Below are 72089 nucleotides of genomic sequence, written 5' to 3' on the forward strand. Positions count from 1 at the left end.
ACGCAGAGATTTTGGTCTACTCGCCTAACATACCCTAGATAAAATGAGCTGAACCAAGAGTAAGCAAGGTGGTGCCCCCAGTTGCATGAAACCCCCCGTGCTAGCTCGCCATTTTTTTTTATTTGAGTTGGCTACAGCCCCTGCGAATACATGGCGGGAATTGGAATGCCGGTAAACGAGACCTCCATATCACTGTTTTAACCTAAATGGAGGTGTAAAAGGGAATATAAAGTTCGTTCGAAGTACGTTCGAAGTATAGCCGTGTACAAAAGTGTTCATCCTGAATATCACAGATAACGTCGGGGTGGGAGCCGCAAGATTTGGTGTTTTACAACTGCCTAGCAGACAAGTTATATTTATTTATTCGGTGGTATTCACACGTCAAGGCGGCGGTGCGTTTCCAATAAGCAGGCGCCGACCGGCGGCCCGGCCGCCGTAAGTTTTGGGCATTTTAGCGCCTTTCCCTCATTGCAGTGCTTGCCATAGTAACTTTGTGACCCCGGCTGCCTTCAGGCATTGTCGCCTGTATAAAATATGTCCAAACGTGCGAAACGCCAACCCATGGAGAAATTGTGGCGGAATCACACCTTGAAGCAGTGCCGCCACTGGACGAAGCCTCCCCAAAATCATGGCAGTGACGAAGGGAAGGAATGGGTAGCGTCTCCGGCGGCCCCATATGCTCAGGCCGTAGTGGTATTTGAAGTTGTGCGGAGCTTCTTTAGCGTAAAGGACAACCCGAGTGCGGACAAACGTCTGCGCTGTGTATAGAAGAAGCTCTTGCTCTCTAAGTGCAGCAACAGGCGCCCACTGACCTTGACAGACATGTAGAAGCAAAAAAAATTTTGAATCCCCACGTTTGTCTCTTCATAGGTTTCTTTTACCACCCCGATTATACGTTTTCGCGGATAGTACGTTTCTCCTTCGCGATGTTTTTGTAGACTTGTCAACTTGCACTTTGAACCTTTGCTAAAACGTTGCGTATGGAACGATGTAGTCAATAAATTAAAACCGGGAATGTTTCCACACGCTTTGATGCAATTTCTTACTGCGATTTATTTATTACGAAAGGTACGTGCAATTTCACAGAACTGCCAAGAGAACGTCTGTGAACGAAGCATGCACGTATTTGACCCAACGACGCCGAGCGTATCGAATTTGATACGTGGCGTTTGAGACGCCGTAAACGACGATAAATTTCGTTAGGCGGAGACCAAACCAGGAGTATCGTTCTTGATACCCTGGCGAAGTATACTCGAAGTGATCACTTAGAAAAGCACCCGCACGGGGCAGCTCGCAAAAAAAACTCAAACCCGCTCGCATGATGGCATCCTACCAGCATCATTTTACTTGAAAAACACTTAGTATTTGACTCTTTCATCGTACATTTCGGCCATTTTCGTCTTAAGGCTATGTGGCGACACCAAAATATTATATTGGTTGTTATTGGAACTTCTTCCTCTTCTGCGCCATGACAGACGACGCTCATCATCATCATCTGCACCAGCACGGACCGAGCGGTGGCACGCGCTCGCGCTCCACGCGACCCTGTTCCATTAAAGCCCTCATTCTCATCAGACGTGCGCTCTCGGCTCTCTCTCGACGGCTTGGCAGCCGGAGGACCTCGAGGTCCATTACATGGTGCCGAAACCCGGGATCTCAAGACAAGGCCAACCTCATCGACGCACGGAGCCGCGCAAGCCAGTGAACCGACGCGACACCTGCGACCTTGGCCCCAGAATCCCCGGCCGCCAGCTGACCGCTATGGAACGGCTACTCCGACGTCGCCAGAGCCTCCGCTCACAGCTGGACGGCATAATAACCGAAGCGGAAGAGGCACTGCGAGGGCAACCTGGACATTCGGCGTCCGAGGTGAGGGTTCTGCTTGAACGAATCGAAGCGCTCCACCAGCAGATAAAGAAACAGGACGACCTCATATTTGACGGGACACCAGACAGCCTACTCGAAAGCGAGACGTCGGACGCGGGCAAATATGGGGACAAGGTCGTGAACACGACAGCAACCCTGCGCTTCAGGTTGCAAGATGCGCTCGCATCCAGACCGACACGACAGCCGAGTTATGAGACTCCGATCCCCAGCAAGGCTAAGTTGCCTCAGCTTGACCTCATAGAGTTTGACGGAAACCGGAAGAATTGGCAGCGCTTTTGGACGCAGTTCGCGTCGGCTGTGCACAACAACGACGCCCTGAGCACAGCAGATAAGTTTAACTATCTGAACACGCTCCTGACCGGAGCTCCCGCATCGGCCATCTCTGGACTCCAGGCCAGCGAGGAGTGTTACAAAGACGCCATCGACATCCTAAAGAAGCGCTTCGGTGACGAAAGGCTCATAGTACAAGATCACCTCAGAAGCCTTCTGGACTTGAGACCAGTTTCGTCGTCTTCGAACGTGCATCAACTTCGACTGCTATACGACGAGGTCCAAGTACACGTACGAAGTTTGAAGGCACTTGGCATTAGTACTGGTAATTACTGCCTAATGCTACGGGAGATCCTCCTCAGAGTACTACCATGCGACATGGTTCTGAAGTTTCACGAGCGCTTCAGCCCATCGACACCTTCAACAACGGCATCCATCTCAACTGAAGTAATAAGGGACCGTCAAAACCAGATGGCACAGCCTGAACAAGAGCTTCAGCAGCTTCTCCAGTTCATCGACCATCAAGTTCAGTGTCGAGAAGCCGTGGAGCACCATACAGGAGTAAGGACCTCAGACGTCGCTGTGACCCCAGAAGAGCCACCTAGAAAGCAGCAACGCTGTGACGTACACACCATGTCGGCTCTACACCTTTCAGCGAACAACACTCAGCGGTGCCTGTTCTGCCAGTCCAGAAAGCATCGTTCAGAGGTCTGCAACTTCGATCAATGGAACCTCACGCGAAAAAAACAGCTGCTCACAAAGGAAGGTCGATGCTTCCGATGTCTGAAAAAAGGCCACTTGTCTAAGGAATGCCGAGGTCGACTACGGTGCGGCAAGTGTGCTCGAAAGCATGCAACCACCATGTGCACTGCAGACGCCCAGAGCAGCCGCAACGTTGCCTTTACACCGGTCAGCCTGGTTTCTCGGCAAACGGGCCCCACGGTCCTCCTCCAAACTTTGACAGCAACAGCCGCGGGCTCCGCATCCTCGGGACACCACCGAATTCTTTTCGATGGCGGAAGCCAACGCAGTTTCATCACTGCAGAAGCGTCCAAGAAACTAGGGTGCGAGTTTGTAGAAGAGGAGACCTTGACTGTTGGCCTCTTTGGAGGTAAAAATGAGACGAGAACCCTGCGAAAAGTACGTGTGTTCTTCGCTCCCGAAAAGACAGAGAGGACGGTACAGATTGACGCGCTCGAAATTGACGCACTAGGCAACGAGCATATTCCCATACCGGACGACCAAGTCATCACGAAGATGAGAGAAATGCGCTTGGACACAAGGGGACTCAGAGCACAGCGATTCGGTGAAATCAAAATATCGATCCTGATTGGTGCGGACCACTACTGGGAGCTAGTAACCGGCAATGTAAAACCACTGACCACGAAGCTCAAAGCCGTGGAAACGTTGCTGGGCTGGACTGTACAGGGCCCACTGGCAGTAGGAGCAAATTTCACGCACTGTGCCAACGTTATCGTGCTCCGTGCTTGCATGGGAGCCAACGAGGTGTCGAAGGTTCTGAACCGTTCGTCGCAAGTTGGAGGCATATGCGCCAAATGGAAGATCAAACAAAGCTGGGGCACCACCAAGCTGGCTATGACACGAGTAAAAAAGGCCGTCGAAGCGACGAATGAGCGACAAGAGGTTGTTTCCCCGTGGAAACCAAGCTTCGACCTAGGAAATAGCCTTGCTATTGCGACGATGCGGATCCCCAGCTCAACGGAAAAGCTAGAAAAAGGTGTCAAGCTTGTGAGAAGGTACGACGCAACGCCTCGAGATCACCTGAAAAAAGGAACCAAGAAAGAACTGAACATCTCTCGTGATCCAGCACACCCACGCACAGGTCCTCCATGGGGGACTACAAGACATTCTGACCAAAGTGCGCAAGAGGTGCTGGGTACCAGTCGCCGACTAAACAAGAGACGACCTTGGCGATGCTTCGTCGGCCGAAGTTTTCAGTCAAGCCGTATTCGCTCAAGCAAGAATTACACCCGCTCTGCAAAGACCATTCAAATGTAGCGCACCTGCGTCATCTGTCGGCGGGGGAGAGTATTGGAACTTCTTCCTCTTCTGCGCCATGACAGACGACGCTGATCATCATCATCTGCACCAGCACGGACCGAGCGGTGGCACGCGCTCGCGCTCCACGCGACCCTGTTCCATTAAAGCCCTCATTCTCATCAGACGTGCGCTCTCGGCTCTCTCTCGACGGCTTGGCAGCCGGCGGACCTCGAGGTCCATTACAGTTGTCATGCTTGACGTCCGCTGACTTTTTAGCGTTGCTTTAAATTTTAGTGTATTATGTTTTATACAGAGCGCCATCTCTGATGCTACAAGTTTCTTATGTCTTTTGGCATACTCTACAATACAGCTTTCAAAGATACCAAGTTTACCTGTTTCCTACACTTTTGATTTCAGGGCCTGAAGTTAGGAACATTATCGACCACATCGAAGCCGGCAAAGACGTGAGCAATGTCAGGGACATGTCGGAAAGTGGCGATAAAGATTGCATTCCCCTAGTTTCTCTGAATCCCTCCAATACCAGTTATTAAGGTGGTGGACACAGCGCATCGCGAAAGGAATTACTCAAAAACAGTCATACTAACAGACCATCCGACGAATCAAACGGCAGTACCGGAAGACGGAAATTCTCGTAGGCATCACCTGCTGTGTAATAGTTCGGCTATAGAGCCGTTTTCTGGGGGTATTCACCATCGTAACTATAAGGGGTCACTGTCAAAGTACACAGTTTTGCTCCAGGCGCAAATAAATTCGTCTCATAAACCACGCTATCCTGACCTGCGAAGTACATGTGCGGAATCTCCGCTTGCAAGAGAACCATCAGATAAAGGAGTGGGCACTCAAGCTGGAGATATTCATTGCTGGATAGCAAAAAGCAAAGTGCTAAGAAGACGGCGGACCAGTCGTCCTTGTCTTAATGTGAATAGGAAGGTTTCGTCCACAGAACCCATATAGGAATAGCAAGTCAGCCAAGCGACTACAATATTTCGAGAGGCTGCGCTTTTAAGTAGAGATTCGTTTTCTGTCCTTTTAGATTCAATGTTCACTCGTAGGCAGTTTTAAGCCTTGGCTATGACTCTTATGCTGTTTCCAAATCGATTCCTTGCGATTTGAATTCTATTGTAGCAGCTTTTGTCTTGGGAATGTGTCCTTTGATTTCACATGCAAGCGCAAGCAATTTCCGCGTTTCACCCATCGCCGCAGGAGGAGGGTGAGGAATTCAACTCTTTGCAGGTGGTCAAACTTTTTCCGCCACCCTCCACTACAGCGTTTCTTATAGACCTTATGCAAAAACTGGCGCCCTCTTGCGGGAACTGCGTGTGCTTCCGCCATGTTGGGGGATTCCCGGATCTCGGGATACTGCTGTGTACATGATAGCCCGGGGTTATAGCGACGCGCACGTCGGCATTTATCGTTGTCCAAGATGCCCAAATACTGCCGTGTAACTTGCTGTGCACAAAGATGATACGAGGACGACCAGGGAAATAGCGCACACATCTTTTTTTTTCTCAACGGAAGGTTGACTCGAGCCCTGCGTGAAGTCGCTTGCGGGTGTCGACTTCCCTTCGCGCAGTAATATTATAGTAGGCCACATGCACAGTCACGAAGCAAATATTATGTGCAGGACTTAAAAGGTCCGAAAGTGAGCTATTTTCTACCGCTGTACTCGCAGGAGGCATATTTGTTTTGAATTTTGAGTCTGCCGTTCGTGCTTTGCGCGCCAGGGTTTTCTTTTTATTCTGGACGTAGGATAGGCTTTTATGGAAGTACTACGCATTCTTTCGTTTGCCAAACGTTACAGGAAATAAGGTATCTGCGAGAGTTGCAACCTTCACGTAGCGCCATGAGTAGCGCAAGTAACGTACGTAGTAATTCCGTGTATCGGTCATTTACCGCTCGTCGCCTGCTCTTCGACCGTAGCCTTTTTCCCAAGATCAATTTTTTTCTAGCGGGATTTTCTAAGCGGTAGTGTGCACCCAGTTTTGTTGTCCACGGCGCGAGCAAAGGACGCTCAGCGGTCGCCGCGAGGCACGCGCTCACGAGCGCTCGGCATTTCCTCGCTCTTTAAGTTTTTCCCAGTTTTTTTTATAAAGCCTTTGCGTGTGCTGGGGACGCTCGGCAGTCGCTGCGAGGCACGCGCTCACCAGCACTCAGCAATTTATTGGTGGTTTACTTATTCATTGGGAATTTATTGGTAATTTATTGGCAATGTTTAACGCGTTACACGCCACACACGTTACGTGCTACACATTACGGCCAGCTTGAACAGCTCCGCAGTTAAAAAATTCCAGGTATGCAATTTTGGTTAAATGTTTGTTGTTCGTTTGCAGGTTTCCTTTGCGTCCCAGAGGGTCCTTCGCGTATAGATATATCGCGAGTACCCCCCTACCCCCCTCCCCCTTTTCAACCTAAGGACAGCCCCGCAAGTTTCGAAACGTTTCGGGAATGACCTCCTGAAAAACCCGCAGGATGCGAACCAACACGGATGTACTTTCAATGTTTGCGTTCGCAAAGCCCCAAAAAAGAAGAAACGCGATAGCCTCCAACAGCTTCCCTGCCGGGGTTTCCCTGACTGCTTTTTCGATGCATAATGCGTATTTACGAAGTCGCCCGCAAATGTGGGCAGCAAAGAAAGGTCCACAGATCACCCGCGGCACATTTTCCTGCGCTTAAATCTGAATATAAAAGGATTGCCAAGCCGAGAAAGCCCCTCACACGCTCTGTACTAAGCTATCCCGCGACCGCCATCCACCAACATGGCGTCGCGTGCTCGTTTCGTTTTTCTTCCGGTAGATGGCGGCACTTTTGCATAAGGTCTTTAGAACAGGTGCAACTGGGATGTGTAAACCACCACCCGCTTTCCAAAAAAAATATATGTTTTTGCAGATTTATTCGATTCCGTCTGCTCCCGCGCAGGGTAGGCCTTTCTGAATATTTAAATATTTGTCTATTTTAACAAAAAAAGTTATTGCTAGCGGATACTGCCGAGCTTTCTGCGTTTCTTCTTACCTTATTCTTTTGCGCTGCTACTTTCTTATATAGTATAAAACCTCCAAACTTGAAATGTCGCTGGGGTTTTATTATTGCATACAAAAATTCACGCTAGGAAGACTCCCCTGCCACAAATTACTTTCCCACAGCGCCACGGCATCAATTTTGCACTTGAAAGCAACTCAGCGGCCAACACTGGGCTCTTCTAAACCGTAAAGCAGACTAAGGTGAAGCAAACCAAATTCCCTGGCTAAATATACATGCTTAACCATAATAAAACAGCCAAACAAGAAGCAAAGAAGTAATGATATATCTGACAGTGAGGTGTGAAATATTGGTGGATTTAAATAATTTCTTTGCAAAGGAAATCAAGAAAACGTTGTTGTGGGCCGAGAATTATGTCGTGTGCTTGAAATTAAACTTCTGTATTCATCAGTCAAACCAGCCGGTGAAGCACCTGTTTGCTCAGCAGGTGTGACGGTGTTTTTACACATCGGCATTGTACGCAACAAATCTAAGAACGAAGTAATAATTAGTCTCCAGTTGTTATAAGATCTTTTTCTTGCCAACGCACCTCCGCATAAATAACCTTAGTTTCGTGGTACTTTTGCCATCTTAAATATAATATTCACATTTGTCAAACGAAAGAAAAATAGGTTAAGATGCAAGTCAACACATATCAATATATTTTGAATCCGCGTTCACCGTAATGCTTTTGTAGTCAAGATTATGAATCTAAGCTTCTCTCTGAAATGCATTACAAAAATGTAGTGATTATGTCTACACACAAAATACCTCCCGCCTGAACCGACAGGCACGTCTGAAAAAAAAACTGGTTGGATAGAAGACAGAAGTAAATTGAGTTTGCTTGACTGCATATATACCTCTAGTACAGACCGCGGAGCGAGCCATCAGCTGCTTGAAGTACGGATCAAGCAACAAAAGGAGCAGATTGTGTCGAGCCCATGCAGCACGTTACTTTGGAATAGGGAGGGAACGCGCCATACGTCCTTTCAGGAATAGCGAGCTAATCATCACGGGGGCGAGAGCAAGAAAAGGAGTGAAAAAAAAACCACGAACTGACAACGTACAACGAAAAAAGTTTACTAACAATTAGGGAAAACAAACGAGCAAATACTAGTCGCACGTCACAGCTTTTTTGATTGCCAACTGTACGGAGGCCATGGCCGGACTTGTAGAGGAGCAGCGACCAGTGAACAGACTTTTAAAGCCAACATGTACGTGTTATTTTCCAGTTTTGCGTGTTTTTGTGCTTGGAAGACTGGATACGTGGTATAAAAGCTCTGGAACTTCTTTCAGCGGGTGAAAAAACTCATAAAGATCACATTAAACACTTCGCGGCGGTATATTCGAATATATTCTTTTTTTGCCCTTCGAAAAATGTCTTCCCACTGATGAATTTTAGATGCGGAGCATCTCATGCTCGGGGCTGTGTCCCTCCCTTCCTTGTCGTTGTCGTGGTTGTCCGCCGTCTGCAACCCCACTGCGCATGCGTGGCCAGGCACCGCTGGTGAATATTGTGGCAGGATGCCCCTAGGGATTGGCCAACTAAAGAATACATCATGAGATACCTTCGCGTTCAACCACCTTCGTCATTTTCCCGTAAGGGAACCGCTGAAGAAAAAGGAGAAGAAGACTAAGCTGCGAGAAAGAGGGCGTATACGTTGCTCTCAGTTCATGCTCGGTGCTGTGTCCCTCCCTCCCTTGTCGTTGTAGTTGTTGTCCGCCGTCCGCATCCCCACTGCGCATGCCTGACCAGTCACCGCTGATGATGGTTGTGGCAGAATGCCCCTAGGGATTGGCCAACCAAAAAATCCATCACGAGATAGCTTCGCGTTCAACCACCATCGTCATCTTCCCGTAGGGGAACCGCCAAAGAAGAAGCAGGAGAAGAAGACAAAGCTGCGAAGAGGAGGGCGTGTACGTTGCTCCCAGCCGGTGCACCAAAGTCAACAACCTTTACCTCACCAACGCTGACGGAGACTACCGATTCTACCACAGAGACGACAACATCGACAAGAACATGATGGACGAGTTTCGGCGCCTCGAGAACCACCGCCTAGTCACCGTCACACAACAGTACTTGCGTGCCTTTGCCACCGGTGTGGACCCGGACGCGAAATTCACTCTGGCGCTACTAAACATCAGATCACTCAACATAACGGCAACACAATGGAACCACACGGAACCCCCATGATTTTCCATCCTCATCAGGGTCCCCACGGGAAGACGATGTAATGTTTTTCTCAATCCAACTGACAGGAGTGTAGTTATTTGTTTAGAAGAGAAGCTGACTTTATAAAGATGAGGGTAAGAGTCGTCTTCGTCAGGTGTCTTCCCCACAATACGTGCTAGGCACTGAAGTATTGCACATAGTAAGGGAGCATGCGTACGGTTTCTTTCATACTCCTCGCCACCGCCACCCCCTGTTTCTCGGTTCATGTGTACTGCTCACAACGTGTGGTGTCTGTATCTCCTTTTCAGTGTTTAGCGCATATGAGGTTGGCGTTGTACAACAGACACGTGCTGCTAGGCTTCAATAGATCGCTGTTGACAGCCGTTTTGCTACGGTAAGAGTTTGAAGTTGAAAACGCACGGCGTTTTTTGAGGCCTGAATGCTGTCCTCAGTGGTCGAGCGATTTGGTTTGATGTATTGCGAATATTATGATGACTAAGGCAGGGAAGGGAAGCGGACACCTCACGCTTGCCCCCTAGTGTGGAAGTATTCCTTCCAGGTTTCACGCTCCTCATCAGCAGGAAAGTACACTAAATTGCAATTTTCAAACAAAGGTGTTTGTATTGGCACTCTTAGCACTGCGCGTTGCTTCAGCTGCTCACCATTTTCTACTGAGAGTAACGGCAGTAACTTTTGTGAAGACGAAAGCAATTCTTTGTCAAGTAAACGAGAAAATTTCAGTTTTTATATCAGTCTTTCTACGAGTCCCTCGATTCAGCCCCGTGGAAAAAAATCAATATATTTCTTTTACACGGCGTCTATGCAGGCAAAACATTTCCAAAGTTAAGAAACTGCTTGCAAAGTTCATACTTGTGAACAATAATGGGCTAAAAGGAAATATTAGGCAATATTAGATCCAAACAAAGAAACGCAATAACACACTCACTGTTTTTTTAGATTATAAATAAACGTTGGCCTATATTTGGCCATCATCATACCAAATAAACGTTTCAAAGCATGTACACAATATGCACCCAAGATTGGCGTGCAAGACTCCAGCCCCAAGCTCGAACAATATTGTTAAGTACAAAGAAATGAAGCACCGCAGCGGAAACGCGACGGAACTAAATTTCACGGCGCGAGAGTTACACTGAGAGGATAATAAAGGCAGTCACATCGCAGCAGCTACAGAACGCTATCAGGTTTCGATGATACTTGCAGAAAAGCGCACATATAAGGCGCCAATTTATGTTTGTCTGAAACAGTTTAGAAAGAACTGTGATAAAGTTTATAAATCAATATCGTAGTTTTTGTTAATTACGCATATTCATTGTAGCCACTGTAGATATTTTACCAGAAAAGAGGAAGCTTTCAAATTTCGTGTCGCGATGACGCATTTCAGGCAGGTGGGATGTCATATGGGCCAGCAAGAAACACTTTTTATGAGTGACGAACGGGACGTTCGCGTTTCGTGATACAATCAGACGATGCCCACTACAATCGCTCACTTCATTTCGGAGCGGTGCAATTGTCGGCATCCCGCAATCACGCAAACACCTTTATCTGACCTGAGAGAAAAGTTGCGGAAAAGCAGATGGGGAGTGTGCCGCGCTTTGTTTGTTTCCGTTAGTTTCTCAAAAATTGATTCGAAAAATGTGATGAATGTAGTGTCGTCGGTTTCTGACATAAAGAATTTTTTGCAATGAACCTGTTTTATCTTGCGACCTCACCTCCTCGCCAGGCAGAATAAATGTGATACTACCTGTGCAATACCGGCCACGAAATAATATTGCTTTGGAACGACATTCCTAGTACACAAACAGACTAGGTGACACTGCTTGTGCATTTCTGCCACCGAATAACTCCCCTAGAGCGATACAGTTCTCGTAAACAGTCCGGCAACTCAAAAACGGTGCATAATGGTAATTGAACACGTCTTCTTAAAACATTTTTACCTAGCGTAGTACAATCTTTTTACAAAAAGAACTTGGTAATACTTTAAGGCTTCTTTTTGTTTGTTAGAAAGCGCCAAAAAAGTTCCAATTTTTTAAATTTTCTGATGTGCTTCACGTATCTTTTGAAAGAACACTTAGTTATTTAAACACTATAGAGAACTTTTGTGTTCAAACAAATTTTTTTTTAATAAAAAAAATTATGCTGAAGTTATATTTCATTAACGGTTGTATACCTTGCGGATTGTAATTCAACCCAGTTTTTCACATGTTTACGAAAGCGAAGTAATATAATCTTCCTCACGCAAATCTAAGCAACATAGGTCTGCTAAAGGTGCGCCCATATTTCTATAAAATATCTGTGAGCTTGCACAAGAAGCCTAAATCCCTGCGATTTCAGGTTCAAACATCATGAGGCAAGACTGTAGCAGCTGCAGAGGCAAATTCATAGCCGCATTCTTGTTTTCTGAACAACGGCACTGCTCCAGCGGAATGGTAATTCTGAAGGGTGAAGTCAGGTTCTGCAAAGACCATCGAAGTTTTATGCTACAGACACCAAAACACTGTTTGTCTTATCCTCGGGTACAACTTAAGGACGGCGTGAGAAGTTGTAGCTGTGCCTCATCACTTCAGCTAGAGGCTACTGCGCGCGGCGCAAGTAGTGCGTGACTGGAAACATCTTTAACACAGCACGAGCCGTTTTCGTGATCCCTTGGACTTAATATTCTTATAAACTCCTGTTGTGACAACAAGAAAACTACGTAAGAAAAGGCAGACGATATTACGCATTATTAGCAATCTCCTTTCAAAACACGCTGGTCCGTCGCATAGGCGTAATGGCACGGTGCATGAGCTGTTGCCGTTGTTAGCTGAAGAACGTTACCTTCAGTGGGTGTTGGTAAAGAACCACTGTTGATATGCTCCTCCTTTTTATAGCACAGCCATTTACAGTAAATAAATTCCAAAGCGCGGCATTTTGAATTGAACCTAATGGAAAAATACCCTATGATTAACCACAGCGTTAGTGTGATAGTTAGATACCTCATTTAGGCCCCCTTGTATTGTAACACGGCTCTTAATTTCTATCCAACCAATAAAACCTCTCTTAACTAGTGTCCAGCCAGTCACGGAATGTAATAGTACCCACAAAGTGGCAAGTCGGTACCAAGGTGGGCTCTGAGGAGAAACCAAGATTGCCTCCTTGTTAGCAGGACTGCCTTCCCCTACGCTGGCGTTTAGTACCTGGGAGGGAGCATATGTGTATTTTACCCTATCACGCAAACCACTTGCCCTTGTGGATATGCGGAATTGCTATTAAGACTTGACGACTCTGGCTTTTTTTCGGGGGAAACAGGCTCGGGTAGTAAAATTAAAATCACACCAAAGAACTTTTTTGTAGAGTAATCTCTGTTGATTTTAACTAAACCCACAATACGACTTCATCTCACTTAGCGGCCTAAGCCAATATTAATAATTGATAGCTATCCTGGGTATGCAAGTCGGCGAAAGAGATTTTCCCTTGTGCGTAGAGTGGGCAAAATGCTCCTAATTATGCATATGAAAGAGCTCTTTGACACAAAATTATTTATAAGGTTAGCGTGTGGCATCAGAATGCATCTCCATCCAACATATTTTTCTCATAGGCAGCTTCTAATTCTTCTTCTGCTGAGCACAAATACATAAATCTGGAACGCTCCTGAAAGAAAACTTGAAAAAATAACAGTAAAATGCAAGGGGATGTGGTCAATCTGCTTTGCGAACACGAAATCAACTCTAATTAGGTAGTTGGTTAAGGGGGCAGACAGGTGAAGCACGAGACTCCAAGTGTGGGTAAAACCTCTATATTATGACTAAAAATTTACATAAAATTGTTGTCTCCGTAACCACCACTGGCCATGTTAAACAGAACATAAACTAACATAACCGGAACAATTCTCACCGGATTTAAAAAAAAATCGACGTATTGATGGAATTGTAGAATGGGGCTTCGGGCGCGGCCTGATACCGGCGACTATAGCCGGTAACACACTCCCTCACCAGAGCAGGATTGGTCACCCTGGTGTAGTAACGGCCACAACCTCCCATGAATACGCCAATGGCCTTCAGACTCAAGTCGCTGCGAAGCAACTGACCACGGTGGCCGTCAGACCTGTGACGCAGTAGAGGGTGCCAAGAATACCTGGACCCGGACAGGCCGCCATTGGAATCTGAAGGTGGCAACGTTTAACACGGGAACCTTATCTAGTGAAGCGAGTCTAGAGGGGTTGTTCGAGGAATTAAAGGGCAATAAATGGTATGTCATAGGGCTTAGTGAGGTTAGGAGGACAAGTGAAGCCTTTACGGCGCTGAAAAATGGAATTAAAAGGCAATAAATGGTATGTCATTAAATGTAACAGAGTGGATCCCTAGACAAGGCAAGCGTTGCAGGGGGTGGCAGAAAGTTAGATGGGCAGATGATATCAGGAAGTTTGCGGGGATAAATTGGTCACAGTTGGCACAGGACCGAGGTAATTGGAGAATAATGGGAGAGGCCTTTGCCTTGCAGTGGGCGTAGCTAGGCCGGTGATGATGATGATGATGAAATGGTATTAGGGCTTAGTACGGTTACGAGGACAGGTGAAGCCTTTACGGTTCTGCAAAATGGACACATCCTATGTCACCGTGGCCTAGTGGACAGAAGAGAACTGGGAGTGGGATTTCTAGTCAATAAAAGCATAGCGGGCAACATAGAATTCTATAGCATTAACATGGGGGCAGCAGGTCTTGTAATTAGGCTCAATAAGGGGTACAAACGCAAGGTGGCACAGCGCTACGCGCCCACAACCATCCACGACGACCAGATAGTGGAACGCTTCTATGAAGATGTGGAATCGGCAATGGCTAAAGTAAAAACACAGTAGACAGTAGCTATGGGGGACTTCAATGCTATAGTAGGCAAGAATCAGGCTGGAGACAAGGCAGTTGGGAGCTATGGTCTGGGTTGTACAAATAGCAGGGGGGACCTACTAGTCTAGTTCGCAGAACGGAATAACCTACACATACCTAATACATTTTTCTGCAAACGGGAGAGCTGGAAGTGGACGTGGAGGAGCCCGAATGGAAAGCACAAAAATGAAATACACTTCCTATTACGACATAACCCAGGCGTTGTAAATGATGTTAAATTGCTCGAAAGGGTAAGGTGTAGTGATCACCGTATAGTAAGATCTCGAATTAGGCTAGATTTGAGGAGGGACCATGACAAGCTAATACGAAAGAAGCCCATTAATGAGCTAACGGTAAGACGTAAAATAGAAGAAGTGAGGATACCGCGGCAGAACCGATATTCAGCTCTTACCGAGGAAGCAGAGTTTACGACACAGCAAGCCAGCCACAATGTTACAAGCATTATCACGGAGTGTGCCGTAGACGTCGGGGGCACGATGGCTAGAGAGGATACCGGTAAACTTTTCCCAGCGACGAAATATCTATTTAGGAAACGGCAAACCACGACAATCTCCACCCCAGCTGACAGCAAAGAACTAGCGCAGCTTTCGAAGTTAATCAATAAGCGTTAGACACCTGACATATGGAAGTATAATATGGAGAGGATCGAATGTACAATAAAGGACGGAGGTAGCCTGAAAGCAGGGAAGAGGCGTATTGGCGTGAGGAAAAATCAGATGTATGCACTTAAAGACAAGCAAGGCAATGTCATCACAAATAGGGATAAAATAGTCACAGTAGCCGAGGAGTTCTACAGGGATCTGACAGTAACAAGGACATCCAGGATAATGCCGAACGAGAAAGTAGTTCAGAGCAGATAGACATCCCACCAGTAACGACCAAAGAAGTAAGGAAGGCTTTAAAAGATATGAAAGGGTCAAGACACCTGGTGAGGATCAGATAACCGCAGACGTCTTGAAGGAGGGCGGAGATATTGTACTTGCAAAACTGGAAAGCCATTATACGCAATGCCTAATGATCGCAAGTGTACCAGAATCTTGGAAGAACGCGAACATCATCCTAATCCACTAATCCACATGAAAGGTGACATGAAAGACTTATAAATTACTAGCCGATCAGCTTACTGTCAGTCTTCTACAAGGCACTTTCGATGATAATGGCTAACAGAATCTCTGCAAACTTAGATTAAAAAGCAGGGATCCGTAAAGGCTATTCAACAATGAACCATATTCGCACGATCAATCAGGTGATCGAGAAGTATGCTGAGTATACTGAGCCCCTATAATAGCCTTAATAGAATATGAGAAAGCATTTGACTCGGTCGAAACAACAGCAGTCATCCAGCTATTATGGAACCAGGGGGTAGATGAGCATTATGTAAGAATACTAAAAAATATCTACAATGGGTCCACAACAACCATCACCCTCCATAAGGAGAGACGTAAAAGATCTATAAGAAGGGCGTCAGACAAGGAGACACAGTCTATACAATGTTATTCACAGCATGCTTAAAAGAAGTATTCAGAACGTTGGATTGGGAACAGGTAGCACTAAGGGTTAATGGAGAATACCTCAGTAACCTCAGATTTGCTGATGACGATGCCTCGCTAAGTGACTAGGGTGACGAATTGCAAAGGATGCCTTACGCACTTTACAAACAGAGTAAAACCGTGGGCCTGAAAACTAATATGCAGAAAACCAATGTAATGATCAATAACCCCAAGACAGCACAGCGGTTTGAGATAGGTGCGAGGCAGTGGAAGTGGTAAGCAAATATATATATACTTAGGCCAAGTTGTGACCCCGGATCCCAACCATGAGGCAGAGATAATTAGACGGATCAGGATTGGCTGGAGTACATACGGCAGATATTCTCACATAATGAATGGCAAACCACCATTGTTCCTGAAGAAAAAAGTGTATGGCAGCTGCATCTTTCCGGTACTCACTTATGGGGGAGAAGCTTGGAGGTTCACTATGAGGTTTCAAATTAAATGGAGAACGACACAGCGGGCAATGGAGCGGAAGATGATAGGTGTAACATTAAGGGACAAGAAGAGAGCGGAGTGGGTCAGGGAACAAACGCGTGTTAAGGACATCTTAGTAGAAATTAAGAAGAAATGGACGTGGGTGGGGTATGCAATGCGAAGGCAAGATAACCGTTGATCATTAAGGGTAACACACTGGATCCCTGGAGAAGGCAAGCGTAGCAGGGGGCGGCAGAAAGTTAGATGGGCAGATGAGATCAAGACGTTTGCTGGGACAAATTGGTCACAGTTGGCACAGGACCGGGTAAATGGAGAATAATGGGAAAGGCATTTGCCCTGCCGTGGGCGTAGATAGGCTGGTGATGAAACAAAGAAGACCACGTGTGTAACGGGGATATAAAGCATTGGGAGGATCAGAAAATAAAAGTAGAGTTTGTGGATACAGAAAAAAAAACACGTTGGGTGCAAGAAAATGTATATGAAGTTAATGTATGTGAAAACAAGGCTGCAGCAAATGACGCCTTTAATCAAGTGCGTAGACAGCAGAAAAAAAGGAGGAATCACGCGAGGGGAAGGAGTGGTCAACCCAAACAAATTAGGGAAAATGGCGTCTAGGAAACGTAAGAATTAGGCTGGCATAAACTGAACCCGAAGCACGATTGTTAGAGGGGCCGACACCAGCCTAACAGTCGTTCCCGAAAAAACAGATTTGCAGCACAACACAATATTAAGTCGACATGACAGGGCTAGAGAGTAGATTAGAAGAAAGTTAGTTAGGGGTCAGGCGGACAGGCACATTAGCATAGTCCGAAAAAAAAATACTTTTGCTACAGCTCTTCTTATTATGTCATGAATTTCTCCCACTGGTTGTCCCATTCGCGATCCTCTAGGATTCGCCCTTTTGTTAGAGGTATGTTGCCGGGTGTTGGAAAGTATTATTCGCTAAATTTGGAAGTTCAACCCAGATAACCAAGAAACCAGTCTGCTTTTACACTTTGTAACCCGATCTTTCGACCACCGTGAAAAACTGGAAGAGCAAATTTTTGTCAGCGTATACCACTAATGATAAACAGTTAAAATGCGCTGCTGGCAGGTTTGCCTTATTTAAACTCCAAAAAAGTAAGTAACCGAAATATTTTACTATCTTTCTCGTTTCTCGGCGCTAGTTAAAGATCCGTAGGTGGTCAAAATTGTCTCAGAGCACTCCATTACGGCGCCCCTCAACGCCTGCGTAGAGTCAGCTTGTTAAAACCTACAATCAATCAATGACTGCTTTTTGTAACCGCGCGTAAATTTATGATGCGGAAAGTGGGACCTGGGAAGGCGAGGAATAATCTACTAGGGATGTTATTAAAGCGGAGACGGGTTTTTAAATACGTCATTTAGAACAGTTCTATACATAGACGGTACATTACCAATATGGGAGAAGGAGACGTGTGAAGAGGAACTTGAGGTCCGCGGTCCTGCACGCCATGCACGGAAATGACATGGTATTAGGACACCACGTATTTACGCCTCGTCTCCGGTTTTCTCCATACGGGAGACGAAGGGAATTCCCAGTGTACCTATAAAATGTCTGCGCCATCAAAAGTAATCTTTAAAGAATGTTTCGTTCCTGGCGATGGCGATATTCTTTGGTGGCTCTCTATTCTTTTTTCTCTTTCGGGCTATCATGATGTCCTGAAATGCAAATGCTGAAATAAGCGATTGATTTATCTTTTTTTTAATATAGTGCATGGAATATGTATCGTGGAATAGTATTTCTGCAGATTTTACTGCGCACAATGAGTTATTTTTCAACGATTACGGTGATTAAAGCAGATGCTCGAAAATTTCTCATAATAGAGTCACGACGCAAAAAAATCTTTCGCGTTTAAACCATTCTCTTTTTTTTTCTTGCATGTTGTGAATAACTTTGAATTATATTATGGAACTGCTGATATAACTTCTCATTTAACGATTTTGCTAGCTTTCACACAGCAATATACCGAACAAGATGTACTACTTTTATAAAGTGCAACCAATGTGCTTTTGATTGGTACACGGCTTCTAAATGCTGTGATTTCACACTGTTTTGTATATCACATTGTTTTGTAGAATTTTCTAATGAAATAGATCTGGCTAGAGTTAACAATACAACAAAACGGTTGACTCAAATTCGTTTCACTGTGGTTGGATTATATCGTTCGAATGGCTTATCAGCTCGCGCACGCAGCGTTTTTTACGAAACACGTGCTGAAATATATATATATATATATATATATATATATATATATATATATATATATATATATATATATATATATTTATATATATATATATATATATATATATATATATATATATATATATATATATATATATATATATATATATATATATAGCGAATTAGAATAGGAAATGAGGGGCTCGCTGAAAATAACACAGAAATAAGAGTTGGCAGTCCAGATAAACAATTTTGAAAGAAACAAAGAAAGTGGAGAAAACCTCGGAAAGCAAAGGGGAGGAAGTGGTAGGTCATTCAAACAGGTCAAGAATTTGGAAAGAAAGAAAGTAGGGGAAATTTTTTTTTCTCCATTTTTTCTGCACTTTCTTTCCAAATTCTTTATCTGTTTGAATGACCTACCACATCCTTCCCTTGGTTTCCGAGGTTTTCTTGACTGCCAAATCTTATTTTCTCTCTTATTTTCAACGAGCCCCTCATTTCCCATTCTGATTTGCTACATGCATAGCGAGGGCCTCTGTTTGGCAGTCTTGGTGCCATAGGAATCTTAAGAGGGTTCAATGCTGGTCAACCACTGTTGACATGTCGTAGATACTCGAGTCATGGCCCGGGGGTTAAAAAGAAGGTCCCCTTCACCCCGAGTAGTCCGAGTGGCGCTGGCTACCACCCCCAAGCACAGGATCCAAAAATACCTAAACATAAATACCCCAGAAAGTGGAGGGGAAAATCGCCCCGCCGGTGCCGTAGTGGTTATCGCGACAGACCGGTATTCTGGAGGTCGTGGGTTCAGATCCCACCTTGCGGGCATTTTTTCTCCACTTTCTTTCTTTCAAAATTCATTTATCTATTTCAATGACCTACCACATCCTCCACTTTGCTTTACGAGGTTTCCGAGGTTTTCTTGACTGCCAACTCGTATTTTTATATATATTTGTATATATACATATATATATATATATATATATATATAGATATATATATATATATATATATATATGCGTGTGTGTGCGTCATCCCATGTTTTTTGCGTCCATACCGCTTACTTGTAAGCGCCGGTAATCAGGAGGAAATGCAAACCACAAAACCACATACGCCTGTCCCGTGTTCGAGGTGAGAAAACGCCCTCAATATACAGCCACAAATTTATTTCGACGGTTGTATTCGCTTGAAGCGGCATAATACCCCAGCAGGGGTAAGTTTAAGCGAGCAATCGCTATGGCGAGCGGAGTGTTAGACTGCGTTTTTAAACATCTTTATATTCTTATCACGCGCGAAACCGTCTTTAAATAAAGTTTCTTTCTAGCGAGTGCTGTCAATTATCGGCGATGAAATTAGTATCCGGCGTCGACAACTTCTCGCCGCACGTCACGTCCACTTTCTCCAGCAAGTTGCTCCGGCTGTGTCTGTGATCACGACATACGAACGACAGGTCTGCACACTTATCAAACGCCATGGGCTGGTTTGTGTGGTTCAAAAATAAAATAGGCGAAAGGCAAGAATTTGCCTTCCTGTTCACGATTTGAGCCGGTCGCAGTGGTCATCAGGCGCATGTGGAGTATATGCTCCATTTTAACCGGACCTTGGTTGCGCACGACGTTGCATTCGACCTTCATACTTGACCGCAGTTGTCGCGCATCTGCACAAGAAAAGGATAAACGCACGCCTCCCCTGCTTGGCGGCCACATTGTGCCGCTGGTCATCCACGTTGGTGTGCTGTTAGAAAGGTGCTATCTCGCTAATGAGCATCAGCATTTCGTTACTGCAAAGCAATTTACCTTCACACGCCAAGGTTTAGGTCGCTGTCGTCAGCGTGAACAGAAAACGTCCACCAACAAATAAAAGAAATTACTGGCTCCACAAGGAATCACATCTGGACCAGGATAGAGTATCGGATAACAGTCCGTCATTTTACCGAATCAGCTGCGCACACACGAGGAGGTAGTGAGACAGAAGGGGCACTCAACAAGCACAGTGGCGGGTATACCACATGCGCTCATTCAATGCCTTCGTGGGAAGTGCAAACCGCATAAAGTATGATAACTGCGTGGATTGGGTTTGAATTACCGGCTAAATAAACAGCATCGGAAGAGGAGGAAAGCGTTTTTCGGCCGCGACGCATAAAACAAGATTGAGGGGGAGGCAGTGAGAGAAACGATGTTAAAGCTGCGCGTGCCCCCTCCTTCTCACCCTTAACCAGTCGCTCCTCTCCGCTTTCTTTCTGCCGTTGCTGCCGCGTTGAGCCATCTGGGGTTTCTCTTTGTACAGCCACGTGCGTGAATTGAACTGACGATGCATGAGTAATAGTTGTGGGTGTCGTTTACGGCTTCGCCGTCAACCAGTTTCACAGCGTGAAAAGGAGATTATTTTTTGGGCAAGGTAAAGCTTATTCGAACCCTTACGCTACGGAAGCTGGTCAAGTAAAGCAATGAAGACTAGCCGCTCTGCGGATGTTGCGACTCGCGGACACAAATAATCATCTCAGAACAGTAGCGTATTTTGGAGTTGTTGGCCTACAGCCCAGCCTTGACTCTGGTTGTAACTTTTCTTTGACACCTTTTGTGGGTGATTTTACCTGCCTCTTTTTTTGTTTGCCCTTATTGTGAGATTATGCTTTATTGTAGCAAAGGCATTGTGCGGATGAGCCCAAGGACTTAGTTTGGATTCCTGGCCACGGCGGCCGGTTTTCTGATGGAGGCGAGAAGCGAAAACGCCCGTGTATTCGAGCTTTCGGCGCATGCAAATATACCCAGCCGCTCAGCATTATTCCGGAGCTCTCCACTAAGGCGCGCCTCAGCACTTATGTAATATCAATGCGTTAAACATCATAATCAATCAAGCAGATTGTTCTGAGCTGTCTTCTTCGCGTAACCGTTGCATTGTTTATATTGTCGCCTCCTGTGCCCTTTCAGTTTCTATCATTGATCAATCTTTGAGACATTTGCCTTCACAGTGGTTCTTTGCAATATGAAGAAGCTAACGGTTTTTAATGCAGGCGCACTAAATTTGAAGCCAACTGCTTAGATTGTTATTACCGTAGTTGCGTTGTGACACGTCTTTGCGCTCAATGTTCCCTCTCGCCAGATAGAATCAGGTGTAATGCAGGATGAAAAACTTCTTTCGACGCAATAATAAAACGCTGCACTTACCATGCGGCCGCATCATAGTGTCTGAGGTGCGTCACAATAAGCAACGAATTAAAAGCGAGGTTCCCCCAATCAAACTACTGAACGACGGCGCGGGCGATGACAATCGACACGGCGCACGGTTTCTTACGTGAGCAAACTTGGTCGTGTTAGGGCCACAACGATATCAGGTGAGTGTTATTCCGGAAAAAACGCCAGAGTGCGCCGAACAAAACGTACAGTTTTCACTTGGTGAGCCCACTGCTGAATCACGAGATGAAGCCTTCGCTTCGCGGGTCAGCAACAGAACGATTCTACATTCGGGACCCCGCCAGGCGCAGGAAAGAACCACTGGCTATGAGGGGACTACGTCGCATATTGTGCGAGTTACCCGTTTTATCATCTCAGGTAAGACTTCCTTATTGCGGCGCGAAGCACCTTGTGGTGCTCTGTAAACTCCACGCTGCCAGGGTTGATGGGTCTTTATTTTTGCGAGCTTGATCGTTTACTTGTCTTTTGTTTATCTCTATGAAAGGGTTCGTTTTTTCCCGGTCGTGCCCTACGCTCGCTTTTGAAGAGAAAATCGAAATTGTTTCCTTATAAAATTATATCAAATACTTTTAAGGCTCTATAAATGGATATGTTCCACTGTGGTCATAAAAAAGGTCTTCATGGTAATAGGTTTGTGGTTCGAAGAAAGCAGACTTTATAAAGATGAGGGCAGGACTCGTCTTTGGGCGGTTGCTTCCCCACAATATCTGTCAAGCACTGGAGTATATAAGACGGGAGTATGCTTACTGTCCCTTTGTTCTCCTCCACATAACCATTGTCCCATTCTAGAATCGTGAATACTGCTTCCCATGCGTGGTGTCTATCTCTCCCCTGTCAATGTTGAGTGCATATGAAGCTGGCGTTGAGAAGCTGCACGAGGAGGGAGCCGAACGCGGTTACTGTTGACATCCGCTAAGTTGATGCAAGCTTTTGACGCCGACAACTAACGATGTTTTAGAAGCCTAAATGCTTTCCTCCGTAGTCGAGCGATTTGGTTGTGTGTTTCACACATCTTCTGATGACAAAGACAGGGAAGGGAAACGGAAAGCCTCATGTTTGTCCCCCAGTGCAAAACTATTCCTTCGAAGATCCAGTCGGCAGATCAGTTGAAAATTATGCTAAATTGCGAATTACAAACAATAGTGGTTTGTATTGCCAACTCCTATCTCTGCGCGAAGCTTCACTTATCATTTCCTACTGAGAATAAAAGCCGTAATTTTTGGGAAGACTAAAGTCACCCCATATCCACTAAACGAGAAACTTTTAGTTTCTTTATCAATCTCTCTAAGAGTCCTTCAAGGGAGCCCCCTGGAAACACCAATATATTTCTTCTACGCGTGTCTATGCTGGCGAAACATTTCCAAAGTACTGAAAGTGGTTGCAATATTCATACTTTTCAGCAGTGATGGGCAAAAACAGAATATGAGCAATTATTGCACTTAAACAAAACAAAAGATTGGCACCAATCCACGCTGTGAAGGTGGTTGGAAAGTGAAGCTGTGAACGACCCCCAATACAATTCCACATGCGACGTCACTTGAATTCACGCACGTGGGTCTAGAAAGAGTGAAACCACAGATTTTGGCAGCCGTTGCCCGGTATTCGCGGGGGCATTGTCCCGAATGCAGTAGCGTTGGCCACGGCCAGGTTCTAGCGGCGGACGCCACCGCTGTACCTCGCCGTACGTCGGAAGAAAGAAAACGGAGAGGAGCGTTTTTCGATAGGTGAGCCACACGGAACCTAGCCGTCTGATGTGCTTTATCGGGCCAACAACACCGGGAGACACAAGCGCACACATTGAAACAATGCGGACTATGAGCTAAGTGATTCCACTGTATATAGATTTAAAATAAATCATTTCGTAAGTTCGGGAAGTGCGAGAAAGGGGACGGAGCATTTATAATGGCTTTTTATAAGAGCCAATTGCTCCATTAGTGTTTTTTACAACCGGTAAAAAAACACAACTGAATTGGCATTCAGCCATTTAGAAAACAAAGTGCCATTCGTGACCACTAGAGCAATAGGTGGCGTTTCTCTAGCGGCCAGATGTCTGCAAGTGGTCTGTGCATTCTGTTTTCCCGCCCTGCAAAACAATTCTTAATGTATGTTAGCCGTACGACCACTTAATTCCGTCGGATCCGGGTTTCTCAGGAGGTGCTCACGAACACGGTAATCAAGCCGTGCGAGGTAAGCCCGCAATGACCGCGAAGCTGCGCCACAACAGGCCCAACACCGTCGCTAAAGCAGACGACAAAGTCGATGAAACGGTCCTTCCGAAGCCCCCGCCGAAGTGACCGCGGAAAACGCTGGGTAATAGCTCCCTATTACCGTTCCATCTACATTGTGCTCCCTCAGCGCCTTTCTGGGGGCGTTATTGGGCGCCTTTTACTCCGTCGGTGAGTGAAAGGCGCCCTCCGCCTCTCAAGCCGCGAAAGGAAATTTTTGTCCCCCACGCCACGAAAGAGCTTTTGGCTGGTTGATGTAGAAAGCTTGCTTTAAAAAACGCAACATTACTATCACTGTTCTTTCGATTCTAAATAACGTGTGCCTATATTTTGTGATTGTCATAAAAAAACCGTTTGAGAGCAATTATAGAAAATGCAACAAAAAGTTCGCGTGCAAGGCTCAAACGCCAGGCTCGAACAATAATAAAAAGTTCCAACAAATGAAGCACAGCTGTGGAAACTCTTCAGAACGAAATTTCACAGCGCGAGAGTTAGACTAGTGGGATAATAAAGGCAGTTACATCACGGCAGCGACAGAACGCTTCCGTCTTTCGATCTCGTTTGCAGCAATGCGAACACAGAAGGCGCTAATTTATGTTGGTCTGCAGCAATCTAGCAAAAACCTTTGGAATATTCATTAATCAATATCAGAGTTTTAAATGAATATCGGAGTTCTTTTAATTACGCAGCTATAGATCTTTTAACAGAAAAAAGGAAGAAACGTGTAGGCGGGATGTCATATGGGCCAGAAATGAACACTTTTTGTGAGTGTTGAACTGCACGTTTGCTTTACGTGATAAATAAGACGACACTAGATGGCCCCCACAATCGCTCAGTTCTTTCGAAGAGGTGCAATTTGTTGGCATCCTGCAATCACACCAAAAAATTAGCAGTGGCTTAGCTCGGTTTTGCCAGGATATACGTAGCGTGAGCGAAGGTTCATCTGGTTATTCTTAGCTTTCATGGTTGTGTAGGATTAGCTTGATTATCATGCTTTCTGCTGCTTCAATGACACACACACTGTATACGTGTTATATGACTCATGTATATTTATCGAGCGGCTTCGGTGAAGCGTCAGCAATCGCACCAGAGCTAAGCTTGTTCCACAGGTGCACGCTGGTGTTGCTGCGACGCACGAGCCATCGGTTGCACACCCGGCTATCAATCGCACGATGAGCGGTCGACCGGACCTCCATGTACGGAACGGAGGTTCGGGAAGACGCTAGGCGCGTGGGGTGAATGAGAGACGCCAAGCAGGGAACAACGTTCTATGCGCCGTGTGACGTCACTGCTCCTCCCGCATGCGCAGCATGGCTGTCCAGGAGCCACGCGAAACTGCTCAAACTCGGCCCGTGCAGCTCACGCTACAATATCTTTGTCTGACGTGACAATACAGTTGCCGAAAAGTAAATGGAGAGTGTCCACCGGTTCGCATGTTTTCTTTCGTTTATCAGCAATTGATTTGAAGTATGCGATCACAGTGGTGTCATCGGTTTTTTGGGATAAATAAGAGTTTTCAACGATTCACAATTCTATTGCACCACAGCAGTCCTTCGGAAGAGTGCATACACCTCACATTACCACCAGAATGCTGCCTAAAAATTGCTTTGTTGCTGAACGCATTTTAAAACTATAAGGAATTGTTTTGGTGTGGCATTACATGTTGAAGATGAATTTATGACATTTCCATCTAGGAACAAAATCAACGCAAGAAATTCAAAGAACTTGTCATTTAATCTCTTACATAATTATCTAGAGGGCACGGTTTTTAAAAATATGTTACATGTTAATGTTTTTTAAATGGATTATTGTAGGTTTGTAGAGTAAACAGTGCAGGACTTTGTTATTTGCTCTTAAATATGTAAAGTAGTTTTCTTGGGTTTAGATACAATACAGATTTCGTTTCCAATACTTGCCTTTGTATATAAAACCCAGTTCTTCAGACGTTTAAAAAAACCATGTAATGAAAATCTCTTAAACGCTAATCGAAGCCTCCATAATTATTTTTGCAGAGGGTGCGCCCATACCCTTGACAAATGTAGCTGCGAACATGCCCAACCAGCCTCACTCCCTGGAAGTGCTGGTTGATGTATCATGACTATAGAGTGTACAAGCTACAGCGGCAACTCCATAACCCCGGTCTTGTTATCTTGTGGGCGACGCTGCTCCAACGGAATTGTAATGGTAACTCGGAATGGGAACGTCAAGGTCTGCACCTACCGTTGAAGTTCTGTGATACACGGACGGACAATAAGGCTGTCTCCTTACGTTTGTATATGTAAATATGTATTTCGAGAACGTTACGTTAAGTGGGGGATAATAAAAAAAGTCATCATTGATATTGCGCTAATTTTTATAGCACAGCCAAGGACAACGACAAAATTCCAAATCAGGGCTATTTGACTTGAGGAATACGCGAAACTATAGCACGCTTAACCCAGCGTTAGTGGGGTAGAAAACGGTAGAAGTTGAACTGCCTCTTGCGGCCGTCTTTATTGTAGCAGGGGGTATTCATTTCTATCCAACCAATAATATCTATCTTACTTAGTGTCCAGGCATTCTCTGAATATATTAGTGCCTACTAAGTACCAAGTTAGTAGGAAGCTAAGCTGTGAGGAGAAACCGACTGACTCCGTGGTACCATTGCTGCCTTCCTCTATGGCAGCATTTCATACCCGGCAGAGCAGCCTTTTTTATTACAGCCAACCATACATACTCCTTTCACTCGCCGATTAGCGGCATTAACCGGTGTCGTTTTTTTAACAAAAGCGGCTTTGGTGGTAGAGTTGAAATCAGAAAAAAACTGCGCTCTTTTTGTAGAGATATCTGAGTTGATTTTAACGAAACCCGCAATTCTAGTTCATGTCAGCGAGTGTGCTAAGCCAATGCTAATTGTTCATTGTGGTTATGGGTGCTCAAGTGACTGGAATACGTTTTGCCGTGTGGGTAGAATAAGCATAAACAGCTCCTATATAAGACTATAACATTACTCTATGCTGTAACCCTATTTATTACAGTGTGTGCAACCGGAACGCATCTCGGTTCTACCTAATTTATATAGGGAGCTGATAATTCGTATTTGGAATAAATATAGCACGGCTCGATGTCCTCACATATAAATAAGGCTTAAACGCTTTTGAAAAAAAAAAGAGTAGCTATATCCAAGACATCCAATGCGACGGGGTTAATCTGCATTTGCAAACACCCATTTAATTGTTTTTAGGCAGTTGGGTGGGGTGTAGCCAAGTAAATCACAAGACTACAGGAGCGTTGGAATAATTAATAACGTTTAAAAAATTGATTGTCTTTGTAACCACTATGCAGAATGTAAACAGGACGTAAACAAATTGGCAGTGCCTGTTTAAAACAGGGATATAAAACTAGAGGAGGATAAGAAAATAACAGTAGCATGTTTGGATACTGAGAAAAAATGTTAAAAGCAAAGATATAAAACTTGAGGAGGATCAGAAAATAACTAGCATGTGTGCATACTGGGAAAAAATGTTTACTGGAGGAAAAAGCAAATGAAGAACGTGAATATGAAAGCAAGCTTGCCAAAAATGAGGTAACTGCGGAAGCAACTGCGGAAGACACCAGAAAGAAATGACCGAGCAAGCAAGGTTGACGGCGAGAAGGACCGAAACAAACTCCCCAGGAAGAGTTCCAGAATACAGGAGATTTAGACCTGTGCATATACTGAACCTTCAGCCCCATGGTTACAGGTACCGATTCAGGGCTAAGAACCGTCCACAACTATACAGATATGCCCTTTTAGTGCAACACAATACATACTCTAAATGGCAGGGTTGGAAAATAAATTACAAGAAAGTCGGCTAAGGGTCAGCTTATCACACAAGCACTAAGGCTAATAGGCACATTTGCATACTGTGGGAAAAACGTTCACAACCGCTCTCGCTATGATATCACGAATCTTCACAGTCAATCTCTGATTCGCGATTCTCTCGGATCCACCCTTATATTTTCTGAAGTATGTTGATTTGTGTTGGAAAGGTATGGTGTATACATGCTCAGACGTTTAACCCAGGTAATAAAGAAACGAGTCTTCTATTACGCTTTCTTGCCGAATCCTTGGACAACCGTGGAGAAGTTTGTGGCGCGGAAGCGCAGTGTTTCTCAAGGACTAGGTGGTATTTATTCAAAAGTTTATCTGTCAATTAGCTGTCAAGCGTGCGTCGCCTCCTTCGTTCAACCCGATTCTCAATGGTGGTGTCAACAGAGATGTTATCAATGGCACTCACGTTGGACTCGGCGCATTACTTTGCGTTCGGTAGGGCTGAGTTTACAACGTTCAACACAAATCATGAGCTTAGCACGGACACGTACAACCATCCCGCGGAGGAAAAAGTAACCAGTACTGGCGCACTCACATGGTTGCCTGCATGCATGCCTCGCCTCTAAATGCAGCTATACAAGTAATGACAAAGCGTTAAAACGCACTGATGGTCAGGTTTGCGTCATTTTTTACTAAGAAAAAGAACCCAAGGATTTTACAAACTAATATTTTTGCTCGGCGTACGTTAAAGATCCCCAAGCTAGTCAAAATTATTCCGGAGCCCTCCACTACGGCGCACCTCATTGCCCTCGTTGCCTCAGCGTGTTAAACCCCACGATCAATCAAATCACTATTTTTCTTGGCCGGCATAACTTTATGATGCGTAAAGTCGGACTGGTAGGCGAGGAATTATTTATCAGGAAAACACTGAAGATGAGACAGATGTTTGAAAAAATTAGCCATTCACAGCGGTGTCATACAAAAAAGGCTATATTACGAATATCGGAGAAGTCGTCGAGTAAACAGAAGCATGAGATCCGGTCTCATGCACGCCAGCCACAGAACTGACGTATTATTAAAATGGAATGTATTTACGCCTAAGTACAATGGTTGATGTCGACGCTTCGTCTCCTGTTGTCTTCATACATACTGAAAAGCTAGGGTATTATAGTGTTGGTATTTTCAGAAGGAGTCACCACTCGATTAGTTTTGTGAACGAAAATGGTTCCATTGATTGACGTATTCGTCACGTCCAGTGCACTTTCCATGGATAGGCAAAAACTTAACAGGTTCTGTTGGTAGTATTCCGTGAATGCTTTAAGCACAGTCATACTTTATGCAAAGGGCATACGGAACTAAGCTAACTGCTGAACCAAACACCACAGCCGAACTCGATATTGCTGCACTGATTTTTTCAGAATACCCAGTGGACATGTAAAACGTGTGCGCCAGCAAAATTAATCGTTAGCTTTTTTTTTATTTTTCTGGCAATAGCGATATCTGTGCTAGCACTCTATTGAGTTTCTTCGGTTGAGCTAGCATCATGTTCTGAAATGAACATGGCGAAATAAGCGGTTGGGTTCTCTTTTTACTTAATTTCAATGTGTGATTGTGCTGGACCGTGGGACCAAACAGTATTTGGTCCCATGGTAAAATGAAGTATACTTTACGCCACACGAGGAAAAATATTTTAATAATTATTGTGTATAGCGAATGTTCCAAGTTTCCGGTAATATAGAATGATGATGCACAAAAAACCTTATGCTGTTAAAAAAATTCTGTTTTTCTTTAGCACAAATTCGAATGGTATTATAGAGCGGTTAATAAATCTTGTCACTTCCCAATTTTCGTAGCCTTAACACGGCAATAACACATCCCTAAACACTTCTTTTGGGAAGTGCCTCCCATTTTGATTTTTATTGGTAATCAGCTTCTAAATGCTATAATTTTACATTGTTTACAATAGTTAATGAAGAAGAAACTGCTTTATATGAAGTACAACAAAAGAAATGTGCAATAGTTTTTTCGGGAGGTTCCCGTTTGAACCCATTCCCATTTCACCCTTCCCACTTGTTCCGTCCCGTTTCAACCCGGCGCAAAATGACCTTCCCGTTTCGCCCTTTCCCGCTTGGCCCGTTCCCTTTAGAACCCATTCCCTTTTCAACCTTCCCGTTTGTTCCTTCCCCTTTCAACCCGGGGCGAAAGAACCATCCCGTTTTGTATTTTCCTAATTAGCCCGTTCCCGGAATAACATATTCAGTTTATGAAACGTTATAAAAAACATTTTCATATTGTTTTTCCTTTATTTCTGTTTGTTCACAGCCGCTGCGATAGCATGCTCAGTACATCCAGAGTCCTTGACTGCTTTTCAAACCTGGGCTTCACTTTTTGAATCTAGAGACTACGACATTTTGTTACAATTCCTCATACCACTTAACAAATCTTTTCAATTAACAAACAAATGTTTTATATTATCACACCAAAAATGATAAAATCAAAACGCCCATAAAAGCACTGCGGAAGGACAAATAAAATATCGCAAACACACCCTCACTTTAAAAAAATTGTATTTGGTGGACTAACACATTTATTCGTTATAATAGCGCAAGTGTACGTCAATGTCGAAAAGAAAGAGATGAAAAATATAAAAGATTAAAAGATGTATAAAAATAAAGTAAAAATAAAAAACGGATAGGTATGCCACATCTGGCTATAGAAAATCGCAGTCATGAGAAGCGGCGAAAATTACAAACTTAGCTTTGCGTTTTATTGATTCTGTTTATTCCCGCCACTCTAGCGTACTCAATTTGCATAATAGGGCAAACCTTCAGAAACTTAAGCAGCGCAGCGTCGTCTCTAGCCTAAATTTTCTTTACTACAGAAACTTAAAATTGTAGCGGGAATACTACCTCCAAGGGCCTTTCAGACGTTCAGCGAGAAGACATCATAGTAAGACTATTAGGCAGCCAATCAGCTGAATTACTATTCGGAAGTTCTCTTTGTTTCCTCGTACAATTTCTTACTGGGATAAGTTAACTTAACGAACAGTGAACTGGGTGTCGTTAGAAGAATTTTCCCCACGTATCGTAAACATGTGTTCTGGTTTTAAAACTTTAAAATTGTAATAAATTATGAATGCATATCCATGTTCGGGCCCCTTTGCGTCAATTACATATTTATGGATTTTACTATTTGTGTGGGACGTTTTTACGCTACGCCAAGCTAATGCTGAGGTGTTTTTATGTTCACTCCTCCATGAGCCCGACCAGGGCGTGAATTATCGGTAAATAAATAAAAATATCTGCCCATTACTCACGTAGAAAAGGCATTAGTAGCGAATTCTCAGATTTGTGCACATGTTTTTGCCTTTTTATTGTCTCTAATACGGACATCTTTGATCTATAGATCTCTCGAACCCGAAGACAAAGCTGCGCCTCAAGCAATGAGCGTAATAGCGGCTGATAAATTAATTTCAGCGGCACGTACGAACACCAACTGCAGAAAAATCCAATGCGTGCATTAGTAAAGATATTGGGTATCTTTATAGTAAACTTTCGCCGCTACAAATTTTGTGACAAGAGGGCAGTATCGGCCTAAGGCATTCGGAAAATTTTATCGGCCCAAAATATCGGTCGATTCCAGCAAATTGGTGCATACAAGTTTTTAGTGCATGACCTGTTGCTTGTAAGCACATTTTGGGGAACAGTTTCGAAAACGGTAACGCATATTTTCACAAATTCAAACGGGTTGCAACGATGCGGTTTCAAATGAGAAGGGCAATTTGGGAGCGGGTTGTAACGGGAAGGGCGTTTGGGGAACGGGCTGAAACAGGAAGCGCCAAACGGGAAGGTCGTTTCGGGAACGGGCTCACATGGGACGGGTCAAGCGGGAAGGGCGTTTCGGGAATGGGTTCAAACGGGAAGGGGTCAAACGGGAATGGGTTCTTTTGGGCTACACCCTTTTTTTCATGGGCTCTCATATGCATAATAAGAGGCAAAGCAACTAACAAAAAATGGGTAGCTTTGCCGAGTTGCCTCGATTACACCCTTCTTATTTCTAATTAGCATGAGCGCGCAGTGATTTTTACAGCACACGTATTCCTGACTCATGGTATTAATTTTATTTTTTGCTAAAGTGTACCAGAATTTTCGAAACGCAAAACATTTCTCCAGGACGCAAACCGGCTTGCGTGCTTCGGAGAAAAAATGACTGCTGAAGTACTTAAAGGTGCTTTCTCGCCTGTATTATATTTGGTTTTTTTTCTTCGCTTTCTTTTTTGTAACATTTGTCTCTAAATACTTAAACCGGGTACACTGTTTCGCACCGAGCTTTTGCTATGGTTTCTTCGCGATACTTTCATCGTCTATGGCGCGAATTAGGTGAGCAAACCGACTCGCACACACCGGACCAGGACATTCGTGAATAATCGGCACCCCAACTACATACATGCCTCACTATCATGTTCCATACGCAAATCACTCGAAGAGGCTCGCAAATCAGTCGAAGAGTACCCGCTTGAAGAGACGCGGTTTGAGTTGGTCGAGGAAGCACAAGGACGGCATATTATGTACAGAGTGTGTGTGCTGCCGTTGCGCCTTAACCGGCTCGAGGTAAAAAAGCAGCCGCTCCGCGTGGATGTTGGGGAGGTGCAGCCGGAGCTCACAAGGGATCAGAACAGCGGGAGGCGCTCGAGGAGGGGGTAGCGCAGATGGTGGTCAAGCTAGCGACGAGGAACGCCATTCCGGGCAGCTATGACGTAGGCTGCAACACAGGCCCGCCGAGTGGGCTTTGCCCCGTGGAAAACGATGACGGACAAAGCCGCGCTGGTCATCCAGGGAATACCAGTGCGGCCATAACAAGGAAGGGAAGAGAAGCCGGAGGCAACAGTGGAAAAGGGCCCCAGCGATAAGCAGGTCAGGCTGGTTCAGCCGCAGGCGGAGCAGGTGGCCGTGCCGGAGGCAGCCAAAAAATGAAGATCGGCGTATGAGTATCGTGGCAGGCGATTCGAACATGCGGTCTAGGTAGTTGTAGAAAAGGCGAAAGACAAGATGTGGAAAAACATGCAGAGGCAGAAGCTCGTGGTTAAAGCCGGAGGAACTAATGACGTTCTGCAGGCAAGGGGTGCTGGAGTGCGAAGGCAGCTGGAGAGGAGTCTGAGGGAGTGAGGGACACTGTGCCCAAATGGCAGGTAGTCTGGAGCACAGTACCCGAGATTGTTGGGAGAGAAGTGCATGTGGAGAGGGAGGTGATGGCAGTGAACAGAGAGATACGAAAGTCGCTCCTTTTTTAGGGGCGAAGCACCTTAGGGCCGACGCCTGTCCTTCCGGCGTTCGTCTGGCGTCCGTGCTCACGACACAGCACCGTGTAAATCGACACATCTGTGAAAAAAAGGTTCACAAAAGGTTAAAAAGAACAAAATAAAAGGTTCACAAAGGGTTAGAGGGAGAGAGAGAGAGCTGTGGTGCAAATGCGTATATAGGCGCGTTCGTGGCATGGATTAAAACGAACGTAAGGCGCGGCATGCGGTTGCTCAACGTACACGCAGACAGCAAGCTACCCCGGAGGCGACAGCTCGGGAAAAAAGCGGCAAAACGGCAAAAACGGCAAGAGGACCCGGAGTTTAGTGCTCGGAAAGCAGCGGCTTAACGGCAACCCCGACAACAAGCTACCCCGGAGTATATACTGTACACACGCGTTGTTACACTTGCACATGCGTGAGTGGGCAATGTCAAGTGTAATTTGTGGTAAGAACAATCCACAGAGCTTTGCCCGATCGTCAGGATTCACTTCGTAGAGATGCGTGAATATTTTTATAATTCTGCCACGGCTGGGAAATAAAAAAAATGGTGGCGCTGTCCCGCACCGTCTGGCTTCGGTGCGTGCAAATGCTTCTCATTCCGGAAATCCTTGCAGTTGCTCAGCGGCGATTAACACCATCGTGAGTGCCTTTCTTCTATTTTACCATTTTGTTATGACCTTTCTTCAAATGTTCGCGCGTTTTAGCTGGTCAAGCTCGACTGAGTTGGACCTATTAGGGTCACTAGACGCGGGTACAGAATGTCAACACTCTTTTCTCCTATTTTGAAGTGCCGCCGCAATGACTTTTTGTCAGTTAGCAACACGTGACATTTGCTAACGCGGTGATGGTTCATGGGGGCCGCCTTTTTTGGTTTATGCATTTTAGTCCGCGAACTGTGTTTCTCCTCCCTACGCTGGGGCTGCACGCGACTGACATCGTTCTGAACGCGAATCAAAGATAACGCGTGCATCAGCTTTTCAGCAGCAGACGTCTGTCCGAATACGCCGTTCGGCTGCACCTTCTGAAGGATTTTTAACAAACAACCCAACGGAACTTAGAGGCGATGCCATAGATGCGGCAACATAGAAACTCTGATAAACACCAAAATGGCCGCCGTTGCTGATTTGCGTGCCTCAGTGGCGGTACTGTGATACCTTATCTAGGGACTCTAGGACCGACTACTTGAGGCTCTTACCGCAAGCAAACCCCGGCAAAATCACTCCTTCTCCCCCAGATTCGGAAACTCCGCTCTCGCATTCACCCGCTTCTCCCCCTTTCCGCAACCTGCCCGTCTTTTAGGCAGGTGTTCCTGGAATGGGTGCCGTGGTATACTGGTGGGAACAGTGCGACGCTCTATACATTTGCAAATAAGCATTGAGGTCAGGGATGTGTGCAGGTTGGGCTACAAATCGCCTAATTGGGCTACGTGATTTTAGAGTTAGCGGGATAAATTCTTGGTCAGCAATTTTGCTATTTCATGGCTATTCTGTATTGCTGCTTCAAACACCCAAAGCATGTAGATAAAATGCCACTCTTAGGCTGGCTCGAAAAAAAAACGAATCAATCGCAATTTTATTCACTATTCATAGAAATTTCACAGTCTAAACGTAATAAAAAAAGCCTAAGAAGATGTGAAGGTTTGCAGAGTCTAAGATGAGCAGATATGAAAAGCCTAAGATAAGCAGAACTATCTGTACGTGCAATTTTTTCGCCGCATTGTTGAGAAATTTGACAAACACAACAAAGCGCCCCAGGATCAACACCCACCGAGCTTTTTGAAGATTAGTGCTCGTTTGTGAGGTGTTTGCTTCCGCGTATTGTTCTTCGCAGACACGCGTTTCCCGATTCCGATTGGGAGAGCCATTCAATGCATGCTCGAGCCTGCCGACTGGAAGTATTTTCCGTCACGACTTTTAAATTGGCGGGGGGAAATTTCTTTTGGCGAGGAGAAGAAGGCTATCGTTCTTGAGCGGTGCCCTTGATTTGTGATCGCATGTGTGAAAGCCCTTTTAAGCGCCTTCATTCAATCAGAAACTCTAAGGCGACCTCCACCTTTTGTACTGCTACAGATCCTCTGTTAAAAGCCTTTGGGAAGTTTATTCCGGATTCGATCATTCTTGAATGCAGTCAGAATACAATTGCTTGCTGCGATGTAGGCTAATAACATCCGTGACGACTCCGCCATCATTTTTTGAAAGAATGTACTCGGTGCCAAATTAAGCGTTGGTTTACGAATATTTCCGCAGATGTCGCAACCAGCCATTACACTTCTCCCGCTGCCAGTTTCAAAGGCTGCGGTTTAATTAACGAGTTTTTAGTCACGCCAATCCAATGAACAAAGAATTGCAGAGCAGAATGTCCGCTGAATACGTTGGAGAACATCATTCATGTTAAGTTTGGAGTCTGGAAAAACGGCAATTGCTGTAAAGACTTCAAACCATTCGAGATCTTTTTTGGGCAGGTTCAACACCACCGGTATGTACTCAAGTGCAGTTTTTTTTTCTGTTTTTATCCTGCACTCAATCTGTGAACATCTGACATCTGACATCTGACAAATAGCAGACATCGGAATAAACGTTTCAAATGAATCGTGTGCACTTTTCTGATTTGGGTATTTACGCTGCTGCTGTGGGTCGACATCGGGCTGCTTTGGGGCTATGCGGCTCAAACATGTTGCGTGTTCTACTGCCGGAAACCGGCGTCCCTGCTTCACTTCCCCTCGTATCTTTGGGTATCTATGTAGATGACCAATGCTCGTAGGTGACCGGCTACCAGGCTTAGCGCGTTAGGATGCAGTGGCAGACTGTATCTGTTACATGCAGTTTGCTGTGCACCGAGCGAGGTGTCTTCGTGCCACTCTGATCTAAAGCGCTCGTGTTCCTTAAATTGTATTTAAATGACGGATTAGCTATGTTCATACGGAAGAGAGGATCAAAGTGTACATACGGCTGCGAGAACAGTAATAGAAAACAAAAAGTTATATAAGCATGAATTAGCTGCTGACAGCCACCGTCGGAGAAAAAAAACCACACTTGAAAGGGCAAAACAAACGAACGCAGAGATCATCAATGGAGAGAGAAATAATGAGTACAGCTAAAAATCTTAAAAACGCGTAATCAAAAGCCCAAAATTAGGAGCCCTTTCATGAAATCCCTCTTTCTAAGTTATATATAACTTTATGTAGTCTGACTCGCTCCTTTTAAACGCTGGTCACTCGGAATATTCTTGATAACGACGTTTATTATACGACGCCTGTTCTGACCACTATCACCGTGTGGTCTGGACAGGCCTTTCCTGCCATTCGCGGGTGCATTCGTTCTAGGTTAGGTAAAATTAAACGTTAACGTTGCCATGATTCCGAACTTGAAATAACGCCGTTAGAGCAAAAAACGACATAAAAACAAGCATGAACAAACAAATACCTGTAGGTAGAAAAAAGTAAGGCATTGGAACATTGACGAACTAATCATACTGAGCTGACAATTTTCGCCAAACTCGTCTTAGGGACCTGTCTTTCAGGAACATTTCTTCCGGGAGAATTCTTTCCTACACCCTTAACAATTTTTGTCCGTAAATCACTCGACTTCGCCAAACACGGCTAGATACTTCCATTTTCAGTGTTTTGTCACTTCTCCCCCATTGCCAACAAAAAAGAATAACAAACGTGAAAAACTGCTAACCACGATTACACTAACACTCAATCCTCATATATTATCCCAATTGTAAAAATATAGCCCCTTCTGTTAAATGCGACTGTCGGCTCACTCTCAATCTTCTGCGTCTCAAAAATGCTTCAAAAGAGGGGCGATGACCATGAAGAATGTAGGCGTGCTTACGGATGAGCTCAGACTCATGATGTCGTTTTGCTACATCTCTTTTTATTGTCTTGATGCGTCTAGGATGCCGGAAGCAGTGAATAAAGATTTCAAAAATTATTCCTCATTCAGTCGAATACGGACACCTACCGAGGCGGCACAAAAAGTGTGTCCAAAGACCGGCCCGTCTATGGCCGCTTTCTGGCATGTCCGGCCAGCATCCAGGTTCTGGCAGCCACTGATACGATGAACGATGAACGGCCAACTATCGGCAACCAGCGCTTCGGCATTTCTCCGGCCGCCCGTGTTCAGACGCGCACCGGCAGCTGCCCGGCTGCCAGATATTCAGTTGCCTTTCGGCTGCCGATGTTAAGAAAGAAATCGGCCGGAGTACGGCTTTAGGGGATCAGTTTTTCCTTCGGGATGCGGTCTTCAGCCGAAGCACGGCAAGCGACCGGCCACAGGATATCCGTATTCTTGTGGCAGTTGCTGTTTGAAAGGAGACCGGCCGTAGCGCGGCTGCCGCGAATCCACTCTTTCAACAGTGAATCGTGCGTCCGGCGGCAGAATATTCGTTTTCTTCGGGCAGCTGGTGTTATAAAGGAGATCGGCCGACTTACGGCCTCAGAATATACGTTTTTCATTTGGTTAGCGGTCCTCGTCCGAATTACGGCAAGCGAACGGCCGCAGAATTTTCGGCAACCGGTGTTCAAGAGGAGACCGGCCTTCGTAAGGTATCAGGTTATACGTCATTATGCGAACAACGGCACGCGTCTGGGCGCCGAGAATTCATGCACAGACGTGCTTGGAAGAAGACCCACCGATGTAGGACAGGTTTTTCCCTGGGTGAAAAAAGAGCCGTTAGGGAGTCGAATGGCGCTGACACGTTTTTCATCAGCTCGGTGTTTCGGCGTCTTAAATGAACGAACTACGTTTGTCAAACCGTAATGAGTGTTCTAGGTGAATGGGCAAGGTGTAAGGACTCACTGGACATTACCAGGGAAACGTTTAGGCTATCGAAATGCCATTTATTGCCACAAGAAGACTGTGCCTCGCCAGTCATAGCCGCTACAACGCCTGGCCCGTCGGTTTCGTCGACGCATCAGCTCGAGGCTATTCACCCCGTCAAGAAATGGAGATCATTGGAAAAATCAACCCTGCAGCAATGTTCTACCCGAGATGGCGGTGGTTCACCAAAATAAGTGGCCTTTAAGGGTGTTGAGCAAGCGGCCACCACGCAGGAGCTCAACCGGCGCCATGTCAAGGAATCCCCACCAAAGAAAGGCAAGGGCGCGCAAAAGCGCAAGTTTCCGGCTATTCTTCTTACAATAATACTGCGAAAAACAATGTGCACTATATTGTTTGTGATAAACGTAGAAGGGGCTAAGCTCGTGCATTAGTGGGCTCAACTTCGTGCCCTGCCCTATGTTACTTCATGGGATTTTATGACTGCCTATTTAGAAACAAGTGTTATTTGGAATTTGCCATAACAACAGAGCTTTGTGAATGACGAAGCCTGGATGTTAATTTTCTTGCGGTGTTTAAAATTGAGATTAGCTACACTTGCGGTATGACTCATTTGGTTAAATATAATCGCCAGCATCCTAGCAAACACGGATTTCGTCGGGTTTTTCTTGCTCAACGCCGCTTGTTGAGTTCACGGACGATTCACTCTAGCAATAGATAAGCTTAAAGTAGCTGACTATTTTCTTGCGCGGCAAAAAAGCATTTGACGGTGTTTCATACCACCTTCTTGATAGAACATTGCGGGTAATAAAGTGAATGAATCGGTTATTGCATGGATAGCCAAGTATATCTCTCTAAGACAGCAGTTGGTCGCTCTCAATGGTTGTTCGTGAGGATGTGTTCCCTCGACCTCAGGCATTCCCCAAGGCTCAGTTGCGGGTCCTATTTTGTTTGTGTCGCCTCAAATATTTGTTAAAAATGTTCACGAATGACAGTGTAATTTACAGGACGCTAGTGAATCAACGTGATTCCGAATACTTGCAGCATGATTCAAATTAAAAGCATCCTGATGTGCTGATTCAGAAAAGTCATTGAATCTTAAAAAGCGTGTTAACGTCAACTTTACAAGAAAACCTTCATTTCAATTGAATGCGTGTACAGTAAGTTACACTGCTTTAAGAACGGCAGGGGAATATAAATGATGATGTGTTTATTTAACGAGTTGTTAGAGAAATACGCACGTTCACAACACAAAAGTTACGGCTGCACGTGTTTTTGGCTTTCCGAGATAAAATTTCAGCCAACCTCCACCTAACCTAAAAGAACAACCGTATTTCACTCATGTGCGCTCAATGTAGGAGTAGGCATGTGTTTTCTGGGATCCCTACAGCAAAGAGCTGGTTGATACGCTCGAAAACATACAGAATACGGCAGTGAAATTCGTATTAGGTATTGGCACTCTCAACTTAGGATGAGGTAAGTAAAAGTAAACTTAAATGGTAAGACGGGAAAGATCATAGACGAAACCTGAGGGTGAAATTTTTCGTAATATTTATCATTCGAAAACTGGTATAGAAGGGGAGAAGTATGTCCAAGCGCCATTCTACATATCCCAAAGTGGGATCGCTAGCTTGAAGCAAATTATTAACTTTCTTAAGGTGACGCCTTGCGCGATTCGTTTTAGTTTAGATCAAGATGAGAGTTTAATTATCTTCCACGTATGATTTTATCCACTGTTTTTTGATGACGCTTTTCACCCCGCTTTGAAGAATTATTTTGTTATTTGGCCTCATATTTGATGCTTAGTGTTATCTATCTCCCTGCTGTAATGCATGCAAGGGCAAGCAGGTATCATATAAATAAATAAATAAATAACTGAACAAATCAGTAAATATATAAATAAATAAAAAAACTTAAGGAGCCGCAAGTTTCCCTCCGAAGGGTTGAGAACCCTACGCATTCAAACTTGACCAATGAAATATTTATTGCATTATTCGGTGCAGTGTGCAAGGGTCGCTGCATAAATACTACAATTGCTAAGGTATTTTTTGAAAGAAAATATGAAACTCTTCTCTTACGCCTTTCCTTGCGTGAACACAGAGGGATACAACTGCAGCCATCTGAAGAAGGGCGTCATTCGCGACACGTCTAGAATTTTCTTAACGTAGTACGACTTTAGAGGAAAATTAAGTTCTTTTGGACTATTAAGAAGTGTGCACGTAACTCATCAAAACAAAAATAAAAAAATATTGAAACTGACAGTAGTTCTTTGATCTCTTCTAGGATCAGCCCTGTGAAAGATCGACAGAAAAGTTGATCGAGTAGAAAATGTCTTTGCAAAAAAAAAGGGAAATACTGGACATACTTTTTGTGTGAAGTAAATTATATTGAATGCTGCTGAGTGTTTTGTGGAGTACCGAACCGCTTCGTAAAGGCATTCGCACCGGTTTTATATACAAAAAAACTGGTCAAGCAGCTGTTGTAAAAATAGTTGATTTAGTCAGAGCATGAAAGTGTTGTCCTAAACGAAATTGCCTAAAAGCGGCACTTCCATCTTTGTAAAATTCTTCCCACTAAAGTATGCACCTTCCGCCTACCCCCCCCCCCCCCCCCCCGATCTTTCCTTGTTTATTACAGGTAAGCCGCCCCACAGAAGATATCAGGACCTGGACAATACATCTATTCCAGCTCTGCAAAGAAATGAATATTTGCTGTATTCGACAGTAAAAGATGCACAGCAATTAAAGGAACGACCATTTGTGAGCACTGTTGAATAAATAATTTTGGTGTAAACTGACGCTGATAATTAAGCCAGGCGGCGCTGAAGGCTGGACGGCTGGTGGTTCCGCGCGGGCTCACTTTGATGTGGATGCAGTGCACCCAAAATGGTGGGTTTGTGCTGCTGTACAGCACGAATGAGTCATCTGCTTGCGCTGCATGCAGTGGTCGTCCACCGGCCTCACTACAGTTTACGTACTGTGGCTAAACTACAATGCCCGTAGCATGGCCGAATTTCCGGCAGCTTTAGTCCGACCGGAGTCCGACGACCGTATCTCGGTTGTCCTCCGGTGGCCGTACTTCGGCCGCACACGGGTGGCTTTGGGATGGTCGTAGCCCTGCGGCTGGAATCTGGCCGTATGAACCTAAGCCAGTCGACTGGCCGACGGACACTGGCCGTTGGATGGTGATGGGAGTACGGCCGTATACTGCCAAAAGGCCCACATTTGGACACAGGCCTAACATGGTTGCAGGAAAAAGGCCGGGCAGAAAATCACCGGCCAAAGTACACCGGCTTGAGTAAGGCCGAACAGTCCTGTGCTGCCTGGGATCGGCTCCTGCCGGAGGCATGTGGAATGGGGAAACTGCTGGAACTCGTGTTTCATTGGAACTCCCCCGAAACAGATTTTGCGAAGAACGTGTGCTGAAATGCGACGTGCTAAGGGAAAGGTGGAAAATTGAACTGAATTTCACGTCCACGGGAGTGTAAGTTAAAACTCCTGCTCGGGTTTTATACGTGTGTTAGGCCAGAATCCTACAATTGGTTTTTGGACCCCCGCACAGGCAGCAGTTGCAGGCAAAAACGAATTGGATATACCAGCGCGCTGTTTAGTTAGTAATGTGTTGAAACACGTAAATTTGTCGAAATTGTGATTGTCCCTATTACTCAGGGGGAAAAAACAGCGCAAAGACGAGGACTAACGGACGAAAAGACAGTACAAGCGCTGACTAACAACTGGGGGTGCTTTATTGCGTTCTGCAATTTATACACGAGGAAAAAGTGACGTCACAACCCTAGGAAAGGAACCAAAACACGCTGAAATGATTTGCACTGTGAGCGAACAATGAGTTTTTCAGAACCTGACAAGCGCTATCTGTCGATATACGCTATTTCTTTTTGAAGAAGTGCGACTGAAGCCTGACTGACACATTTCTTTCTTCCTTTTTTCGCTATTGAGTAGGCTTCGAAAATCTCGAGTGTGCGTGATTCCGTGTAGCGCTTTAGAACCTTGGTTCTATCTAAAAATGGGATGCACCCACATGCCTTGCAATGTGAGACAAGGTGGCTCCCGCTGCCGACACGTAGAGCATACGCATGCTCACGCAGGCGTTCATTTATGCATCTTCCCGTCTGTCCAACGTACACAGCGTCGCACTCTAGAGGAATCTCGTAGACCACGTTGGTGCGGCAGGGGACGAAGCGCGTAGCTTGATTAGTGCTGCAGTCCGCCTTAGGTGGTGTCGTGTCATTCACGGCTTTGCACATTCTCCCTAGCTTGTTTGGTGCGGAAAACTCTGTTCTTATTCCAGCCTTTTGTGCTATCTTCTTGAGCCCGTGCGACAGTTTGTGCACATATGGGATGACGTTGATGCGCCCACGCCTCGTTTCCTGCGTTTGAGGTGCTTCCTTGCTTGCCTCCCTACCAAGGAAGCCCCAGCACAAGGGTCCAAATCAGAAGATTCACTTTTTGGAAGTTGCATCTCTACCCCAGAAGGTAGAAGAAGCACTCAAACTCGGTCCAAAGTTCGCCACACACCCCAACCTTGACCAGCTGGAACTTCTGTCGCTTGTGAAGACGACGGCATCGAAAGCCAGCGCTGAGGATGAAGAAAGATGCATCCATGAAGGTGTGGACGTTCTGCCACCCTCTGGAATCCGTTCCTCCCGCACAAGAAACGTGGTGAGAGAATTGAGGGCGACCAACACAAATCTGCTCCTCTCAGACAAGGAAGGTGGATTCGCAGTAGCCAGCGAGTCTGAGTACAAGGCAAGAGCAGACCTAGCCATATCGGGGAACTTCCGTGAAATCGTTAGAGCAAAGCCTGACCGGAAGAAAAAGGAAGCAATCGAGATGTGTGAGCGGTGGGGACTGTCAAAGTTAGCGTCAACACTCAAGAAGAGTAAGGGTGCCACCCTTCAAGTGTTCTTCTCAGCGAAGACTCACAAAGAAGGTTGCCCTTTTCGGGCGATGGTGACAGAAAGAGGTTCCTGGCAGCGCGCCCTCGGCCGCTTTCTTCAGGCCCCCCTTGCAAGGCTCGGCGTGGACGACCCGTTCCTTGTGCGATCCTCCTGCGAAGTCTCTGACTTCTTTCTCGAGTAACAGTCAGCAAAAACTCTGGACGCGTTTTCCATCGACATCAAAGACCTGTACTACAATCTCCCACGTGGCTCAGTACTGAAGGCGGTCAGCGATGCGGTGGACCAGTTCGGCAATGTAAGATTCCAAAGTGAGTGCGGAATCAGCACTGGCAAATTCTTAGAAGCCCTGAACTTCTATATGGACTCCACGTATGGGGAATACAGTGGCAGCCTCTACCTGCAGAAGGAAGGTGTCTGCATCGGGTCGTCCCTTGCGCCGGTCTTAAGTGACCTCTTGCTGGCATCGTTGGACCGACAACTTCAGATGGCCCTGGAAGGGAAGAGCGTCGTGAAGACGTTCCGTTATGTCGACGACTACCTAGTTGTCTTCAAAAAGAAATGTGGGGCAGAGGCAGAGCAAGTGGGTGAGCTACTCGATGTTTTTTCCTCAGTGCTGAATCCATTTCCAGAAAGGTTTTCTGCCGTTCTCGTCCGCCCACACGAAGCTCGTTAAGCGAGGCATCGTGCGGGCAGCCCTGAAAAATTCTGTGCTTCGATCTTGTCAACACAGAATGTTCCAGAGTATGCAGGCGCAGGCCGAAAGGCTTCTCGTCGCAGGCTACCCGCGGACTTTGCTGCTCACTGTCGCGGAGAGTGTGTTGAAGTCCACGACGTCTAAGGAAGCACCTCAAACGCAGGAAACAAGGCGTGGGCGCATCAATTTCATCCCATATGTGCACAAAGTGTCGCACGGGCTCAAGACGATAGCACAAAAGGCTAGAATAAGAACAGTGTTTTCCGCACCAAACAAGCTAGGGAGAATGTGCAAAGCCGTGAATGACACGACACCACCTAAGGCGGACTGCAGCACTAATCATGCTACGCGCTTCGTTTCCCTGCCGCACCAACGCGGTCTACGAGATTCCTCTAGAGTGCGACGCTGTGTACGTTGGACAGACGGGAAGATGCATAAATGAACGCCTGCGTGAGCATGCGTATGCTCTACGTGTCGGCAGCGGGAGCCACCTTGTCTCGCATTGCAAGGCATCTGGGTGCATCCCATTTTTAGATAGAACCAATGTTCTAAAGCGCTACACGGAATCACGCACACGCGAGATTTTCGAAGCCTACTCAATAGCGAAAAAAGGAAGAAAGAAATGTGTCAGTCAGGCTTCAGTCGCACTTCTTCAAAAAGAAATAGCGTATATCGACAGATAGCGCTTGTCAGGTTCTGAAAACCTCATTGTTCGCGCACAGTGCAAATCATTTCAGCATGTTTTGTTTCCTTTCCTAGGGTTGTGACGTCACTTTTTCCTCGTGTATAAATTGCAGAACGCAACAAAGCACCCCCAGTTGTTAGTCAGCGCTTGTACTGTCTTTTCGTCCGTTAGTCCTCGTCTTTGCGCTGTTTTTTCCCCCTGAGATGTCAAACCAACTAGCCCAATCCCAAGCTTTAGTCCCTATTACGTGGGTTTATGGAAAACTCTACTAAAATAGTGTTTAGATACCTGTGTAATTTACCTGTATCCACCAAATCTAGGTTACTTCTGAATCAGGCTGCGATAAAAAAGATATGCGAAAAACATTTTAAGTGCTTTTAGCTCTCTTTCGGGTGTACTTTTTAAACCTTTCAGCGATATTTGGCTCCTGCAATATGATAATGTGCTCATAGAATTCGGAGCCGTTTGAATGACAATTTTGGCTGTGCGTTCATATCGCATATACGGACTTTCCGGATCGTCAGGCGTGTCAACTAAGAAAACTATTTTCTCCCTTTCACCGACGCGCTCTCCGAAAAGCTTAAAATTTGTTTTGTGCGTTTTTATTATCAACATTTATTAGCAATACCGAATTGGATAAAACGATCAGGGAAACATTTATTGGAGAATTTTATGGAATATCCATTTTCTTCCGAAAGGCAGAATCGGCCCAGCCCGGTCGGTTAGAGGAAAACCGTAAAACTACTTTTTATATAGTCGTGAGGGCTACATACACACACACACACGCACACACACGAAAACACTCAAATATGTGAACGGGTGAGCGAGATAATGACGAGCTTACCAAAACATAATTTCCCCTTTTTCAGTGCTTAGTAGTGCAATTTCAGAAAATCCCTTAATGGGGAGCCCGTGCATCATGACACGAATATAGTCCCGCATCTGCAATTCTCTAGGTGTAGCAGTTTTGGCTGGGCGTTGATGAGTCAGTCAGTGGGTCAGTCAGTCATTCACTAACTTACTCGGGCGCTTCTCTTTACATGTATTGATAACCGCATGGATGATATTGGCAACCCATGTCGAGTAATCCGAAAAAAAGTTATGCCCAGCTGCTTGCATTACTCAGGCGTTGCTGTCTGTTTTTTTTTTAAATTAAAAAAATTAAAAAAAAATTAAAAATTTTTTTTTAACTTTGTTTGAACTATGTACCAACTAGCTCAGCAACAAGTTTTGTTTTGTTTTTAACCATTTTGAACAAAACAGTATGTCTGGGCAATTCGACTCCGGGGATTGTTTTATTTACGACAATGACGTGCTGCCCTTAACGAAGTGCCCATCGTCATCATAATTATCATCATTATTGTCGTCGTTGTCGTGATCATCATCATCATCACGCTGCGCTCTGCCATCTTCAGGTGAGCACGTGCCAGACTTAGCAGAATCATCCGATAGTGCTCTGCCACCCGACAGTGCATGCCGCGAAACTAAATCACCTGCAATGACCGATGAGACACCTTCCCGCGAGCATAAAAACCGATCACACGCCTCGGGCACAGCGCAGGGCACGTTCGCAGCCAAGGCGTTAAGGCGTTAAGCATGCGAGCTTCATATCTCGACCTATCGTTGTCACGCACCGCCCAGCTCTACACACTAAGCTCCCTTTTAAAGCAAAAATTTCTACCTCTACTAGGTAACGGTTCTTTTGTGGCGTGCGGGACAAGAATCACCCGACGCTTCTGAAGAGGGAAGGCGGGTAAGTGGTCGTACAGCAAAGACACTTTAAATATACGTTAAATTCACTGATCGTACGGCAAAGATAGTTTCGCGTCCTGCACGACGCCAGGGTTGTCGCGAAACCTATTTCATTTTTATGCTCCCCATTCGAGGTCCTCCAAGTTCACTTCTGGCTCTTTCGTTTTCAGTAGAACGTATTAATTAAGAAGGTATTTTTAATTAAAAAGGTAATATTAATTAGGAAGGTGGGGTAGGTTATCTCGTTCTGCGAACTCGACTAGTAGGTCCCCCCTGCTATTTTTACAGCCCAGCCCATAGTTTCCAACTTCCTTGTATCCATAGTGATTCTTGCCTGCTTTAGCACTGACGTCTCCAATAACTATGCTATACTCTGTTTTCAATTTCGCCATTGCGATTCCACATCTTCATAGAAGCGTTCCACTACCTGGTTGTCGTGGGTGGATGTCCCAGGAGACAAAATATCTAATTAGGGAACGGGAAACCATGGCAATCTCCACCCCAGCTGACAGAATAGAACTAGCGGATCTTTCGAAGTTAATCAATAAGCGTAAGACAGCTGACATGGTGAAGTAGGATATAGAGAGGATCAAACACGCTATACGTAAAAAAACGGAGGTAGCCTGAAAGCAGTGAAGTGTCGTCTTGGCGCGGGGAAAAATCAGATGTATGCACCTAAAGATAAGCAAGGCAATGTCATCACAAGTAGGGATAAAATAGTCACAGTGGCCGAGGAGTTTATACGGACCTGTACAGTAGCCGGGACATCCAGGGTAATGTCGAACGAAAGAGTAGTTCAGAGGAGATAAACAGCCCACGAGTAAGGACCGAAGAAGTAAGGAAGGCTTTGAAAGAAATTAAAGGGAGCAAGGCACCTGGTGAGGATCAGGAACAGCAGACCTCTTGAAGGATAGCGGTGAAATTGTACTTGAAAAACTGGCAAACCTGTATACGCAGCGCCTAATGACCGCAAGAGTACCGTAATCTTGGAAGAACGCGAATATTATCCTAATCCATAAGAAAGGGGACATGAAGGACCGGAAAATTTACAGGCCGATCCGCTTACTGTGAGTCGTCTACAAATTACTTACCAAGGTAATCGCTTACAGAATTTCTGCAACCTTCAGTCAACCAAAAGAACAAGCTGGGTTCCGTAAAGGTTATTCAACAATGAACCATATTCACACGATGAATCAGGTGATAGAGAAGTGCGCTGAGTATACTGATCCCTTATTATAGCCTTCAAGGATTATAAGAAAGCATTTGACTTGGTTGAGACCTCAGCAGTCATTCAGGCATCACGGAAGCAGGGGGTAGACGAGCATTATGTAAAAATGCTAGAGATATTTTCAATGGGTCCACAGCTATCATCATCCTCCACAAAGAAAGCAGTAAACTACCTATAAGGAAGGACGTGAAACAAGGAGTACAATCTCCCCAATGTTATTCACAGCTTGTTTACGAGAAGTATTTACAAGAATGGATTGGGAACAGGTGGGAGTAAGGGTTAACGGAGAATACCCCAGTAACCTCGGATTTGCTGATGACGTTGCCTTGCTAAGTAACTCAGAAGACGAATTGCAAAGCATGCTTTCCGCACTGGACAAACAGAGCAGAACCGTAGGACTGAAAATTATTATACAGAAAACCAAAGGCACGATCAATAACCTCGGGACAGCACAGCGGTTTCAGATAGGTGGCGAGGCAGTGGAGTGGTAAGCGAATATATCTACTTAAGCCAAGTTGTGACCCCGGATCCAAAACCATGAGGCAGAGATGATTAGAAGGATAAGAACGGGGGGAAGGCTTCGGAAGGAATTCTCAGGTAACGAATAGCAGCCTACAATTTTCCCTAAAGAAGAAAAGTGCATGACAGCTGCATCTTACGCATACTCACAGTCAAGGCCGAAACTTGTACGCGCATAAAAGGATTTAGCTTAAATTGAGGACGACTCAGCGAGCAATGAAATACGTGTAATACGCGTAACATGTGACATTAGGCAATACATGTAACATTAAGGGACAAAATAGAGTGAACTAGGTCAGGGAACAAACGCGTTTTAATTACATATCAGTAGACCTAAGCAATAACGCAGAAAAAATGGTCGTGGGCAGTGCATATAATGTGAGTGCAAGATAACCGTTCATCATTAAGGGTAACAGAGTGGATGCCTAGAGAAGGCAAGCGTTGCAATGGGCGACAGAAAGCTGGATGGGCAGATGAGATCAAAAAATTTGCGGTGTACAAAAGTGGTCGCAGTTTGCACAGGACCTATATAATTGGTTATTGATGGGAGATGCCTCTGCCGTGCAATGGGCGTAGATAGCGTGCTGGTGATGATGATGGTGATTATGATGATGTTGATGATGATTCTATCCACTAAATGTAGCACAAGTTTTATGCATGGTTGGTCTCTCCAGCTACAATCCGTGTGTAATATTCGCGTGGCTGGTTGTGAAAATGTCCATTTTTTGCGCGAGTTTCATGGCAGCAAGTCGACAACCTGCACGAGTGTTGCTACTTACGTTAGTCTATGTATATTGCAAGTAATAAAACACCCTAGCAGAATGATATTCGAAACGTGCGCAGGATAATGTGATCAGTATATTGCAGTATATTCGGACTCTGCAGTATATTGCAGTATATTCGGACTCTGGTCGGTCGGTGTGGCGTCCGGAATCTCGGTGGTCGGGCGTAGGGCGGGGGGAGCGAGAGAAGGGGTATTTTTTGGCAACGATATAGTTTGTTTCTCTGAGATATTGGTTCGCGTTAAGGGCAACCTTTAAGATATTGAGTTTAACCACACCGAGGTGAATTAACGAAATTTTACTTTGGTTTGAATGCTTCTACAAAGCTCTAAAAGACATCTTCGGGAAGCACCAAAAAACCTGGAGAAGTATGAAAGGGCTGCGGTCAATATTTTTCTATATAGTCGATCTCACACGAGGATATTTTATTGCCGCACTATGACACGGTGAGTTTTTAAATATTTTAAATTGCTGTGATTGCTAAATAAATCTTGGTTACCACTTTCTTGTGGCGCCTGATGTGTTTATAAACTTTTGCCGAACCCCGAAACCTAAACCTTCCAATTATTACGAATGATCCCGTATCGGCACATATTTTTTTTTAGTATATGATTTTTATTTCTTGCCACAACCAAGAGGAGGCTGAGACTAAAGGTGGAGGTGACGTGAGAAAGGCCTCAGCCACCCGGTTACAGTGTACATAATAACAGGGCTGTTCCCAAATTCAGGCATAATAGCATATTCATAATAAAAAAAGCACACAGCATAGTCATTACCACATTTCCTATGTATTATAGTAAGCATAGGTCTTAGATTCACAGAAGGATCACAGTCTACACATTACGCAGTAATTCGTACATATTAACTTTCGTCAATTACACTACTACGTCCCAATTACGCATTAATGCATTTAGTTTGTAATTGGCAATAATTTACCACTTTCTTGTGGCGCCTGCCAATTACAATCTGGCACCACTTTTTTGTGGCGCCTAATGTGTTTATAAACTTTTGACGAACCCTGAAACCTAAACCTTCCAATTATTACGAATGATCCCGTATCGACACATATTTTTTTTAGTATATGATTTTTATTTCTTGCCACAACCAAGGGGAGGCTGAGACTAAAGGCGGAGGTGACGTGACAGAGGCCTCAGCCACCCGGTTACAGTGTACATACTAACAGGGCTGTTCTCAAATTCAGGAATAATAGCATATTCATAAAAAAAAGCACACAGCATAGTCATTGCCACATTTCCAATGTATTATAGTATTATAGATTCACATTACTATAGATTCACAGAAGGATCACAGTGTACACATTACGCAGTAATTCGTACATATTAACTTTCGTCAATTACACTACTACGTCCAAATTACGCATTAATGCATTTAGTTTGTAATTGGCAATAATTTCTACCTTGAGGGGAAATATAGACATTTACTTCAAACACTTAATTATATACCAGTATTGCAAGTGTTTTGCTTAAGTCACATTTCTTTGACCTGTTTTTTAAACGTGGGTTCACTGGTGTCGAAACTTATTTTCTCCCAATTCATTCAACATTTCAGTTGACTGCTACAAGAAAAATTGCTCACCATAGTTCGTTCTTACTTTTGGAGTGTGCATTATCATTGTATGCCAGAGATAGTAGTCAGAACATTTATTGTTAGCTCGATTGTGGATCTTGGGATTATAAAAGGTGTGCATAAGCTTAATGTAATAAATTTGGTCAGCTCGAAGCACTGAATATTCAGTAAATACAGGAATGGTCCTTAAATCTGCGTGATAGCCATTAAAAACTAAATATATGCGAAAATACTTTTTTGCAGTACAATGAACCCGTTATAATTACTTTTACTTGTGGTCCCCTCTCTAAAATCCCGTAGCATAGTTTACAAGAAATCAGAGCATTGTATAAGTTTTGTTTCAACCATAGCGGTATCAAATGGCCGATTCTATATATGAGAACTATACTTTTAGAGAGTTAATTTATGGCACAAGTGTACTTAGGTAAATGCTGTGCCATTCCGTACACTGCTCCATCATTCTGGCAATTTTCTTGACCAGTATATTCTGCAACGCTAAGCACACATTTGGCATGCAGTATTTGGTTCCACTTAAGTAACCATTGGCCTCGAGGACATACCGTGGCGCCACCTACAAGTGACATCACTTGTAGGACGCCGAATCGCATTGTCGTCTGCTACAGCAGATTTCCCGTGCGTATGCGGAAGCTTGTTTTTTTCTTGTGGCCAACGTCTCACCCGCTCCTTGTGGATTTGATGCAAGTTACCAAAAATATGTCTGTAAATCAAATAATTCGGGCAAGCAATCAGCGACTCGCTTGTTCCCGGCGACACGTACCGCCGCGTTTAGGTAGTTGCTACCATCGCGAGCCACAGCTCTAACATACGCAGCCAGCTAACGCCAAGGACGATGCAACTGATGGCGAGAAAAGTACGCTGTAAATTCATTATAAAATACTTGTGACGGGACATGTGTGTGCAAGTAAACACCTTGTGGTGCTCGAACTATTAACCGGGTTGATTTCCGGTCCTAGACCAGGCCTACTGTGCAGCGATTGTCACGTCATACCGTTCTGGTAAGTTGTTAAACGCTTTCTTCGCGAGGACGATGTCAGCTGCGGTAAAAGCGTAAACACTGGCATCAATATAGCGCAGTCGTTTGAGTGTAGCAGGTAGAGAGAAACCGGAGCGTAGAAGTGAGTGCATCCTTTCGTACCTCAGAGTTAAACTGCCTAAACGCATATTTGTAGCTCAACAAAGTGACCAAATTTGTACTGAAACTCGCTGCTTAACGTGGATAGGTCTGACCTTCTTGCGGGTGCAGCTGCCCAAAACTCATCATTTGGCTAGAGCGGTAGACGGACAACACAGGGAAATCCGCAGTTCGGGCCGCGTTACAAAATGCGTCGAAACTTCACAAGAGATGCTGCTTGCGTTTAAGTATTAAAGGTGTCGTTTAAGGGCAGCTGCGACAGAAGGGGGAGAGTGAGGGAAGAATTACCAGGAGTAGAAGATAAGAAATGAAGACCACGTAAAGTCTGACATCGAGTAAGAGCTCGGAGAAGGCGAAGAAAGAAAGCGACAGCGAACACCATGACAGACACGGAAAGAACTGAGCAGAGCAAGTGCATAGGTTGATAGAAGAAGCATACCAGGAGAAAGTAGGCCTGGAGACGGTAGAGCAAATAAAAACGTCGGAGACATCGAGGAGACAAAGAAATTTTTAATGTTACCGGGAGGACGGACAGAACTATTCAGAGCATGGAAAGAATCCGCCAGGTGATAAAGAGACTGAATGCAGCGAGTTTGAGAAAGAGGGGGAAAAGCACGCCCAGGACGTGGAGAAAGGACTTCAACTTGTTATGGGCGTACATCATGCGACCACGTATGGTCTCAATGCGCAATTACCCGTCATAAGAGCGGATCCTCTCGGGGAAGTAGTGAACAGTGCGGTTGTTCGGCAACTTAGTGTTTACTCTAACACCGATAATTGTGGCTCTTTGCGAGCTCTTGCATCTGTAGATTCCTTAGGCTATGATACATGCCCGCATTGGTTAATGAGAGAACAGCCTGTAGTGCACATGGTGTTGGAATACCGTCGGAGCTTCCCAAGGTGTCTCTGCGATGGCCAGGGTCAGCGGTAAACTAAAATAATGGCTCGTTGGAATATAAAGACAACTGTTTATATTTACTGGGAAAACGAACACAATATTCAGGAATGTCGTCAGCTCCCGACGAATGCCTCTTGTTTTCGGCGCCTCATCCTCCCGTCACCATATCTCGCCCTCCCCGTTTAACGCTCCAGTCTCGCGTGACGCTTCTCGCACTCACCGTTATAGGTCGTTAGTCTTTCAGCTAACGTAACACACCCGTTTTGCTGTGATCGACCAAATTTACTGCGCCTTTATTTGCATACGAAAACACGTAATCACTAAAACGTGTTCCTTCGGGCAAGCACTTCACCGAGCCAAATTTTCTGTCACCACTATTGACAGCCCCGTAGCTGAGTGCAATATTTAAAGGCGGTGGTCTTCACGAAAATAACATAGCACCATTCTTGTAGGATTACCCTTTTGTATTTCTCTCAAGACAGCAAAACGAAACGACCTGTTATATCCGTTGAAGAGGCGCGGCAATCTTAACAGATGGCACGCGGGTATGCGCAACCGGGAGAATAGATGTGAACAAAGAAAACCGACTCTGGTATTCGTGGCATGTGATATCAAAGTTGTAAATATCGCGAGAAGTTAGAAGGGGAGAAAGACGAGTTTGTTGCGCGGCAGGGGGGGGAGGGGGGGGCTGATTACTCTCCTCTTTCGAATTTTGAGGCAAAGCAAACTTGTATAGCCCATTGTTCGCTTTTTTATGTAGGTAATAAAATAAAGCGCGGATTTTAACCCAAGCTATCTTTTCTTCCAAAGCTTGAAAGGTGCGGAAAAAGAACGCCTGTAACCCACTAGAAAAAAGCTGCATTAAACAAACGATTCACAATACACGATACCCGGAAATAAGTTAATGAGTGCAGTCTTACTGCATAGCCTTTTTTGTGAAGTGATGGCGCACCGCCTTCGTCATAAATCGAGCCGACGCTTACTCCAGATGTACAGAGCAGTTTATTTTGTGAAGTTAAATTAGTCATGACAGACATAGAAGCCACAAACACTAGTAAAGACTCACTCGGTGAGTAAACTCGCAAAATAAAATCCTATTCAGGCTTTTTTTAGCCCGCTGCAGAGAGTCAACAGCTCTTGGAAGGTGTATACACCACACGATGATCCTAAAATACCTTCCGGCCAGAGTAAAAGTGTGCGTGCCTTATGTTGGAAGATCACGTTTTAATCTTAAAATAATAACCATCTCGAAGTATATCATGCCCGTTAATAATGCTTGCTTCACCTCCATCGACACCCCAATGTCAATGGTGCGCGTGGCGCTTGCGGAGCGTACCATATTTTGCGCCTTTCACGTTACGTTTTGCGGCTGTTTTGCCTGTAGTAAATATTTTGATACTCTCTGGGAACAATGCTGCGTTAAACCATACGAAAACGTTGTGGTTGACTGGAGGCCCCAAAGTCTTACGGAGCTGCAGCATTCCAGTCTTCACATTTCAATTTCGCTAAATAGATTGCCTGAACGATCACACAGGTGTCAGGAGGGTTTTACTATATGCTGGTTCTATTTGGTATGTATTGAAAATAAATCCAATTCATATTTCAAAAATTACTAAGGTGTGTGCAAAATTTTTACTTGGCATTTTTGTTTTTTAAAAATTGTATATTTTTAAAATTGCTACTGCTAATAGTAATATTAATTACATTCAAAATAAAGCCAGGATTTGATTATTATGAATACGTAGTTTTATTTTGTGTACGTTTTATAAGTAAGTGTAATTTTTTGAAAAATAAAGAATATATGTTTTTTTTGCAGTATGCGTCCCAACACTGTTGCCGCAAGTTCATACCTACGCTTTCACACATTTGGAAAAACCATGTAATATATATGTCCCAGAGGAAAATCAATGATTTTTATTGGATTTGTTTGCGCCCATTCACTTCGCTCTGTAGAAGCGAACATACACGAAGAACATCTTGTCTTGTAATTGGAGATAAGAAATCTTGCAGCTGCGTTATATGATCTAAACGGGCAAGGCAATAGCAGCAATTTATGTTTTGCGATGAATGATACTGCTCAAGCTTAAGATTTCGAATGGTAATTTCGCGGTGTTCGAAGGCCGTCGAAGAGAATTCATTAGGAGTTGGTCGCCAACGTTTCAGTATACGTGAGTTGATATTTCAAGAATAGTATGTTCAGTAGCTTTTGGTACAAAGATCTTGGTTGATATTCTTTCAGGTTGTATAGCGCAAAGAGGGAAACGACAAAATTGTGAAGCGCGATTTTTTGACTTCAGGAATACGCAAAAATATGCCTCGCTTCATACTGGCTTTAGTATGGTAGGTAACGGCCTAAATTGACTTGCCTTTTAGCGGCCAAGTTGTGTTAAAGCAAGAAGATTTTAATTTTTAACAACCTCTACAAACTCTAGACGTCATGTCTTGTCAGAGTCCCTCAGTATGGTAAAACTTGCACGACCAAGACAGTCAGGGTAACCGGTTTGACTGGTTGGGTTCAATACTATGAAGGACAGCCATCCTCGAGTGTGGCTTTCCGTACCTTCAGAAGTGTCTAACGCAGCAGTCATTATTAATTTACCACAATCACTAGAAAGATCCGCTATACTATTAATAAGTATAGCGGATCTGTCTTGTCATTCTGGGGAATCATTTGTCAGGATGACCTAAAATAAAAGGAGACGACACTTTCTTCAATAATGTTATATGACTTAATTTTCACCCTTGCCGCAACCTTTCGTTATCACATTCACTACGATAAATCCCTCCTAATTATTGATAGTGATCCTGGCCAGTTTTCTCAGGTCTGAAGATTGGTCGCCAAACTGTCGACGTTTCGAGACTTGTGGTGGCGGAATTACCGTGTTGCAACCTGGCATCCTTCTGACTCGTTTGAGCATTGGTTATTTTGTATATTTCCGGGCCCTTCCAGTGTCCCACGTACAACGAAAGCAGAGTTATATGAACTTACAGTGCATTTCATCCGTTAAAAGAAAGTGAGCATACAGAACAAAACAAACTTTTAGGGCGGTGACGGTTAACTGGAAAAGCCTACAACAGGTACCCCCAAATGAGTCACTCAAACACCACTGTACAGCGCTACTTGCCCCACAAATCGAAATTTGCTTTGCACCCAATGTTGATAATTTATTGTTGAATCTGATGTTGAACCTAATGTTGAACCTGATAATTTACGGATAGCTTAAAAGGCATCAAGCAACGCCATCATTTTACACTGTAATTTTTCCCTAGTTCACGGGACCTGGAGACGTCTGGCAGAGTCGTGGGAAATATGTGTGACCATGCATACTATGAACCGAAATCTAAAGCGCGAGCAAAAGGGGTAAAACATGGTGTGGCGCAATCGGCCATTCCACGTCATTCATATTCTGTGAATGGTTCATCTAAGCCTGCATATTTTAACTTCTTTGTACACACTAGAAACCGCTGTAGCTTTAGTGCACCAAAACAAACAAATAAAGATTGCGATACTTTTTCTACTTCTCAGTATTTCTCCATTTTTTTCCATGGAGGTACTCAAACAGTACCTACAATCATCACTTTGCAGAAAATGGCAGCTTTTCTGGCCCCTCTTGAAACATTCACATAAATGTGGCGATTTTTTTGGCTACTTTCTTCCCGGAGAGTTTTTCTTCCGAAGACCTGGAAACTCTGATCTTGGCTACTCAAGAGAGCAGAAGGGGTTTTCCCATTGGGTCAAACTCAACACTGACTGCTATAATACAAGCCGTCCGCTATAAGGCAACTCTTTCTCCAGCGTTTCCATGTGGTATTCGAGGACCCATCTCTATCCTACTTTTTTGTCTTGGGGAACTTTTTAGTCTTCTTTTAATACCTGGGGTACCGGCTCACAGTACGTATATATAACTAAGGCTGGTGGGCGCTGAAAGAAAGATTGTGACACTATCACGAACATAAAAGGTGACAGGGAGAAGCTCCATTACCATACATGACTTAATTTGGCAAGGGGCGGGGGGCCAAACGAGAAACGTACAAGAAACCTAGAAGTGGCGCCCCCTTTAAAATTTTGTTCGTAACACACAGTTCGTTATCACATCGGTCACCAGCAACGATTGCGTCGAAAACAACAAAAAGATACGAAGGGCGGATACCGAGAAAAGATACTGTAGCACATAAATAGGGGGAGGAAGAAAGCAAAAATGAAAACGAGACTGGTTAAAACGACGTCACTAGAGCCAGAAGGCAAAGGAGGTGACAGGAGCAGAAGGAAAAAACCGATGCCGGAGTGAGGAGCCTGAAAAGTGGAGATTTACTCTTCGTTTAAGTGTACCTGAATTGGTATGGTGAAAAGTGCCGACAGCAGCCAAATATCCGCCGATCGGTAAGCAGGTATACCAGTTGAGACAAACGCAGTGTATGCGCTTCACGGCAGGATTAGAGAATCGACGAGAAGAAAGTCAGTAATGGGCGTACCTAGCGCACAGCAGACACGGCGAAGCGGTACATCAGCATGCTTCCCATGCCGTACTTCCGAAATGAACTTCCCATGGAAAAATGAGGTGTGCTCTATTGTGTGGCTAATACCATAAAACTAGACGCAGTTGATTAAAACACGCACTTCCGTTGCAGCTGTTACAGGCTTAGCACATCACTCGAGAGAAAAAATATCCATTTCCTGGTGCGTTCCTGGCCTACTTCGCCCGATTCATTTGAATTTTTCCTCTTTGGATATGGCTGCTAAACTTGACCCAACTCCATACCCTTCTCCAATAAAACCTCCAGCGCTACGCTGTTCCCTACTATAGTACTTTACTTCTCTGGTGTAACCTGACAGCTGTCTCAGAGACCGTCTTCCTGAGTAACGTTCGCACGCAATTACCAGAACCTGCAATGTTGGCAAGTAGAATACCACAGCATGTTACCTCCTTCTCGTCAAGTTACAGCAAATGAAAATGGCTAGTACCATTCACATTGCAAAAAATATGCACCCCAGCGCATCCTTCGAATCCGGGGGGGCCTGTTTGCCGCCTTGTAAATATAACTGCATTTTTAGGATGCGATCCTACTGTTAAACCTTCATGTTCTGGAACCGCATTTGATTTCGTGATAATGTCCTGTTTTTGTAGCATGTTTATGCCAATGAAAGCCCATTACGCACAACCCTAACAGGAAGATTTAAACGCGCACGTGGGTCTTGTGTATGCTGGTGGAAAGATTTTCTCCTTCTCGAAACCTTCCGTGTGAACCGCGTGGCAAGAACAAGACATAAATTAGAGCCCAAATGCCAAACCTTAGACAATTTAACATATTTATAATCCTCCTCGCTAGAATGTTACTTAATAGTACGCTTCTGTAGAACTGTGTTTTGTTGCATTATTTTCGAAAGAGGTATACGACGTATTTAGAAACGCTGGACAGCAAAGTATACAGTGCGGTTCGGACACTGCAGAGGAGCCCTAGGGGCGAGTAAATTTGTTCTCTATAGCATAGTCACTACCCTGAGATTTAATTATGCGCATTTCGAAAACCGTCTACCTGATTACACCACGCCCCTTATGACATATCTGCCTGCCGCATGAATTTAATTGTTTTGAAAAGCCGGCACCCTTAGGTACAGCTGACGCTTGAACTCCCGTTACCCCAGCACGTACCTACGAAAACTATTCTACAGCTTTTTCTCTACCTGCATGTGGTGCACATGCCCCACATTGTTACGACTGCAAATGAGGTAAATACTGGTGTCTTCATTTTGTTTTCAATATGCGCCATTTAAATAGACATCTTTAAAACCTCAGGAAGAAGTACTGATGGGGGAAGAAGCAAAATGAGGAAATTGTTCAAATATTGGTCAATGGTAAAGGCATCACCAGTAATAAAATCGCACGCCGGTTTCGGCATTGATTTTTTGAAAAAAGTGATGTAGAATATTTTTCTCACATTTTTGAACCTCTTATACAAATGACTCCATAAATTTTGTTCAAAGCTGTATAAGCGACTTTGTGTACTTTAAGAGCAATCACAATTTACTCCTTTTTCACTCTGCTAAGTAAAGGTAGTTATAGGAAAATAGGAAAACTTATAGGAAAAATATTGGAAATATAAATATTTCGCCAAACATTGTGAAAATAAAAGCAATATGTACAAATACATCCAACGCTAAACACGCGGAAAAATGCCGATGTCTTTTTCCAGCGAAAATGCTGAGAAATCAAACTGAAGAATGCCTTCGTCCTTTTTACTGGTGAAACCTGCGTTCCCTTTCACCGGCGTATTTACGGATTTTTATAACTTCCTTATCTCGTTAAGACTAAACTGAATATTAGAAAACCACTCAACACACCTCAGGATATTCACTCTATAATACATAAATTAAACACACAGAAAGAACTTTTTAAAGGCACAAAAAACTTGTTGAAAACACTCATGATTAAGTTTACGGTACACCATCAGCGGACTTTTTGACTAAATACCACGTTTGCTTTTGTTTTTGTTGAAAAACATAAAAAAGCAAATTGAACGCCTACCTCAAAAAATACTTAACAATTTTTTTTGTCTAATGCAAATGTACCATATTGTGACAAATTCTCACTGCAACGCGGTCGCTTGGCAACAACGTCCTTGTTAATTCGTTGGAAGACGCCTAAGAGTGGAAATATTTTTAGTATAGAGTAAAAAAAAATTCGTAGAGCTATTGAGGCTGCGCCCTTACGCCTAACCATTGAAGTAGTTCAACCGCAGCAGTGGCTCAGCGGCTAAAGGGTTTTGCTGCTGAGCACGAGGTGGCGGGCTTGGTCCCCGTCCGCCGCGGCCGCTTTTCTGTTGGAAGCGACAAACAAAAACACCGGTGGGTACACGATTTTAGATCTCGTTAAATATGCCCAGGTTGTAAAATAATTAGGAGCACCCCACTATGGCGTGCCACATCGCCTGCGTTGCGTGAGCACGTTTAAACCCTACAAGCAATCGATCAATCAGTTCCACCACCGAAATGAATGCGCAGATAAGTATTCACAGACGAAACAGGAATGCTATGGCCAATGCAGTATTGAAATTTTGCCCTTCGAATGGCATTGATCGCACCTGCACCAACCACCAACCTCTTATTTCAATGAAATTGCTAGTACAATGATGGTTGCGGGTTTCTTGTTTTGTTTATCCATGTTTGCTTCTTAATAATTAGGCTCCTATATTAAAGGTTATGAAACTTCCCTTCTGCTGCAAAGCAGTATATATATGTACAAGCCCCAGTTCTCATTCCGGTGTCACTGATTTACTCCACGCCGCTTCGAGGCTCCTCGTAAACACTGCAGACACCCCTTTCACAACTATTTTTTCCCTAGCCTCCACCGATGCCCTTTTCGCAAGTTGCACCGTCGGCAGCTAACGCGGTAGTGCGGTTATCAGATGGATGCGAAAAGTAAAGAGCAGAGCGGATTGGCATAAAAATGCACTCACGATTACTGTACTCCCTAACATGACATCTGTGCGCAGTGCCAGCTGCGGTTTCTCGGTCATGGGGCATTTCTGCTGCGTTTCAGCAAGTGTTCGCGTGATCAGCGAACGCACTGCGGCGTGCGCTACTCTGCTGCTACAACGCAGCGCGCGGATGCCGCAAGCCAGCAGGTTGCAAATCGTGTTTGAACTACCCGCGGAAATGTCACATAGTTCTGATTACCCCTCAAGAGGGAGCAGCGAGCATGTTGTTGCAAATCGTGTTTGGACCACCCACACAAATGCCACGTGCTTTGGATTAGCGGGGAATGGAACAGCGTCTGGGGAAAGTGTCAGGGGTGGGCGCTCCTTGGTGGGCAATCATGAGACGTGTGAGGGAAAGGAAGAGAGAGATGGCGCCGTAGCCGCACGTGTCGTACTCAACCTCACGCTTCGCTATACGCTCCTCTTCCTTTTCTTTTGTCGCTGCTGCGTCCGTTCACCCGGTTACGCGGCCATAAACAGACACCGCTCCCGCGGAGCCGAGGTAATGGCTGCCAAAGGGCTGCCCCTAAAACGAGTGAAACCCGCTGTCGCCGATTCTGCTCAAATTCCACTTCACCGCGTAGCAGCGAATCCTTCCCAGTTGAAGAGAAACTTGCCCAGATGAAACGCCAGCGTGAGCGCATATTTCGTTTAAATGCAGAGCCTTTCTTTAACTCACGATGTCACCAGTTCTAGTTCTCCATCGTAGTCCGCACCCCTCCCCCTACACTATATAAAAAAACAAATAATACTTACCGGCGCCTGGTTTCGATCCCACGACACTGCGGGCGGAACGCAAGGTACATGGTTTACTCCCCACCTCGCCACAAAGCCGACACAGAATGGAGGGCTACGAACGCGCCTTATATCCTTGACTCATTCAAACTACGCCAAGAAGCTGCTGATACAAAGAATTCACTACCTGTGGGCGGAACGCGAGGTACATGGTGCTCTTTCCACTGCGCCACAATAATCATACCCACCTGCTAATAAATGATGTCACCCCCACCTGCTAATAAATGATGTCACGTGACCACGTAATTACGTCTCGTCATTTAATTACAAAACAACAACCAACAGCAACAAGTACAACAACAGTAACGTAACGCAAACTGCTTAACGTCGTGCGCCCCCGGAAATGCTCTGCATTTGATCGTGCCCCTCGCGAAGGGGAGGTTTAGTTTCCTGCCGCAGCAAGAACCAGGCAGCCTCCTGCGCAGTTCGTGCGCATACACACTTCGGGGATTGGCCAGAATCGTTTCACTTACTACATGCCGTTTACGGCAGGGTTTGATTTCCCTAAAGCTGCACATTATGTCCCGTAGTGTACCCACTGAGTAACGCGTTGTCATATAAATTACGTAAATACGGGCTCAGTTACTAAAAAATTGCTAGTTTTTTTTTCAACTTGGAAGGCAATCCGCACATTTTCCGGAGTGCCTTTCACGCCTAAGTTTGAGCCATCACCGCTTGCCGGTGTATGCGTCCACGCTTTGCGGGTGGAAAAAGAGTACGTGCACACACAGCTAGGCGTCTTGCTGCTACCGATGAAATTCCGGTGTTGCTGGTGGGCGATTTAGATGTCGAAGTAATATGACTGAAGGCGCTTAGTCGGCTGTCCTCCTTTATCGAGTGCTTCGGGTGTGGGTTGATGTGTTACGCAGAAATCTTACACAGACAGTAGGATGCCTTCGGTGGGGAAAGGAAACGAACAACCATATGTTTGTACGCAATAATAGAGCTTGATGGTTACCAGGTTTTAAAATTTTAAGAGACGGTTGCATGCGTTCGTTCAAAGGAAGAGCAAGAATTGAAGCGTTGGGTCGAACACAAGCCCGAACGGGCGCGAAAACAAACGAAATCTGCTGGCGCCATTGTTACCGCCTCAACTTCAGCTCGTCAAGTAGCGGCTAATGCCTCCCGGATGGAGAGCAACTTGCCCGCTGGGAACGCTGACGTGAGCCAATATCAGTTCTTCATAGGGCTTTCAGAATATATTTTCGACCGCTTCTGTCACTTCTAAGCACGCGCACATGACCAGTTGCTGTTTTAAGCGTACGCACGTTTGTAGTCGAGAATAGTGGGAGGGAGGAAGGGGGTGCACGCGCACACATAGGTTTCGTGCGCATTATGATGAATGGCATGTCCGTTGTACTGGTTCAAGGTTTAAATCCGGACGTTAAACAGCCCCATTAAACTTTTCCGGAGTCCTTAGTAGTATAGCGGGTTGGGTTTTGTGTTTCACAAACAGCAAGATGCCCACAACAAGGGAGGAACACAGATAACTCCATGTTTGTCTCCATGAACAGAGCTTGGATCCTTCAGATGTTTATTGAGCTAGTTGGCTAGGAAGTATACTTCATCGCAAATTACACAAACGTGTTTTGTTTCGTGCACTCCGTAAGCTGCTTCCAGCTTTGCCGGTCATCCTTCTTGACAGAGTGAAGGGCACCAGTGTTTTTAAATTTATAAATACCAAATAAACCTTGAAACTGTAGTAGAAGCAATCTCTTTAAATAGGAGCTTGATGTGGTAATCTAAAAAACTCGTGGTGCTTGTACACCAACAACATCGGCAGGACCTCATGCCCACTCGCAAAAGCAATGGCTCCAATACAAACTGTGACGGTGATTGGAAAGCAAAGCAGTGAACAACCCCTACAACAATTCCACATGCGACTTCTCTTGAATTGACACACGGGGCTCTAGAATGAGGGAAACTCGACATTCTTCCTGCCATCACATGGTATTCGCGGGGGCGCCGTCTTGAACGCAGCATCAGCATCGGCCACAGTCGGGCTCCAGCGGCGAACGCTGGCGCCGTAGCCCGGCCGTGCGCCGGAAGAAAGAAAACGGGTGGGAGCGTGTTTTGAAGGGTACTACAGTGGAACCTAGCCATCGTGATGTGTAGCTCGGGACTACACCACCGCGCGGCACAAGCGCAGACACTGAAACAAGCCCGCATGTCAGCTTAGTGATTCCCATTTATAGATTTACACTAAATAGTTTCGTAAGTTTGAGAATGGCGAGAAATCTGACGGAACCTTTATAATCGCAATTTATCGGAACCAGTTGCTCCTTTCGTATATTGTAAAAGCTGTTAAAACCCAACCGAATGGGGACTTAGCAATTTAGAAAACGTAGTCCCTTTCATAACAAACAGTCGCAAAAGCCCTTTCTCAAGTGGCCAGATATCTGTAAGTGATCTCTGTATAATACTTTCCCGCCCTTCAAACCAATCGTAAACGTATCTTTGCCGTATAACCCCTTAATTCCATCGTGTCCGGGTTACCCAGGAGGTCCTGTCGAACAAGTTAAACAAGCTGTGCGAAGTAAGCTCGCCATAGATGCGAGTTGCTCTAAGACAGGGCCAACACGGTCACTAAAGTACAGTGAACTAGAACACTTGGGTAGCGGAAAAAGCGGCGGCTGCTCCCCACGGCGCCCTTGAAGCCAAACATGTAACCGCCGCGCGTGGCGCTGGGGTGTCCCGCCGGAGGAGATTCCGAAGCGGAGCGCGTTGACAAAGATGCCGCTAAGCTGCTGTTCTGTGATTCACCCTGTGTTTTGGTGTTTTTTAACCACAGGACAGGGTATTTTTTGTGTGCAATTACAATAGGAGTCTAGCAGGCACTGCACTGATCCCTAAGTGTTCTTGATTCTGTCTTTTATTGGTAATACGGACAGGGTGCTATTGCAGGGTGCTACGGTCTCTAATTGCAGAAGGGCCGTGGCTCATACAGTTTGAAAGAATTGTGCAATATTGAGGGCAGGGACTGCACCCCTAATAAATCTGTGATTGCTAAAAATATTTTATGTTTGCGATTTCTTTTACCCTGCTAATGTTTGTTGAGTTCTTAACTGTTCACAATTATCTTACGTCTGCAAGACGTTGGCAGTACGGCTCATGTGCATGTGCATTTCTAATTCGGTAATTATTTTATTGTAATGGATGACCAGCATGCCGATGAACTGTGCAGTTGTAAAATGATCGCGTTTTATTATAAAATGTGCCCTGTGGTGCTTTTCTGAGAATTACGGTTACGAATGCTGATGCTTTTCGCTGACTCGACTGAAGTCCTTAAAACATGCCTGTCATGCGTGGTGTCTGCACTTCAAGAGCTCGGGTCAGGCAGCACGCGTTTTCTCGGGCATGGGCCATGCTCGGGCTTCAACAAACTTTTTTTCGGCCCGTGGCAGCCAGGACACACGCATGCAGTGTGCGAGGCCCGGAAATCGAGCATGGCAAATTCTCAATTGCTAATACCAAGAAGTTTGCTCATTGATATTTTACGTTAAATGAAAACAAACAAAAAAAGCTGAGTAGAAAGTCGCTACGGCGCCGTTAAAAATATTTTGCCGATATCCTATAAAATTAATTTTCTGTGCCAGGATATTTGTGTTGTACGAAGCTCAGTCCAGGTTTTCTAATAAAAATTAAATTCAATATACTCGCTCTATGCTCAGGCTTTTAGGTTAGAAACAGGAAACGTTTTCGGGCTCACATTCACTCTGCCGTACGCGGGCTGATATTGAAAAAGTCTCGCGAGCTCAGTCTTACTTTATTAAATTCTGTCGGGCAGTGGCGGGGCGCGGGCTTTTATGCAAATATTTTTTCGGGTTATATTTTGACCTGTGAAGTGCTCCAGCATATGGATCAAATATCTGAAAAAAAAACAAATATTTGCGCACGTCAACATGCCCAAGGCACGACGCTGTTTGCTTGGTTAACACGCGCAACACGGTAGCAAAATCCGCAAATAATGAAGAAGCAGATGTATACATACGCAACCCCAGATCCCTTAAGCACGGCACGCGTAGTCTGCTTGGTAGGTCAAATGTGCTAAAAAAATCAGAAAACAGTAAATGCGCACGACATAACTACATATATACTTTTTCCACGAGGACCTTGCTTTATTAATAGCATTCTCAACGTTGTTACAGCGTGAATTTCCCGCACCGAAGATGCATTTGCACAAAGAAACATTTCTTTTAATAGTCCCAAGCCATTATAATTGTGTTTGTTAAAAACCTCTGGTTTTGAGCCATTTTAAATTCGTTCTTGGTAGGAGCTACATGCGTGCCGGAAAACTGGTATTGCGCATGCGGCAACAGGTCCTTTTTTTTTAATTCCAGTCATTTTTCATTTATTTTATGTGTTGCATATACGAAGAACTGCGTGTACATGTCTATAAAATAATTTAAATACTTCGATTAAATAAAGAAAATACGCACCCTACGAAATCCGTACGCACACCGCTGCTGCAGCCCTCGTGAGATCGATCAGCGCAAAAGGGGACACAGGTGTGGGTACCCCTATAATTTACCAATGCCGCTCCGGTATTTGCAAGCGCAGGAACATTCGTGTTGTTTTTAATGACGTCACTTGTTGCAAAAGGAAACATTGCTTAATGTTGTGGGGAAAAGTGCGGCGAGTTGGGGATTCTAGATCAGCAACAATTACTTATCCGTCCATCTGCATTCCATTGTGATAAAGCTGCGTAGATTACTTAGGGCGTGGTGTACTGTGGTTCCGTCATACATAACTTTTTTTCTTGACCTGAAGTCAAACGTAACTTTTTCCGTTGAATAAACAAGTTACCGTAATTACCCGATTCTAACGCGCACCCGATTTTCCCGGCAAAAATACCGAAAAAACCAGCACCTCCTATTGTAACGCGCACGGAACTTTGTGAGCGAGAAAAACGAATGCGAGAGACACGGGCGATTTATTTCTCGAAGTAATGTCACTCATCTCACTCCTCGTCACTCTCCGCTGGCCACAACATCTCGTCCTTGGTGGCATCAAGCGCGTTCGCGATGCCACACTTCATAACGGACGTTCAACCATGGTCGATGGGATCGTGGCCCACGCCTCGCACGCCCATCCTGCGAGCTTCTCCAGAGGCGCACGCTTCAGGCGGCAGCTCGTTCTAAACGCGTGAGAGCCGCTACTGCCACTGCTGTTATCGAGCGCGAAAGTTGAACGATTTGAAGGTTTGTGTGAACGCCGATAGAAAAGCCTAGGCGCCTATGCTTCCTGCATCCGAAAAATCGTTGCGAAAAGCTTTGGCGCCATCTAGAGATGGCGATGGCAATTGCGATGGGCGAGACGAAATGTCCGTTGTTTCGGCAGTTTCGGTTTCGTATCCGATTCTAGCGCGCATGCGATTTTTTACCTATTTTTCCGGAAAAAAAAGTGCGCGTTATAATCGGGTAATTACGATAACTCTAATTTCTCATTTCTTCAGGCGTGACTTACTTTTCGACAGCAGGATACGTTACACCCAAATTCCCCTCCGCACTGCTCTCGTCCGCCGCGCGGGCCGGGCGTAACCTCGCTTTTTTGGGGGAAAGTACGTCGGACATAACTTTAATTTTTGACTTTGGGTTACGTCGGGCGTAACTCTAGACACTGCGAATATTTTACGTTTAGGAGGGCCTAAAAGTGTATAGTTTTAAAAGGATCGCGCAATAAAATGATGCCGCGTGTCTTGGTGATAATTGCGGTTGCGAATCCTGTATTTCCATACTTCTAGCTGACTTGACTGAAATTTTTAAAACATCTGTCATGTGTTCTGCGTGTATCAAATTAGTAAAAAGAAAACACAAATGTTTGCGTATGCCGCGCCGTTTAAAAGACGTCGCTGTTTCCTCGGTATGCGGAACTTGATAGGAAATCAGCAATAAAGAAAAAAACAGAACCGTTGACGTACGCTGGCCAGAATAAAGAATGCCGCTGTTTCCTCAGTTGACACAACACGGTACAAAAACGAGCAAGAACGAAGAAAGAAAAGTATCACGCGCTAGCCCGATCCCTAAAGCACACCCTGCACGGTCTGCTCGGTTGGCCAATGCATCTGATGAAAAATGAGCGAACAATATAGCTACCTCTGCCTCAAGGCCCTTGCTTATTATATACCTTTCTCAACGCGATCACATAACGTATTCGCCACATCGGTGATGAATTTACATGAAAAATTAACTGCAGCCCCTCCAAGAGTGTCCACGACGCACGCCTGCCCACCGCATCCCCAGGCGAAAAGGCGCACGGGCGGAGCACGCGAGCGCCACCTCGTGCGGTTGACACCAAGTGCCTCACTCGGAGGCAGCCGCTTTTTCCACCACCCAAGTATTCTAGTTCACTCTAGCTAAAGCAGACGACCAAGCCTACGGAAGATTCCCGCAGACGCACCGTCTGGGGTGAGCACGGGGAACACTGGGTAATAGCGCCCTATCGCCGTACCATCTGCACTCAGCTCCGTGAGAGAAAAGCGCCCTCCGCCTCCCCGGCCGTGTTAGAACTCTCTTGGCGCAGACGCCACGAAAGAACTGTTTCCTGGTAGAGGTAGAAAGCTTTCCTTTAAAACGCGGTTACAGATCACTAGACGTACGGGGAAAGAAGTTAGCTTAATTCATAGAAAACCAAGCAACACTCACGCATCTACCGGTCCTGTTGACTAGCGCCACAAATTAGAGGAAACAAGATATTCTCAGTCACATCAGCAAGCACGCAGGGAGCTGTTAGATGAAACAGAGGTCAAGCTGCAACACTGAATAGTGGCAGGAGTGGTACGGACAGAGCCCTACGTGATAACGTCGCAAATAACCATGTTCACGGAGAGCGAGGGCGCATAGTTTTCAACACCGGAACCGCTTAAGCTTGAGCTTTCTTCGTGGCGTTAGCACTAAAAACATACCCATGAAAGGACACCTCCGACGCGTAGGTGGATGGAATGACCTTGGCACCGCTGTGTATGCGAAGCCACGTCTCGCTTACGGTAAGGGCGCACGCCGGCACTGCTGGGCTTCTAGAACACCCTTCCCAAAGTACCGGGCGTTATCTGCTGCATCCACTTCTCCTCGCCAGTTAAGGTGCATTGCCGGATGATGTGGAAACCATAGAAAAGCTCGCGCTAAAGGTGTAAAATTTAGTGAAAGCACTTACAGCCGGTTCTACTGCGTGGAAACACGGTCCACATTGGAAGAGCTGTGAAAGCCTGCGGAGAAAACCATGAGGCCCTGCCTGCTATGACGATGATCTCTGACAAAGGAAGAGATGGGACGACACAAGACAGTCACTCCCCAAGATGAGCAACCGCAGCGTGAAGGCCTGCGACCCGCTACTCGATAACGGATGCCAAAACCTCGGTACAATCGCGAATATCTTGCCGGTAACGCGTCGGCAGAACACCAGCGAATTGCAGAAGATATTGAGTTTCGAGCCCGATGCAGTGCACGTGCCGATGAAGTGCACGGACGACTATCCATTCGTCTTTGGAATGTTAAGACGACAAAACTGTGAACAACTGACCAAGTCTCAAAGCATACCCACGCAGAGAATGTGGCCTACTATTCTAACTAACCTCGGATAAAGTGAGCCGAACCAAGAATATGCCAGGTGGGGCCTTAAGTTCCCTCCACCTTTAGTGCTGACTGCGCCATTTTTTTCTATTTGAGTTCGCTGCATCACTTGCGAATCCGGGGCGGAAATGAGAATGCCAGAAAACGAGGCCCCCATATCACTGTTTAATTCTCACAGGAGGTGTAAAAGGGAATATAAACTTAGTTCGAATATAGACGTGTATCGTAGTGTTCATCCTAAACATCACAGATAACGTCCCGGTGGGAGCCGCAAGATCTTGCGTTTTACAACTGCCTATCACACAAATTACATTTATTTATTTGGTGGTATGTAGGCGTCCAGGTGATACATTTCCTCGTTGTATTTTGACCTGCAAAACCAATCTATATTCATAAACCTCTTCTCCTTGGATTCCTCCATATCTGCGATGTTCAGCAGTCTCCGCTATTGTTTGCAACAGTTTGAAATCTTTGTTTTGTGACATTAAAATATGTGATATTTAAGGTTTAGCTGATATTTATCAATTACAATGGCTTTACGTTTAACTCATGAATTATAAGGGGAGAGAAATCCGCAATAGCGCACCCCTGTTAACATGTCAAATGGAGAGATAAAAAAATATAAAAATGAAGCGCTTGTGTATAATTGCTTTTTTCTAGCACTTTTTTCAATGGTATTCGTTACATTACGGCGGTGAATACGAAAAGTATTCGAAACAAATTATAACTATCACATCAGTACCACGCAATTTATTCAATACACACTGAGAGTTTGTATATTCCCCCTGTTTTGAATGACTCCATGCTATTTTGAACGGAATACAAAACCCCTAGGACGTCGGTAGCACTCAGCCCATCTTTGGGTTACGCAACCGGTCAGCCAAAAGAACAATGTACCGGAACGATGAAACATTGAATGAACTAACCTTATAAATGTTTAAATACGAATGCACAGAAAACATTTTGTGCGCCAACAAATGTGGGTTTATTAGTCGTGCCATAGAAGACAGAGTTATATTAATTCTATGTGCGAAACAGTGGTCGTGTAAAAAATAGTTTGCCTTCGCAGACTTGTTACTATACGGGTCCCTACGCTGCCACTAGTGGCTTTCCAGAAAGGTCTTCACTTACAAAAAAATACTCAAAAACCTCGCGCTCGGAATACTTGGTTGTGTTAGTACGGGAGTGGAACCTCACGCCTGCCAATTTTCTTCGCAGTATAAATGCTATGGCATCAGCCAAGGACACGTGCAAAATTAAAAAAAAAAATAAATGTTGACCGTAGAAACAAGACTCGCAAGCCTGCTGTTTGGAATCAGGTTAATGGCAAATAAAACATTAAAAATAAACCTTCCGAGTGACCATTATCTGGGACGCACTGGTTATAATATTCTTGAACCACACACATAGGCAACAACAAATTGGTTGAGTTTTTGCGTTTGAAATATGTATGAGATTCCGCCATATTGCGTTTAGAACATGCCTGTATAAACGGCACACTTGATTACTGTTTTAGGTTGTGATTCGAACCGAGTATAAGCAATGTAATCGATACCGTACCTGCAAGAAAACTACTATCAGAGTCGTAGTATCAGAGTTCAGAGTCCTTACTTGCGAGAACTAATATGTTCCAGGGAATCGCTCTCAAAAATCGTTTTTCGTTCTTCCCCGAAGAAAGGGGCAAATAAGTCTGCACCATTAAACAGCTTTGTTTGCACAGCTTCAACTAATACTGAGGGTTTCCAGAAATGTATGGTTGTGCAAATATGTTCACTACGAGAATGAATGGCGTACACGAGGACTTGAAAGAAACGTACCATTATTATTTAGGTGGACTAATGCCTGCCGTGGTGCTTCAGTGGATGCGCTGTTGTCCTCCTGAGCACTAGAAAGCGGACACAATCCCTGTCACGATGACTCCGTTTCAGATGGAGGCAAAAAGTAAAAACCGTCATCTGGTGGTATTGAGGCGCATGATAAAGATTCCCTGATTGTAAAAATATTCCAGAGTACGCACTACGCCGCACCTGTCATCCCAGTTGCAACTTCGGTATTTAAAAAGTATAAGAAAGTTCAATTCGATCTGTACGAAACCTAAAAAAGCACTTTTCACGACAGTGATGTGACCGCCATTTAAATATATAGATCGATTCGTAAGTTCTCACTTCACGACGTTGTGAACGCACGAAAAATACTTTGCCGAACGAAATTATGGTTTTGCCATGCTAGAATATACAATACAACCAGCAGTGCATGCAGTGATTCCATGTAGAAGAAAAGAGAATGGAAAAATTAACACGATACCGTATGTCGTTCATGCATATTACCGCAAAAGGGCAAACGGCTTTGATCGGGAGAAATTGTTTCCTGCGATTCTTAATGCATATAAGCTGAGACTTATAAATTACTGTGGGGAAGTAGGTAAATGTTAATACGTATACGCGGCATGTAAGTAACGAACGCACATTAGTTGTATGTTTTATTTGAATATTTTACCGAGTTTTTGTCTTCCATTGCCCACAAAAAAACAAAACGAAATTGTCACTTCAGTCCAATTTCACGTCTTAAGTGATGTGTAATAATCAGCCACCCCGATTTGTACACCCCACAATAGTTTCGGTTGCATCACTGCTGCGTTTTTGCAGACTTTTATCGCGATGACAGTTCTTCTGTTTTTCTTTCATTCCAGTTTATGGAACACCAACTACTCCAAGGACGACCTTGGACAAGAGAAGCAGAAACCACCGGGTGCGCATTATCAATAAGAAAAACATTGGCTGTTATTATGCTTACATGAGAATGAAAATGAAGCAAGGCTATACACCTGTTTTACGCAATGACGTGCGATTACATATTGTTAAGGTGGACGCAGGCTGCCGTATCATCGGAAACTCGGCGGAATGGTCGGAAACACGGGTTAACCGCCACGTTGACGGTTTGCCCCATGATACGAACCTCATGCCTTGTAACATTTATTTGTCCTGTAACTTTGTTCCGTATACTGCTGGTTACGCTCGTTCACATAGAACCTGCTCTCAAGTGAAGTAACATGGATAACCGAACAAACCATAGTGGAATATATCATTATTCAACAAAAAAAATTACTTGGGCTGGCAACGTTGTTAGGGAAATGGCAATCAGTGGAAAACCACGGCGACAAAGTGTATACTGAGAGTAGAGTCAACAAAATGATGAAGGCCTCTATGCTAAGACCTCTATGCATCCTTTCTGTCGATTTTCTCCTGTGTTTCCTCTGACACTTTCCAGTGCAGGCTCGGATTGACACCACTATGCGGCTCGCCGAGCTTCTAACAAGGTCACTTTGCCAACCACCGGCGGGGCTTCGGAATTCGTTCGTTCAGTTGAAACTAAGCCACGACCGGATTTGTGCCCGCAAGCACGAATTTTTGTGTGTTAGGTTGTAGACTATGTCAAACCTGGTAGAGTTTAGGAAGTCAAATCAGCTGCATAGACGCAAATGCGTCGCTTGGGTGACTCGTACGCCAGTAAAAAAAATATAACTGCAGAAAGGCGGATGACGTGTAAGCTTTGTCCATATGAGCCATAATGCTCTAAAACCAAGTGAAACTTTAATTGTAAAGGGTAGAACCGATATAGGATAAGCACGTTTTGCGCAGGGTGAACTTGCACAGCAGTCAACAGTACGACCACATATTTCCGAAACCTTTTGCTGCTGAAACATGCACTCGCTAGAGATACCAGAATTAGTTTGAAATTTGGGGACCCCCATCGTGCAAGCGTTATTCAAGAAGAATTCCTCTTAACTGTTTGTAATACTAAAAATAACGGGGCAATCCAACAAATAAATTACACTTCTAACCCTGACAGTGCTAAGGATATGGCTGAGTTGGCTGACGCAGTTGCTGCAGACTGTCTCAAATACCATTCGGTGATCCCCCATAAAACTTGTTTTCTGATTTGATTTTTGTGCACCTAAGTAACCATTCATAGTGAACTCGCTGTGTTACACTACAACCTTCTTTCCTCCACGAGTGAGTTTTCAGACTGCGTGCAGACTGTAATTTATGCACTGCCGTGTTGTCGTAGGGGAAGTGGTGATATCAGCACTGACTGCTTGTAGGTACAGCGGCAGACAAACAGAATTTCTGCGTAGAGCGAGCACGGCCATTACGACATAAGGATGAGCTAGCAAAGCTATGCTATCAGGGTGAGGACGAAGCGTCTCGCACCTCAGCGTTTCTGATAACGCGGATATCATGTTCAGCCACTGTATGCGCCTCGCGTTGTGAACAATATGATTCTAA

The sequence above is a fragment of the Haemaphysalis longicornis genome, unplaced genomic scaffold, assembly GCF_048455015.1.
Source record: "Haemaphysalis longicornis isolate Haplotype H1 unplaced genomic scaffold, Haemaphysalis longicornis Haplotype H1 scaffold_8, whole genome shotgun sequence".
Lineage (NCBI taxonomy): Eukaryota > Metazoa > Arthropoda > Arachnida > Ixodida > Ixodidae > Haemaphysalis > Haemaphysalis longicornis.